General features: G+C 45.4%; 4 protein-coding genes and 1 pseudogene across 6 annotated transcripts; 3 read left to right on the top strand and 2 right to left on the bottom strand.

The window, feature by feature from the left end:
* Nucleotides 1-2571: 2571 nt before the first annotated feature.
* Nucleotides 2572-4504, bottom strand: LOC136482550 (uncharacterized). 2 transcript variants are annotated; one of them, XM_066479765.1, is made up of 2 exons: nt 4351-4504; nt 2572-4251 (listed from the first exon to the last, which is right to left on the bottom strand). In XM_066479765.1, the coding sequence occupies exons 1-2, from the start codon at nt 4502-4504 to the stop codon at nt 3185-3187; spliced, it is 1221 nt and encodes a 406-aa protein (XP_066335862.1). In that variant the 3' UTR covers nt 2572-3184. The 2 variants fall into 2 exon arrangements, with proteins under 2 accessions (XP_066335862.1, XP_066335863.1); XM_066479766.1 differs by having other exon boundaries at nt 2572-4228; nt 4351-4452.
* Nucleotides 4505-9536: 5032 nt separating this feature from the next.
* Nucleotides 9537-11230, top strand: LOC136480502 (uncharacterized). The gene is made up of 4 exons (XM_066478025.1): nt 9537-9633; nt 10514-10647; nt 10940-11020; nt 11096-11230. Exons 1-4 carry the CDS (start codon nt 9537-9539, stop codon nt 11198-11200), a joined length of 417 nt encoding a protein of 138 aa, XP_066334122.1. The 3' UTR covers nt 11201-11230.
* Nucleotides 11231-37833: 26603 nt separating this feature from the next.
* LOC136482551 (uncharacterized) lies at nt 37834-39766 on the bottom strand. Of its 2 annotated transcripts, none has more exons than XM_066479767.1 (2): nt 39613-39766; nt 37834-39513 (listed from the first exon to the last, which is right to left on the bottom strand). In XM_066479767.1, exons 1-2 carry the CDS (start codon nt 39764-39766, stop codon nt 38447-38449), a joined length of 1221 nt encoding a protein of 406 aa, XP_066335864.1. In that variant the 3' UTR covers nt 37834-38446. The 2 variants fall into 2 exon arrangements, with proteins under 2 accessions (XP_066335864.1, XP_066335865.1); XM_066479768.1 differs by having other exon boundaries at nt 37834-39490; nt 39613-39714.
* A 1638-nt stretch (nt 39767-41404) lies between these two features.
* Nucleotides 41405-46903, top strand: LOC136480503 (uncharacterized; annotated as a pseudogene).
* Nucleotides 46904-50679: 3776 nt separating this feature from the next.
* Nucleotides 50680-51270, top strand: LOC136480504 (uncharacterized). The gene has a single exon (XM_066478027.1). The coding sequence runs from the start codon at nt 50680-50682 to the stop codon at nt 51268-51270; it is 591 nt and encodes a 196-aa protein (XP_066334124.1).
* Nucleotides 51271-71692: the final 20422 nt, after the last annotated feature.

The following is a 71692-nucleotide window of genomic DNA, read 5'->3' on the forward strand; positions in this document are numbered from 1 at the left end:
ACTCGAGAATTTGAGATGACCGGAGAGAGAGAGAGAGACTCGACGGTCAATTCTGGCTGGAATTAGCTCGATGAGGTTTATACAATTAAACGATTTAAATCTCGAACGGAGTTCGAATTTAAATCGGCACACAATTAGAATCCGAGAACTCGGTCAAACCCAGGAAAAAAACTGCGACGAAACTAAACGCATCTACGGAATTTTAGCTATCACATTTTTAATTATAAAATATATTGCGCCTATTCTTGTAATTAACTAACAAAATTAAAGGTTGACATGTAATTAAGAAAAAGTTTTAAAAATTTACGTTTTTCGCTAACTTACAAACTCGAGAAAACCTGGGATGTTATAGCTTCCTCCGTCGAGGTGCATTCCCCTTTGATCTCCGCGCCTAGCTTACGCGACGACGGTGCGGCCGATCTTCTTGTCTCTGGCCGCTCAGATCAGTCATCAGTCGCCCACCGGAGCGGGAGGAGAAGCGGGCAGGCTGGGAAGGCGCCGCGATGGACAGGAGAGAAAGGGTGCGACGAGTGGAAGAGCGAGCACCTTGGTTACTGCCAATGCGGGGGGAGGATTAAGGCGAGGGTGCTCACTTGCTGTGCTCACAACCTCTGACCAAGCAGAATTTCTGGTGGTTGACTTGCCGTGCTAATGTGTAACGTGCTACTCCTATTGATCGCTTTAGAATCCTACTAGTATAGCCAACTTCTTTAACTTGGCCTACTAATATATGACAACTTCTAGTCCTGCCATTTCAGTTAAAAAAATATACGAAGTTTACAAAGATCCACTCATAATTGCTATTTAAAATGGTGTACTTTTATTAAAAAAAACAATTGGCACTAAAAATAGTCGCTCCATTTAAAAATGTAGGTTACTATTGGCTTTTGAATATACATTTGACTATTCATCTTATTTAAAATATTACATAAGTATCAATTATTTTGTTGTGACTTGTTTTATGATTATAGATAGATATTATAAGTATAACTCACATTTCTATTTATTTGTACTATTCTTTTAATAAGATGAGTGATCAAATGTGTATGTAAAAAGTTAACAGTGATCTACATTTTAGAACGGAGGAAATATCATTTTAAAAAACATGGCAATGTACTGAACTACTTACATTTAGATTTTAGAATAAGAGAGAGTAGTATCTTAATGTATTTGAAGAATCTTTATTGAAACTAGTAGTCCCAACTAGTTTTAATAAAGATTTGTGTCAGGGATTAAAAGATAGGTTCATACCAACATAGAAAAGACACAAGTGTTTCTGAGAATGCAGCATAAGGTCAAAGGAAGACTGACGGAACAACCTATTCTATATATGGAGGAGGGCTAGAAGCTCGTGCTATGGCACGGTGCGGCAAAATTCTTCCACGAATTAGCAGTGGTTATCGTGCGAAGCTCTGACTATAGTTAAGGTTAGCTTTGATATACTGAGTGAGCTAGCTAGCTTAGCTTCACGTTGACATTGAATTGGCCTTAAGAACAACGAGCTACAAGATGCAAATGCAATTCGCTCAAGGTAAGAGAAAGTTGTTCTACGATAACTAATCGTAGCATTGCATGTACCACATGGTGTGAATTTGGAGATGGACATCACCTTCTTTTAAAAAAAAAGTAAACCTACACTACTATATTTACTTTTTTGTTCAAAACCAAATGGCATGCAATGCTAGGTGGCAAGGAAAAAAATATAATAGATAGGTAGTTTTATTATAGGCCCAACGTGAATGCAAAGTTGTGAGGCCCAACGTTGTTGAGATTTTCTTTTCAAAACATTGCAGGTAGGGATGAAAATTGGACGGATATTTCTCGATATCCGTCCGCCCCGAAAGTATCAAAACCCTATATGGATAGTCCGTATTTGAATCCGAAAATTTAATATCCGACAGTATCCAAATCCGAATACTCAAAATTAGATTTCTGATATGTATATGAAATAGATATCCATATCCGACATATCCGTATCCAGTTTTAATATCCGAGAAAAAAATATGGGATATGGGATAGAATGCAGGATCACTGATATCCGTTTGTATCCGATCCGATTTCATCCCTAATTGTAGGGATACTTGATTGTATAAAATATGAAATAGTCCTCCAATACGTAACGAAGAGGCAACATGGTCTTATTCTAAAAAAATTGTGGCAACTCTTAAATTGATAAAAAACATGTTTTTAATAGAATCTATTTTTGTCATGCTAAACAATTTAAAGGTGGAAAAGATCACCAGCTATTTTGTACGTGCAAAACACAAAATTCTTCTGTGGTGGACAACCATGTCCAGCAGGATATGGACATCCATTTTGTACCAGTGTTTTCTATTTTTAAGAGCATCCATTTTCGCAGCGTGCAAAATGAAAAAAAACATAAAAAGCTCAGCAGCCCGAGGCCCAGCAGCACCCACGCCGAAGCCGCGGCCCAGCGTCGCCCGCCAGCCGCCTGACAACACATTCCTCCGCGGCAGGCCCACGCACAGGCCCATATCGCCGTTACGATTGGTTGGAGTGGGATGGACCCAGCACGTCATGTCAAGCCATTGCCTGACGGAGCCTTTCGTTTCGTTTCTATCCTCGCCGCCGCCGCCGCGTCTCCCCCCGCCGCAGCAGGTACGTACGTACGGCCCCCCGCGGGCGTCCAATCACTCCCTCCCCTCGCGCTCCTCGGGCGGCGGCCTCCTCGGATTGGCTGGGGCTCGCCTCGCGGCCCCTCCGCGGCGTCGGTTTTCGGTTAGGGTTTAGGCCCCTCCGCGGTTGCGTGCGGGCGGGCGTGTCTCGCCTCCCGCTGATGCTGTCTCTCGATTCGGCTGGATGCGGATGGGTGGGAGACGCCGCGCCTGTGGGCTGTCCCTGTTTGCCGGACTCATCGGCGCAGGGAGATTTCCGATTGGGGGCCGTGATTTTTTTTCCCCTTCTGCCGTGCCGTATTCGATTGCTGTCTGCCTGTTTTGCTGGTCGCTATTCATTTTTGTTTTGGCGCCATCTGTTATGGTACAGTGCTGAAATTACTTCTTCCATTCCCTTATTTGGTACTTAATATATTTAGAAAATGGAGGTTACTGTAATTCTTTGTATGAGTTAAACAATTGCCTTCACATGCGATCTGTTTTGACATAAGTATTATTTCTTTCTTTTATATATACATGTATTTTTTTGTTGTTGTTGCTGCGTTCATCTACATCTTCTTTGTTGCTTCTTGGTGCCTATCTGCCGCATCCATGGACACCAGAGCCGCTTTCCTTGTGTGCTCCAATTCTTCCTTCTTTTTCTTAAATTTCTTTTCTGTTGCTTCTTGGTACGTATCGGCAGCGTCCATGAATAGTAGAGCTGCCTTCCTTGTGTGCTCCAATTCTTCCTCCTTTTCCTTACATTTCTTTTCTGTTGCTTCTTGGTACGTATCGGCAGCGTCCATGAACAATAGAGCTGCCTTCCTTGTGTGCTCCAATTCTTCCTCCTTTTCCTTAAATTTCTTTTCTGCTGCTTCTTGGTACGTATCGGCAGCGTCCATGAACAATAGAGCTGCCTTCCTTGTGTCCTCTAATTCCTCCTCCTTTGCCTTAATTTGTTTTCTTGCTGCTTCTTCATACCTATCAGCAGCGTCCATGAACGCCACAGCCGCCTTTCTCGTGTTCTCCAATTCCTCAACCTTTGCCTTAACTAGCTTCTCTGCGTCTTCTTGGTACGTATCGGCAGCTTCCATGAACACAAGAGCCGCCTTCCTTGTGCCCTCCAATTGCCTTTCGAGTTCATTCTTTTCTTCCTTAAGCTGCTCCTTTTCCAACTTGCACTTCGCCAATTCCAATTTGTGTTTAACTTTTTCCTCCTTACACTCCTCCAATTGCCTTTGGAGTTCATCCTTTTCTTCCTTAAGCTGCTCCTTTTCCAACTTGCACTTCGCCAATTCCAATTTGTGTTTAACTTTTTCCTCCTTACACTCCTCCAATTGCCTTTGGAGTTCATCGTTTTCCTCCTTACACTCCTTCAATTGCTTTTCGAGTTCATCCTTTTTTGCCTTAAGCAGCTCCTTTTCCAACTTGCACTTCGCCGATTTCAATTTGTGTTTCAAAGATTTTTTAAAGCCTTCCTTCTTGCATTCCTCCAGTTCATCCTTTGTCACCCTACGCTCCTCCCGACACTTATCCAGTTGCCTTTCGAGTTCCTCCAACTTGCTCTTCAAGTGGGAAAGTTGCCTTTGGAGTTCCTCCAACTTGCTCTTCAACTGGGAATTGGTCAACCATTCAACTAAAGTTCATTATTTTAGAGGGGGGTTAGAGGAGAGAGATGAGAATGCGACCACACTGTTTTGGATAGTGAAAAAAAAATGATGTCTTTTTTGCTCACCTGTTTTGTCTTTAACATCTCCTATAATCTCAACTGCACCCTCTATTAGATCCGCTGCAGGCTCTAGTAGACCCTTTCTCACAACCGTTCCCACTCCCAGGAGCACAGGCACGAGTGCAGGCGCGAGCGAGGGCACGAGCGGGAGAAGCGCCATGTTCTGGAGAGTGGATACTTGTAGAGGTCAATCGGTGGCTTGCGGCCGTCTTCGCCCTCCTGGCGCTGCTGTCGTGACACACTCGCCGGAGGTGGAAGTCGCTTCCGCTGTCTTCTCCGTGCCCCGGGCAAAGGATGCGGTCCGTGGTCGAAGCTGCTTGGGAGGTCAATAAAGGGGTGGGGGGGGGGGGGGGGGGGGGGGGTCGCGGGGGAGGAATGGAGTGTCTACGAGGAAGCGGGAAGCAGAGGAGTGAAGGGATGCCGTGTCGGTGCTGAAGAGGCAAGAAGCAGAAGGGGTGAAAAGGATGCCGTGTCAGTGAGGAAGAAGGACGGCGAGGGTAGGATGCAGTGCCAGTGAGAGGGAGGGAAGGAGAGAGAGAGAGGCTTCTGGGCTGTGGGCTGTGGCCCAGGTGACACTGACGCCAGTCCTCTTGAACCGATCCCCGGCTTGTGAGGCGGCGAAAAACGCGAACGCAGGCGCGTAGCCTTTGGGACCGATTCGAGGTGCTCGGGAGTGGCCACTGGTGCTGGGCCGCTGGCGGACATGTTCACGCATGATAGAAACGTATCCTTCTCTCTTGAGATTTCAGAATCACCAGAAACGCTTTCAAAATTCAAACGGCACTATAGCTTAGTGATTGGAGCTAAAATATTTTTAGCGACTCTAAGATTTCCTTCGCAAAGGACCAAAATAGAATCAGGGTGGTTTCACATAACTCTTGTCATCTTGTGCTAGCCCATTTTGTGCTTATGCTATGTAATTTTTTTTTCTAGTTAATCATTTTCATTTTAAGTATAATAAATTAAAATATGTTGTATTTAAGTTGTTCTATACCCACAAAAAATTCCTGAATTTTCATAATTTTTTACTTACTTATACGATTTTTATAGAAAAATATTTTAAAAATTATAATCAGTTTACCAGTCAAACGATCTCATAAAGTGATTCTAACTCATCATCTAAAACGTTTTTAAGAAAATTCAGATCAAAATATCTCTACAGAAATCTGTATCCCTACCAAACGACAATCGTCGCTGCCCGAGATGACGGGGTGCTCGTCGGCGGGCGGCCCGCCATGGTTCGCCACACCGGTGAATCTGCTCCTGGAGGCGATTTCAATGTCTTTTTGTCGTGTGTAATGTTATGCTCGTGCATACAATTGCATCACATGGTATATGTTTTTAAGGTAAACGAAAGTTTCCTAATTTAACTTGAGTACAATCTATATATGCATGTGGGTGTGTACAAGGTTCTAGAGTCTAAAATACTCTCATTCATCATGTACTACCATCAATTCGCTTACATGAATTGCGTATTTGGAACGTAGAACGGGCATTATGAATTGTTTAGAAAAACTATAAGCTGAGGAAAAAGCTAGGTTAGCTCCAAAAAAAAAGATAAATGGGGTTCAGCATGACGGCACGTATGTTAGATGGATCGTATGCGGTTATATACGGTTACTTCCCTCTACAAGACCGGGACCAAAAGTCATGTAACGCTGATGAGTGGGTCCCACACCTGTGGTCCCTACCTCGAGTCGTGACACCGCTGCTGCTTCTCGTCGCCGTCACGCGTGGTCATCTACGCCGCCGCCGGCATTGCCCTTGCCCCCGCACCCGCACACTCCTATGGGCCGCAAGAGCAAGAAGGGCGGCGGGAGCAGGAAGCCGCCCCACCCCGCGGGGTGCGCGGCGCCGCCGCCGACCAACGCGGACTGGGAGGACGCCACCGCCGCCTTCAGGAAGGAGGCCGAGTCCGCGATCCGCGCCCGGTCCCACGACGACGGCGGCGCCCCGCCTCGCGGAGCGCCACCCGGCGTCGCCCCTGGCGCACCACATCCTCGGCCACGCGCACGCATCGATCGCGCGGGCGGGCGACGCGGTCCCGCCGCTCCGCCGCACCCGCCGAGCTCGCCCCGCGCTGCCCCGGGATCGCCGCCACGCTCGCCTCCGCGCTCCTCTACGCGCGCCGACCCGGAGAGGCCCTCGCGGAGTGCGCGCGCGCCCTCGACGACGTGGCGGACCCTACCGACCCGGCCGTGCACGCCACCGCCGACACCGCCTCCCGCCGCGCCGCGCCCTCGTGGCAACAACGAGCCCCCAGGCACGCGTCGACGCGGAGGCACTCGAAGCCGCGGGGTTGCGCCCGCGACACCGCGGGCGTGGCGGCGGCGCCAACGACGAAGCCACCGTGCTGTTGCCGCCACGCCACCACGCGGAAGGCGGTGAACGACGACGACCTGCGCGGCTTTTCTCACGGTGGACCTCGACGACTTGAGGTCCTACTGCCACCAAACGGGCGGCGGCGGCGTGCATCTGCTCACCTGCGCGGTTGAGTTTGCCAAGGCCACAAAGGCATGGGCGTACTGGCTGTGCCCTGTGTGCGACATGGTTTTCTTGGACGCAAACTCGTTCGTGTCACACGTCGAGGGCGAGTACATCGATGAACTGCAAGAGCTGCAGCCATTGATGCCCAAAAGAGCAGCCTTGGATTCCGAAGAGCTTGCAGTATTCCTTGAAGTGTACGTCATTTGAGATGGGAGAAGAAGACGCAGAGCGAAGAAGGAACTTGGACAGGATCAAGGATGTCTTTTCTGGTCTCAATACATTTAAGGCTCTCCCTGTTGGCCTTGTGGACAAGGTCATCAAGTTTGCGAGGAGCAGGTCCAAGAAACCATTGCCATATTGCATTCCTTCCTGTGTCACCTCATTGGACTCCATGGAAATTCAGAGAGTCGATAAACCATTGGACCAGCTTTATAATCATTTATCCAGAGGCTGGAAATTCGTGAGGATTTTGGGTGATGAAGGGAAGAACAAGGGAGGTCGTTCTGATATCATATCTCTGGTTCAAGATGGGACCTTATTATCTTTGGATGCTGAGAAGGTTGCTTCAAGAGCAAGGATGGTTCTTGCGAGGAGGATGCGCTGTTTAGATGGCTGTTAAATTCTCTGGAAGAGGTTGCGATGCCATGGGCTAGCTTGAGGCAGAAGTGTGCCCATCATGGAAACGAAGTCCTGGAAAGGATTTATGGAATATCAGATTTATTGCTGAGACAATTTGATATGAAGTGTGCTGCAAAGAAGAAAAATCGTAGGGATTATTCCCTTACGGAGGTCCTTACTTTGCATGTTAATGGTACTTATATTTCAATTTATAACTCACTGTGGGTTTAGTGCAATCAGGATATAAGGAAATTATATCTTTGAGGCAGTGGAAAATAGAAGGAAGTTCGACATATATTACTACTAAACTAGAAAGAGTGCATCTCACTTTCTTGATTCTTGTCTGTTGATGTTCAGATTTTTCCTGTCAAACATGCAGGCAGATTCTATAGATGTTGAGATGTTGCTACTGGATAATGAAGTGGGCTATTTAAAGAGCAAGCTCGTGGAAGTTTGTACATTTGATTACGGTGCTGCCATTTTGCCTCTTATTAGGGCTTATATATGGGTTAGTGTAGTGCTTATGTCACTTAATTGTTGCATGTCTTTTATCATATTAGTTGCTTGAATGCTTGTATTCATGGTTGTCTCCACAGGATAAGTTGAATAATTCTGCTGGAGAAGACTCACAGGATGGGGGTGATAAAAATGCTGTCAATAATGGAGATGGTTTAGATAATCTGCATGAGGAATCTTTGTTCGAAGACAAAATTCCAGACATGGATTCAGACATGCGTTTTACTATCAGCAGGACAGATGAATGTGAAAACTCCTCGCTCTCGCAATCCGGTAAACTGTAAACATCTCTCTCAATTTGTTTTTAGCTATTGCTGATGATCTTGTTTCTATGAGATCCAAATACCCAACAGAAAAGGGCTTGCATCACTTGCGTGAGACCATGCGAGAAAGTTATATAAATATTTTATTAGCCATGTGATGAATGTAAAGAAATATTAATCTTGCCTATTCTAAATAGGATATATCGTCATTTAAGATTCAGTTATTTTACCATAAATTCATGACTTGCTTATTTTGCTTACCCTGATTGACAACATTTACAGATAGCTCGAATTTTTCTACCTTGGAAGCTGAAAGTTCTTCCATAGACAGTGGTGTAGGTTCTGTACTTCACATCACTGCTGAGGGTCTGCTGTTTTTGAATGTGACTCTGCGGGTAACAAATTATTTTCGTTCTTCTTTCAAAATTTTAATATGTAGATGTTTATCCACTTGAAAAGAATAATATTATTGCAGGCATTGTGGCATTTGAGGGAGTTCCATGATAGGTTCCTGGATATGCCACTTGTACTGCCTCATCTTACTGTTGAGGTCCACTGCATTATCTGTCTTTTGCGAAAAAACATTTAAAGCATGGGACAACGAGAAAGACTATGGAGTCACTAATTTTCCACATGATGTAGGAACTGCTTTCAGTGATATTTTGAACGAACATAATCTTTTTGGGAAGGTTTGTTCCTTTCACATTATATTTTTCTACTGGACTTACTCCTGAGCGGAGCCTCCATAAAAGAATGTATTATCCAGCATTTTTATGCTACAAACCACTAGACAGATGCCTCGAAGAATATATTATTATAACATAGTACTAATGGGCACTTCATTAGGTCCATTTAAGATTCTGCTTGTAGCTAACTAGTTGAATTGTTTTTTTTATTTGGTTGTAGGAAGGTATGAACATTGCATCAGAAATTATATCAACAATCTTGGAGACTTTGCATAAGTCACATACTTCTTTGCATTCTTACAATGCAAATATTGAACACCAACTAATAAGCACATCAAGATGCCTCGATCTTGTATGTGTAGCACATAATGTTTTTGGTTTGCCCATTAGAGAACAAAAGAAATGCATCTGTCTGAACGAATCCTCTGAAAAAAAGGATTACATTACATTTTTCCACAGTGTTGATGTCAGTGCAATTCCAGTAGTGGAGGTAAACAGCATTTTCTGTCTTATTTGTTTCCCTCATGTTGAGGATATAAATTTCAGTGTTGTGTTTTGTTCATTTTTAAAATTGGAGCCTTATGGTTCTTTCAGATGAAATCGCTCGGTCAGCTCCTGAGAGATGCGGACAAGCAGTTTCAGTTTGCCACTGAGAACTGCCAATGTGGGAACAAGACTAAGCAGTTCTCTTCGATCCGAGCCTCTTATTTTTGCTATTGGTATGGTTGCTTGCTCCAATGCACAATTTGCTAGGTTAATACATTTCGGTTGTGCTAGAAAGGAAAGGCAAATCAATAAACTATATAAGATTAGTCGCATTTGTTGCTATGTTCCTGCAGTCCCAGTCTGAAATGTGGCTATTATATACAGAACCGGTACAATGATATTCCAAACTTTTGATCATTTGGGCCAAATTTGCCCTTAAGAAGGTTCAGATCTTCTGGAATCTGGATTCTGAGGCAAGGCAAGATGCACACCAGGGCATCCTGACATCCCATTTACTGCTTGGATGCATCCTGACTTCCCATTTATTGCTTGGATTCCCCTGAACCTGAGAGGCCTGTGATGGTGTCCCTGAGACCATCAAACACGTTTCTGCACATGCCCATCCAACGCTAGTTTCTGGCAAATTATGGTGCCCACTACCTCTGCTCTGTATGGCCAGCACGCCTCCTCAACACTGCCATCTTGCTTATGCTTTGGATAATCTGGTAGAGGAGGAACACGATGATCTTTGACAAGATCCACCTCTTGGATATGGCAAGTCGGCGACAGCTAGTCTTCTCATTGATCATGCTGAGCTTTGGGCCACCTGTGCCCACGTCAGTGATTGTTCCCACTTAGCTTAAAATTGGTGGTTTTTATTAGAAGGATCTAATTGCAACTCCCTGGGCTTTACCCTTTTTGATCTCTGGTCAAATTCTAATGAGAAAAATCAGGTAGAGCTCCAAGTCTGCCTGTAGTTTCCTAAAAAAATAGCCAAACTTTTGTTTCTATTACCACAATTATTAAATTTAATGACAAAACATTATTTATCGATATTTTTTATGACTACGTCACCAAGTTTTGTTTCTCTTTCTCTTTGTACCATTGTTGCAGTTTTTAACTGGCCGATTGACAAGCATTGCCGCATTGACATGTCAGAAGTGCTGATAAACATAACCACTCCATTGCGGTTTGATACACTTTATGATGAAGTCCTTCCTCCAGAAGATTATACTCTGGCTACAGCCGTATGTCCTGAGAGAACCTCCTGTTTTTCATATCTGTTCCTTAGTTCATTTGTTCATGAATCTTCACATCTGCAATGTTCTCTTTTTTAAAAAATAAAATAAAATCATATATACATGCATTACACTTTAGGTTGTGAGTTTTAGTGGGAGAGCAGGGAAGACATTTTTAATGCCCTGCTAATCCTTGATATTTATTATCCAAACTGATGGCCTATGATGGACTGCATGGAGTTGTACACCTGTTCATATAGGACCAGATTATGATAGGTGCACAATCTTACTTTGTAATCAGATATGCTGCCTTGAGGAGGAACATCTCTGCTTTGCCCGGAAAGAGGAGAAATGGATCATATATGGAAGCAAGGCAGTAGAGGCATGAGATCTCAAAATTATTTTTCACTTCTTTGTTCTTCCTGGTAATTCTTATGACATTTGGTTGTATTTGCAGTTTGCAGATTCGTGGGAGTGTTTACTCCATCAGTATCGGCATAGGAGTCTCCAGCCCCAAATACTTTTCTTCGACCGTGTTAGATCAGATAGCAGTATCCATTGATAGTTGCAGATTCAGTTACTTTCTCATTTGATTAGTGGTAGCATTCACATGGATAGGCGCACAACTGATTTGCGGCCACGGCCATTTGTACATCCTTGTCTAGTCCTACTAATGTTTAAGGGCCATTTGGCTGAAACTCAAGCTCAGATTTTCAGGATTTAGAGCTCAATTTCTTGAAAAGTTGCCAAGTTGTATATAAGAAGTGAAGCGAGCATTTCCAACACATCTCATATATGGAAGTGTCCTGAAACCATGTTAACATAGAAGTTTTGCAGCTGATTTACCTAAAATAGGAGGTGAAGGGATTGGGGAAAGGGGAAAGGGTCTCTCCTTTCTTTAGGGGAGAAGGGGTTAATTTTAGAGGATCACCTAAAAAGATTTAGATATAGTATACTCCCTCCGTCCCATTGAAAATATCGTTTTTGACTTTTAGACTTCTTGTTTGTCTGTTCGTCTTATTTCAAATTTTTATATAAATATTATTTATTTTGTTATGACTTATTTTATCATTAGAGATACTTTAATAATGATTTATTTATTTTATTATTTGCATAAAAAATTTGAATAAGACGAACGGTCAAACAAGAAGTAAGTCAAAAACGACACTTTCATTGCGACGGAGGGAGTATGTGATGGGAAATCTATTGGAGCGCCTTCAGTAGATCCAGAATATATACAAAGGATATGCCTAACAATTTTTCATATACATTTGGTACAATCCATATACAATTCAATATAATCTAGTAAACAATTTGGTCCGACTCTGAAATTTGCTAAGGAATTTGGTACACAAGTATAAACTAACATATTACCCCCTCTCTTCAAAATTATATGTTGTTTTTTGGTTTTATCCTAAGTTCAACCTTGATCAATTTTATAAAAAAAACATATTAACACCTACAATACCAAATAAATGTTTTATCAAGAGATATTTCATGGCGTATCTAATGAAATTAATTTGATGTTGTAAATAAATATATATTTTTATAAACTTATCAAAGTTAGACATGTTTGTCTTAGAACAAAGTTAAAAGAACATAACAATTTTAGAGTAAGTCTCTGGGGAGTCAATAAGGTTAGTTTTTCATTTTTTTATATATGATAAGGGTTGATGGGTTGGCTAGCTTAAGGTATGTGCTGGCCAACCCGGACCACGCATTAGGTCTGCCTATGCTTCACCTCCTATTTTAGGTATAGAAGACTGGATAGGAGATCTACCGAAGATGCACTCAAAGTGTTTGGCTTGAATTGCAATTTTGAAGTGATTTACTCATGTTATATACACTAGCAAACATGACCGTGCATTGCAACGGGATCCATACGCAGTGAGTTGTAGCACGGGTCATGAGCTCGAGTCAAAATTAAATTAACTTAGTGGTAAAAATCTTTATTTCTTAAGGAGTCAAAGATTAAAATGGTTGTGATCTCTTATTTATTGTTTGTTTTTACTTTTATTATATTTATTAGAACACGAAAAAACCAGGTGGAGAAAAACAGACCAACCAGAAAAAAGTGAAAAAGAAACAGAAAGAAACAATCACATGCATGCCAGTAATAGCCTAATAGGAGAACAATTCATGTTGCTTCATTGTTCACAAAAAAGACTTGCCAGAAGTTGACAACACATACAAGATTCAATGCCCATTTACTTCACTAACCAAAATTTGGTAAGTGCACACAACTTTAGAACCACTAAAGCACAAACTATATAGCTCAGGCAATGAGAAATCCAATAGGCTAAATTATATGATGCAACCTCCATGTTAGCAAGGCCCATTATAATAAAGGCATCACCTGCACTCCTACCTCCATAACAAGATATTCATGTGTTGCCTTACTGCCAAGAAAGGCGTATCAAAAGTTGTTCGTGAGATATATCTTATCTAATTCAATACCAAATTTTGGTAGGCCTACACAACTTTAGCATTACCATAAAAGCAACAAATTATACCGGCTTTAGTATGGAAATCAATGTAAGCGTTGTAATATGATTCAGCCTCAGCAGATGTGATCAAATCCCACTTGCTTAATGGCATCACCTACACTCCACAACATGATCACGATTATTTTTGCTTCATTGCTAAAAACGGTTTAGCAAAAGTAGGGTAACACTCGCGAGAAATCATGCGCCTTACCAAGTTTTGTTATCACAACTATGTTGTATAGCTCATGCAATGCAGAACATCCAGACAAGCAAAACTGATTACGCTTGTTTTGGCTAGCCAACAGACACAATGGACAAAGGCTAGGTAGCAACCAAACATAGAAGGATGGGATAGATGACACACATACAAGATTAATTGGCCATTTAATTCACTAGAAAAAGTTTTGGTAAGCCTGCACAACTTTAGCCATACCAAAATCACACTGTGCAGCTCTAGTAATGAGCAAATCCAGTGCACATACATCAAATGAATAATTGAATATGGTGGAACCTCATGAAATGTGAGAAAGCCCATTAACATATATGCATCACTTGTACTCAGTAACAAGAGTACCAATCATGTTTGCTTCAAGTGCTCACAAAAAGGCTTAGCAAAAATTGATAGCAACCACAAGATTCATCTGCCACTTAATTCTCTATAATATTTTTGCAGCCAATTTTTTTTTATACAAATCAACTAATGAAAATATTGGTCAACCAAAACGATTGCTCTTGTTTTGGCTCACCAACGGTAACAAGTGATGAGCTAAGTGACAAATGCACATAGGAGGATAAGCTAGTTAGACAGTACATGTTGGAGGATGGACCCTATATGGATTCCAAACTTTTACAATCCAAGAAGCTCCAAATCATATTTTCTTTCTACTAGTTTCATTCCTTATAAAGCTTTTGTATCGTAATATGTGCAACTATACCAATGCATACTTAAAGCCCCTAAATAAATTTGATGAGCCTCACCAATGTGCACAAGCCCTAATTCATATTTGTTTCATTGTACACACAAAGCCATATCAAGGATTGATAGCATCCATGAGTGCCTTCCCTACCAAATTTTGGTAGGTCACACAAGTTTAGCACTACCAAAGCACACCATATAGCTGGAAAGTGCAGAAATCCTTGCAAGCAAAATGAACATGAATGAATCCCATGAAATGTGAGCAGACCCGCTAATGTAAACAATCACATGCATGTCAGTAATAGCATAATAGAACAATTCATGTTTGCTTCATTGCTCACAAAAAGACTGACCAGAAGTTGACAATGCATACCAGATTCAATGCTCATTTACTTCACTACCAAAATTTTGGTAAGCACACCAACTTTAGAACCACTAAAAGCACAAACTATATAGCTCAGGCAGTGCGGAAATCCAACAAGCTAAATTTATATGATGCAGACCTTCCATATTAGAAAGGTCCGTTATACATAAAGGTATCATATAGACCCATAACAAGAGATTCATGTTTGCCTATCGTTAAAGAAAGGCTTATCAAAAGTTGTTCATCAGATGTATTCATTATCTAATTCACTACCAAATTTTGATAGCTTACACAACTTTAGCATTACCATAAAAGGAAAAATTATACCGCTTATAGTATGGAAATCAAAGTTAAGCGTTGTAATATGATTCAACCTTAGCAGATGTGATCAAATCCCACTTGCATGATGGCGTCACCTACACTCCACAACATGATCACGATTATTTTTTACTTCATTGCTAAAACGGTTTAGCAAAGTAGGTAATGCTTGCGAGAACTATGCTATACAACTCATACAATGCAGAACATCCAGGCAAGCAAAAATGATTACGCTTGTTTTGGTTGGCCAAAGGACACAATCGACAAGGGTAGACAACAACCACGCGTAAAACGATGGCATAGGTGACAACTGCACATTGCACGGTGGACCCCACGTAGATTTTTAACTTTTAGGATTAGGATTTGATCATACAATCTCATCTCCTAATACAGATCTAGAATACTTCTATGCACCATTGTCCCCGTTCGGATGTACCATTGTCCACCGCTCGCGCCCCGCGCCGCCGCCACCTCCCGCCCGCCACCTCCTGCGTTGCCCGCGTGCCCACGCCACCCAGCACCCCGGCACCGCAGCCACCCTGCCCACCCACCCGACGCTGCCCCAGTCCCCCCTCGCCACCGTCCAGCCACCGCCGGCCGGTCCTCCCGACGCCCGCGCCCCGCCCTTCCCCGCGCCGTGCGATGCCCGCCGCATCCCCTCCCGCGCCGCACCCGCCCCTTCCTCGTGCCGCGCTCCGCCCGCCGCAGCCCCTCCCCCGCGCCGCATGCTGGTGCCTGCCCCCGCCCCCGCTAGCCCCCACCCCCGCCCACGTGTGGCCAGCTCGCCCACGCCAGCTCGCCAACGCCGGCGGGTGAGGAGGGGAGGAGGAGGAGAGGAGGGGGAGGAGGCGAGAGGAGGCGAGGAGGAGGAGGAGGAGATAGGAGCCGCCCTACCCCCGGCCACGCAGCCGTGGACCGCCCGCCCCAACGCCGCCCATGCCCGACCGTCCCCCTATCCGGCGACCCTCCCGACCCCCCCCACGCCCCCCCCCCTACCCCCGGCGCCCTTTATGCCCTCTCTCTTGTTGTTGTCGTGGTAGTGATAGTTGTAGTAGTATTAGTTGTTAGTAGTGCTAGTGGTAGTAGTAGTATTAGAAGTAGTGGTAGTAGTAGTAGACTAGTGGTAGTAGTAGTAGCAATAGTGGAAGTAGTAGTGGTACTACTTGGATATATTCTTCTGCTTGGATTGATATCCAAACTACATGGCTTCTTTTGAGACATATGTGCTTGTCGGCCATCGTGCCGTTGTTTTTTGCAGGTTTTGGAAACCTCACCGTGCAGGGGAGGTTCTGCCGAATTTTTCTAAAATGATAGTTTTTTGTTCCATTTTGTAGAGAAGAGCTCGTCAGAGCCGAGTCGGAGTTCCCGTCGCCGTGCCGGTCTGCCTGCACTGCGTCGCGTCGCCACTGCACCAACCCGCCATGGCCCCGCTAGCCTGACTCCACCGCCACCAAAGCAAGCAAATAATAGAATTTTGAAATTTGAAAACTACCTACTTGCAAGGATGCAATGCAAGGGGCAAGTTTATATGATGCTAAAAGATACTACTTGTAAGAATAAAAGATACTACATAAAAACTTATCTTGCCCTTGCAAATGTCCCCATGTGGTATTATGGATTTAAGCCTTGCTTCCTACAAATTCTCCCCATTACGTAGACTAATCCATAATCCACTATCCTTCCTTTCTCGGACCATTACCACCTGTAGACCATTACCACTTGTAAATTATTATGATCTAGCTTTTGGTTCTACAAAATAATGCTTGCTTTTGGTCCTCTAAATTCTCCCCCTTTGGAATCAAACACCGAAAAGGAAGACATTCGTAGCACAAGGGAGGGTTAAACTTTGTGATCCTTTGTGTGTAGAGTGAAATAGGTCACAAAACTCTCACATTATATAGACTAAGCTCCCTCTAAATATATGCATACATATGGTAGAAGGCAAAGCATATGCATAATGGGCAAAAACATTTGCACAAGGGAATTTAATCTATATAACGTATGGAGAAAGCATATAAATATCAAGATGAAATCAACATGATGATATCGGTTTAGAAATACCACATGTGGAAACCAATTTGATTTCTACCACTTGCAATCGGTGGTGGATATTTGAAGTATGATCCTTAACTCTGGGGACTCCATTTTCCTTGCAATGAGACTACTACACACATGATAAGCTTGAAAAGGTGTTAGTCTCAGAGCATCCAACTTGTAGAGTAACCTCCCCCTAAATTTGTGCACACAAGTATGGAATACTTGTAGGAAACATGCACATTGATTTTAGAATAAAAAACCACTTGAAAGATGACATCACATGAATGTGAGAGTAATTTTCGAAGGCGATATTCAGGAGAAATTATCTACAATTTGGACATTGGCACATATTAGATGAACAATCAAAAGACAAGCTATGTGTCATGCTCCTAAACAATTTTAAACCATGTAGGATTGCTCCAAGGAATAGGAATGAAACCGAGCAAGCCTACCTTAAGATATACCTAGTGTATGTATGACAAAAGTTATAAGCATGCAAATGCAAACCTAGGCATGAAGAGTAACTAGATGCTTAAAGATACCAATTTGTAAGAAATACCACTTGTAGGAAATACAAATTGAAAGAAATTACATCTAGTTACCTAACATGGGAAGGGGAATTTAGGTCCATAGTATTCACTAACTCACTTGGCAATGACTTTGTCCATAATGATGCACCCCATGAAATGCACCCAAACTTTATCAAGTCTCCAAATTCCCCGAAGTCCATCAGACTTCTCACTTCCCTTTCGAGATCCAAACCTTCTTGGTGCTCTTCATGTTGGAAATGATTTCCTTTGGCACCCAAAAGCGTTTGACCCCATTATTGGCTTGCTTGTTCACCTTGATGGCCACCACCTTGTCATTTTTTTCTTCTTCAAGAGATAAGGTGTGGAGGCCTTCTTGTCCCCCTTGTTGGTGTAGGTGTTGGAGAGCTTGCTTGTTTGCTTTTTCTCTTTCTTCTTTGCTCCTCCCCCATTCTTCACCTTACACTCATAGGACTTGTGAACTTCCTTGTGGCATACGTAGCAAACCACAGTTTGTCCTTCATCAAGCTTCTTCACTCCCTTGATGGTGTTATCTTGATGAAGTTGGGCTTGCATCGCCTTGCCTTTTACTTGAGTCAAGTCCTTGGTGAGTCGAGATACTTCTTGCTTGAGTTGCTCATTCTTCTTTGCAACCTCTTGTGTGCATGTATCAACAATAACTTTCTCAACACAAACTTGGTTGCACAAAGACAAGTCTAAACATAAATCATTACAAGAAGTAGAGGCATCCCTTTTTAACATGTTAAAGATAGAACTTTTCTTTTTAGATGCCTTGGTGGGGGTTGTACTAATGGCTTCAAGATTAGCAACTTTATTAGTTAGCTCATCACAATGTTTACACATGGTTTCTATTTTAGCAAGCAAACTTTTATAAGCATCTTGTGAGCTAGCTAACTTTTTTTTAATTTTTAATTTTTCTTTACAAGTTGCTCATCATTGATTGTGCATGCATTTGTTGTTGCACTAGCCTCAAGTTGCTCAATTTTAGTAGATAGTTCAACATTGAGATTAGCAAAGTTCTCATATTGTTCAAGCAAAGTTTTGTATGCTTCTTGTGAACTATCTAGCTTTTCTTTTAATTTTTCGAGCTTCTTTTGTTTACTAGTACAAACTTTAGCATAATTAAGATTTTGTTACACAGTTTCATCATAAGAAGGCATTTCATCATCACTATCACTCTCACTAGAGGATGAGCTTTCGTTACCTCATGCCATAAGGCACATACGAGAAGAGCTTGATGATGAGTGCTTGTGGCCTCGCCTTTTGTGATGGTGTTCTTCTTCACTTGAAGAATCATCCCATGACCTTATTGATGTGAGGGCTTGGTTCTTGCATGCCTTCTTCTTTGTCTTGGGTGTGGGCTTGTTTGGACAAACTTCCACAAAGTGCCCCAACTCACCGCATCCATAGCATCCTCTCTTTCTTTGCTCATTTCTTTGATTGGTGAAAATGAGATCTTGAATTTGGATGGGCACACCCTTGACATTGAGCCTTTGGATCATCTTCTCCACCTTGTTGATTAGTTTGATTGAATCTTCATCAAGGTCGGAGATGGAGGAGGAAGATTGATCATCATCACTTGAATCTTCATCATCATCATCGTCCTCATCTTCTTCTTCATCTTCACTTGAGGAGCTTGAGCTTGAGCTTGTCTCAACTTGCTTGCCCTTCATCTTCTTTTTCTCGCTACATGCGAGAGCTTTGCCTTTGCTTGATGAAGAGGCTTCTTCTTGACCCATCTTACATGACATTTCAAATGCCACTATCTTGCCAATGACTATGCCCGGGGTCATGGTGCTCAAGTCCTTCATGTTGTGAAGGATGGTGATGATGCTTGCATATTTCTTTTGTGGTAGCACAAAGATGATCTTCCTCACAATGTCTGCATCATCTAGCTTTGTTACTCCTATTGAATGGAGCTCATTGATAATTAGATTCAAACAAGAATACATATCATGAACAAGCTCATCATCATTCATTGTAAAGGAATCATAATTTTGTTTAGCTAGACAATGTTTTTGCTCATGGACATTAGATGTGCCATCATGGAGCTCTTGAAGTTTTAACCAAATTTCATGTGCTGTATTTAAAGTGAACACTTGGTTAAACACATCCATACTTAATGATTCAAACAAGCAATTTTTAGCTCTAGCATTGAAATGAATTTCCTTTTCTTCACTCTTTGTGGGTTTATCACGATTCTTAATGGGTTTTATCCCATCACGAGTGACTCTCCAAACACCCAAATCAACTGCCTCAAGGTGTCAAGCCATTCTAGCTTTATAATAGGGGAAGTTAGTGCCGTCAAAGTGCGGAGGCCTAGAGGTATCCATTCCAACCACTCTAAATAGCGTTGGCTCAATGGCGGTTAAGTCAAAGGTCCAAATTGAGCCAACCTGACTCTGATACCACTTGTAGGGGACCGTGACATCTAAGAGGGGGGTGAATTAGGTAACTTAAAATTCTACTTTTGAATTATGGCCTCTTTTACTAACCTTAGCAAAACCTATGCAAAAGATAAACTATCTAAACTATCAGCATAGCCTCATGAGTATATAAGCAGGGCCAGGGTCCCCCAATTGGGACAACAGACAAGAGATACAACAGAGAATACAAGCAATACAATCAGCTAGATGTAGGGTATTACTTCTACTTGAGGGCCTGAACTAGGGCAAATCGGTGTCCCCTTCGTCTCCATCAAGATCTTCGTATAAATCATCCCTTCGAACAAAAACCCTCCATGGGGATACCCTTGGAGGACTGCCAGATTCTTGTTCTGACATTTGATGGCTCAATCACTCCGGCAACTTCCCCGCCGGATGCAAGTTTCGCTTCGGCACACTGGAGTTTCTCGCCGACTCATAGGGCAAGCTTTCCCTCTCTGAGGTGGTAGGAGACCACTCGGAGAAGGACTTGGGAGCCAATCTAACATGGTTCTCGACCGGATTCTGCAATCTCGTCGAGTCCTACCAGTCGACGATCAGGGAGGTCATGAGTCGATCTGTCTAGGGCATGAATCTAGTCAAATCAGATTCGTGTTGGGTCGGCACTATAGGGGACCATGACGCCTAAGAGGGGGGGTGAATTAGGCAACTTAAAATTATACTTATGAATTATGGCCTCTTTTACTAACCTTAGCAAAACCTATGCAAAAGATAAACTATCTAAATGTGCGCCTATGGTTTTGCTAGTGTGTTGCTATCTCTACCGCAAAAAGAGTAATGCAATCAATGTAAATGCGGAAGCTAAAGAGCAAGGTAGAGATATGCAAACTCCTGTTGATGACTCTGGTATTTTTACTGAGATATCGAGAACCACGCAAGCTTCCCCCTAGTCCTCGTTGGAGCCCCACGCAAGGAATCCCTCGCAAGGGCCAAGCTCCCGATCGGGTAACTCCGTGGATAGCCTCGGGCCTTCCCCATGCGCAAGTGGGTCTCTGATGTGCCTTTCGGCAAGCCTCTCCCGAATGCTCCCCGTCGTCTTCACTATCAAGCTTCTGGCTGAAACACCACGGGCCTTGTTCCCTCCGGTACACAGTGGTGGCCACACCACAACTGTGGTTGGTGTGATCTCACAAGACTACAAGCCCCTCTGATGTACAACAATGGTGCGCGCAAGCACCGAGTGGTAAGAGGTATGCAAATCTCACTAAACACTAGGCCTAAACCTAGAGCAAGCACATAAGCGGTGGTCTAGTCAACCTAAGCACTTCGCAAAGCACCTACGCTAATCACCTAATGAATCACTAAGCACTATGCAAGTGGAGATCACTAAAATGGTGTATCAACACCCTAGATATGTTTCCTCAGCTCCACACACTACATTTGGCCGGTTGGGGGTGTATTTATAAGCCCCATCGAGAAAGTAGCCGTTGAGGATGAAATCCTGCTTTTCTGCTACTGACCGGACGCTGATCACGTCCTGACCGGACGCGTCCAGTCGTTCCGACCGTTAGAGCCACAATCAACTGATCGGACATTGCTGTAACACCCTTGGTGTTACATTGTACTGTTCTTGCTGAAACGTCACATGAGCATCACATTTATGTGCATATGTGTACAACATGAATTATAAATCAATGTTAGACACTTGGAACATTTATGCGAAACGTGAAACAATGTTACGTGTCATGTCACTTGATTGAATTTTTGTCAAACAAAAATGTATGAAACGTGAAACAGGTGTGGTCGAGGACAAGGATTACTCGCTAGTACATCCCATAGGTCGGATTTGGGTTTCGACGCGAAATCATTCGAACCGACGTCGTTCCGCGTAAGTTTTAAAGAGTGTCGACGAAGCCGTTTCTGACCATGTGTGTAGAGCGATCGGTTTAGGAGGTTGTGTGATGTCATGACTTCGGTGGATAGCTTGATGTACCATCTTGCACATCAAACAATTAGTTTGGTGTTTGGAGCATTGCGTACAAGTTTTCTAACTGCTTTAAAAAGCATGCACGACACATGGCCTAAGCTCTGGGTGCGGTCACCACTTGGCCTGGCACCGCTGCTGGCTTGCCAGCGCACTACCGTGCTGGCCACGTCTCGCTACCACACTGGCTATGCCCCACCATCGGGCCTGCGCACACGCACGGCCTTGTGCTGTGTGCCAAGGCCGTCTGCCACCACGCGCTGACCGAGGCCATCATCGCTGCTGGCCATGTTCGCCGCTGCTGGCTCACCCAAACGCACACGCGCTGATGCATCGGCCGCATCCGCACTGCCACCGTGAAGGCACATGCGTGTAGGGTCTTAGCGTGGCTGCCTTGTCTGCCTGTTGGCACTCATTGGCGCGTGGGTCACAGCACCGCGGCTGACACGCTGCGCCCGGGCCGCCGACCAAGCTCTACCGAGCCATGCCCTGCCCTGCTTTGACCAGAGGTGCACCGAGTCCCGTGCTACATGCCGTCAGCGGCCACGCATGGCACTGCTCCGCTGACTCACCTTGGCTGCTCGCATGAAGGACAACAGCCTACGCCACCATCACCTCCATGTCATGCATACTATGTTTTTCTTGTCTGGCGCTACCCGCTGTGACGCCGTGCCGAGCCTCGTCGGCTTGCAGCCTTGGCCGTGCGGACAGTTCATGTGGAGCACATCCCGCTGCCCCCCGTCGTGGTGCATGTTTGTTTGTTGCATTGACATCCGCAGCTGGACCGAGCCAAGCCACGCCAGGACCCCCTGCCTCCGCTGTAGCCATGACCGGTGGGACCTCCTTCATTCAATTCGCTGTGACCACAGCAATCTAATCAAATTCATCGCTGCCTCGGCTCCATTGAGTAACTGACCATGCAACCATCCCCACCTCACTGCCTGTGTCCTTGTGCTGTGCCCCAATTTTGAAATGCCATGCCATCGGGTCCTTAAGATTGGGGGGTCTACGCCATCGGCTAACCATGCGACCAAGGCATCCCGGTCCAATACCTTGCTCTACCAGCCTCTCCTCCGGTTAGGCGTCGCCATGCTCACCATAGTCTAAACCCTACTGCCATGTAGCAGTGCCTGGCACAGCTGTGCCACTGCCATGCACCGCCGCACCACCTAGCGCTCATGTGGCTAGCTCACCTCGGGCTTTCACCGGCCAGACCGTCAACGCGAAGGTATCCGTGGGTAGTCCCTTGAGCTCTCTAGCTTAGTTGCTTGCTCCATCTTCGTTGTCACTCACAGGAACACGCCTGCCTTTGTAGGGAAGGGACCACCGCCGGGGAGGGGGCTCGGCACGGCGCCCTTGTTCGCCGTGAAGCCTCCAGTCACTGCACTTTGTCCCCAAGGTAATCATCGGCCCCTTAGTTAGGCCTTAGTGGCTCAGATGACGTCGGCGTGGCCGCTCAGTGCCTGCGCCATCGTGCCAGTGCGCGCACGGGTGCTGGGGGACGTCGCCACGGTAAAGAAGGAGAAAGGGGAGGGTGCAGTTGTAAAAGCGTAGACTAGCAAAATAGTGCCTTAGAGCTCGCTGTAAATATGTAGTAGTTCGGGCTGTGCTACGCTGGCGCGCGCGTCGCGCCATTGCGGGCCGAGCCAGCACGAGTTGGGCCGAGGGGTAGGATTCGGTTTTCTTAATTTTTAGAAGAATAGAAATGCTTATTTATTTTAGTTATGAGTCGAACTTCGATAAATCATAGTAAATTACGTAGTTGTCCAAAAATGGTGAGACTAATTTTGTTAGGTTCACGAAAATATCATCTACTTGATAGTACAGTTGGATTGCAGTTAGCTATGACAAGTATTGGGTCATAAATTCAAAACTAGAGAGCTAATATTAGGTAGGTTAATACTTGTAGGAATAATTGTGGATAATTGGTGATAGATATAGCCACAAAAATTTTATAGTAGGTCCACTAGGTTGACATGTACTTGATGTAAATTTTGTAGCCTTAGAATGGGTTGTTAAATAAAATAGCTACTACTCTTGTTTTATTGTATCTAGATTAAATCGGCATTAGGAGTAAGAATAACCGTAGTTGTTATAATAATAATGAATGTCATACCTCAAACTTATCAGTAACAATAGATGACTTATCGCCGTGGTTGGTATCATTAGCTTAGGAGTTAAATCGATGTACTTTTACTTTAAGAATTTCTATTGCCGTATTATTAAACATTGCATCATCATTTCATGTAGATCACGAACTAGTAGACTTCATGCCCGTCGGCGAGCCAGAGTACAACAAGGTGATCGAGGAGTACGAGGAGGAGATCCTCGTGCAGGAGGAAGCCTAGGAGCCTATTGGTGCTGACCCTGCTGACCCAGTGCCTGCCCAAGGCAAGCCCCGGAGCATAACCCATATTTTTATGATAACTAAATATATATATGTGTGATGTGCATTTAAGTTACAGGCATTTTATGGAAACTACCTGCATAAATATATCTAACCATGAGTCCTACTAGTATAGGTCAAGTAGCTGCTATGCTCAGGATATCGGTAGCGTGAGTAACCTGCCGTTACTCACAAATAGGTGATAAAATATGATCACTCATAAAAAATGGTGGAAAGGAAAATGGTGACCGAGTAGGGATATGGTTTGGGTACTGGTGGGTGTAAGGGGTTGTGTCCTATGGCCAACGAGGCATGACTTGGTTACACTTTTTCCCTGTCTGTGTCGATTAAGGACTGGTCGTTGCAATGGACGCTAGGCAAGTAACAGATCTATTGTCCCGAGCTCATACTTGGGTATGGGCGCAGGGAAGACTTGTTGCTCTGTTGTCATGGATCCAGCACTTTCCAAACCGACTAATTAGAGGCGGGGATGGTGGAGGTCCTTGCACCACATGGAGTCTGGGACTCCAGGGTGGGGGCTTGGAGTCCATGTTTGGACGGGGACCTAGACACCCGGGACAGGAGAGTGATGGGTTAGTCCTGCTTGTGCCTAGGGTACAAGCGGGGCGTGTGTTTTGGGGCACCTAGCTAGGCACATTGGTTCACGAATCGCCGCCAAGTCGGTATGACTTGTCTTAATTCTAGCACCGTAGTACGAACTGAAAGTTGAAAGGAGAAGACATGGAACTGATTGCTCAACTCTTGCTTGAAAGTAGAACAGGTGCTTATATAAACTGGCTAGATAATAATTTAATACGGCTTATAATAAGACATAAATAAGGACTCACTGTTAGTGTTCCTTTCTGCTAAAGAAAACCAACAAACCATAAAGCCTATCATATTCCTTGGAGTCGGGAAATTATTCCCACAAGTCGGATAAGTCTTGCGAGTATATTGTGTACTCAGGGTTTATTTACCCCTGTTGTAGGTGATGCTTGAAGAGTACTTTTGTGTGGAGGATCCTTCTGGTGGACTCAGACGAAATCCTCGCCCTTATCGCTAGTTGTTATTTTTAAAAATTCCGTTGTTTATTATTCCGCACTTTGGTATTTGGTATTGTAATAATGTACTTTTTAAGAAACTCAGATGTATGAAATGAACTGGTATTGTAACTCATTCTCATTATTGGATCCTTGGGAAAAATGTGGATCTTTCGGGTTCTCCCTCGGGGTGTGCCCGACGGACACCGCTTGCTGTAGCCTGCTTCTGGGGTGCTTAGTGTCTAATGGAAGACGAGCACCCCCGTAAGTATGCTATTTTGGGCGGTTCTGCCACAGTTGCTACCAGAGCCAATAATGGTTACGAGTTCATCACCTTTTTTCAAAAACTTAAAAATTTGACCAACAAAAGTTTTGTGAAAAGTAGGATGTGATTATATTAGGTAATTAAGTATAAGCCCTAACAATATGGTCTATCTAGGATAGCGGCACTGGTTTAATCTAATCAATTTTCTGCAGGTACACTGACTTACGTTGCGTAAGAAATCGCTTAGTATCGTAGAAAGTGAGTGTGCGATGTGCCGAAAATTTTACGAATGCCGCTATATTTCGGCTTGAGTGAACGTATAGGTCGAAGCATGCATCATGATAATAGCATCTTACTTCAACTGAAATCCCCCTTCACGTATAATTGAATTAGTAAATTGATAGGACTAACTGATGAAATGCTTTAATAAATGTGCTGCCATCCCTCTGATTCCTTGCTTCTGATCGCGAAGGGTGTTCTAATGGATGGTTTGTCTCTCTTATAGATGAATCTAAGGTCTGGATGCAGGAGCACTAGTTTTGGGGCGGCTCACGAGGGCTAGGGTGACAGTGACCGTGCCATTGAGCGCGGCAACGGGGGAGGTCAGGAGGTTCCACCTCTGGCTCCTCATCCTTTCCCGCCGCTGCCGATGACTCCCACAGAGATAATGGTGGAGCTATTGGCTGCTCGCCAGGAGTCAGCTGCTACTCGCTAGGAAATAGCTCGTGCCATGGACATTATGGCAAAGGTTGTCGTGGGCCTCGCCCACGGAGGCCACGGGGGTCATGGTGGGAATGGGGGTGGTGCCCGTCGTCCTAAGGGACTGTCCTCCTACTAGGACTTCCTCAAGACTCACCCACCCACCTTCACCCCATCTGATAAGCCTCTAGAAGTAGAGCACTGGCTTCACACTATGGAACAGAAGTTTCGGCTCCTCAGAGTGGCCGATGAGCAGAAGGTGCGCTTTGCAGCGCAGCAGCTTTTGGGGTCCGCAGGTGCATGGTGGGACACCTTCCAGGCCATGGAGCAGCTAGATCATCTAGCAACCTAGCAGGAGTTCTCCACCGCATTCCGAGAGTTCTTTATCCCTGCCGGTGTCATCAACCAGAAGGTGACTGAGTTCCTAGAGCTACGCTAGGGGAATAGGACAGTGATGGAATATGTGAACAAGTTTAATCACTTGGCTCAGTATGCTGGCAGTTAGGTGGATACTAATGACAAGAAGAGGGAATGCTTCTTTCATGGTCTAGCTCCCCTCCTTCAGGAAAAGCTCTACATGGTGAACTATTAGACATTTGGGGCTCTGATGAACGCCGCCATTGCTATTGAGGGTTTTCAGTGGGAGTCCTAGGCTGATTAGAAGAGGAAGTGGGTGGCAGCTGGATCCTCTAGCCACCCTCACACATAGAAGATATAGGTTGTCCGACGGGGGCCCTATCAACCATCCAGCGGGCCTTCGTTCCGGCAACCCCAGCAGACTTTGCAAGCTTCCTCTACATAGTATCGTGCACCTCAGCAGCAGGTGCAGCCTCAGCAGTCTCAGGGACAATAGGTCCCACCTCGTTAGGGGTTCGGGAACAAGCCAGGTGATTGTTTCAAGTGTGGCAAAGATGGCCACTATGCCCGGGCCTGCCCCTAGAACTAGCCAGCTCAGTCAGCTCAACCGTCCGCCAATTCTAGGCTTGTCAAGAGGACCATCATCAAGAAGAAAGTGCCCAGTAAATCTGGCCAGGTGCACTTCATAGATGCTGCGCAGGTGTTGCAGCAGGAGCCAGTGATGGCTGGTATGTTTACCATTGACTCCCATCCAGCTTTGGTGTTGTTCGATTCTGGTGCATCACATTCTTTTATGAGCATGGGGTTTGTAGAGCGGCACAACTTACCACTTATGGCTATACTATATGCCTATAAGATCCATACTATGGGTTCACAATTGTTCATCAATGCCCGCACGGATACAGTAAGTTTGGTATTAGCCACCCACACTTACCGCCTACAGTTCATGGTCATGCCTAGGCAAGGCATTGATGCTATTCTTAGAATGAACTGGTTGCGGATGTATGGGGTAGTATTGGATATACAGAGGAGAAGTGTGGAGTTACGGCTTCCTTCTTCTGAGGATAGGATGTCTCTTATTGTACCCTCAGAACCAGTCTTACCTGTTGCTGCCCATGCTGAAGCTGCTCCTGATCTTACCTCCATTCCGATAGTATGTGAGTTCCCAGATGTTTTCCCTGAAGATCTTCCTGGGTTGCCACCAGACCATGAGGTAGAATTCTCCATTAAGCTAGAGCCCGATACTGCTCCTATCTCCAGACGCTCGTAACGCATGGCTCCAAGGGAACTAGCAGAAATGAAGAAGCAACTAGAAGAATTGATGGACAAAGGTTTCATCCATCCTAGTTCTTCACCATGGGGTTGCCCGGCTATTTTCGTGAAGAAGGATGGTACCTTGCGGATGTGTGTGGATTACCGCCCCCTTAATGCGGTAACAGTTAAGAACATGTATCCTTTGCCCCGCATAGATACCTTGTTCGACCAATTAGCGGGTGCCAAGGTGTTCTTGAAGATTGATCTCCTATTAGGCTATCATCAGATCAAGATCAGGCCACATGATATACCAAAGATAGCTTTCTCTACTAGGTATGGGCTGTATGAGTACCTAGTGATGTCTTTTAGTCTCACCAATGCTCCTGCCTTCTTCATGTACCTGATGAATTTAGTTTTCATGCCAGAGCTAGATAAGTTTATGGTGGTTTTCATTGATGACATCCTGATCTATTCCAAGAATGATGAAGAGCATGCCCGACACCTCCGAATAGTACTGACTCGACTAAGGGAGCACAAGCTGTATGCTAAATTCAGCAAGTGCGAGTTTTGGTTAGATCGAGTGCAGTTTTTGGGGCATGTGTTGACACCTAAAGGCGTTTCTGTAGATCCCAGCAAGGTGCAAGATGTATTGGATTGGAAGTCTCCCAAGTCTGTGCATCAGATTCGTCAGTTCCAATGGTCTAGCTGGGTACTATCGGCATCTCATTCCTGATTTCTCCAAGATAGCCCAGCCCATAACCAAGTTGCTCCAGAAAGAAGCTAAGTTTGATTGGGGCCTAGCTTGTGAAGAAGCTTTTCAATCTCTGAAGACTTTTCTGACCACTGCTCCTATGTTGGCTCAACCAGATATTGATAGGCCCTTTGATGTATACCGTGATGCCTCGAAGATAGGGTTGGGGTGTGTGCTTATGCAAGATGGGCATGTGATAGCCTATGCTTCGCGCCAACTGAAGAAGCACGAGGTGAATTACCCACTCATGACTTAGAGCTAGCCGTTGTGGTCCACGCTCTAAAGATTTGGAGGCACTATCTGTTGGGCAACAAAGTACATATTTTCACTGATCACAAGAGCCTCAAGTATATTTTTACTCAGTCTGAGCTGAACATGAGGCAAAGGAGATGGTTAGAGTTGATAAAGGATTATAATTTGGAAGTCCATTATCACCCAGGAAAGGTCAATGTTGTAGTAGATGCCTTGAGCCATAAGTCACATCAGGTTGAGGAAATACCTTTGTCTCTCAACCACACAGAGGTGCTAGCTCATATTGCATTGACCTCAGAATTGCTGGAGCAGATTATTCAGGAACAGAAGGAAGACCCCGAAGAGATTCCTCACATCAGGAAATTGATGTCCGAAGGTCATGGCCCTTAGCATTGATGAGCAGGGGGTCGTGAGATACAAGGATAGACTGGTGGTTCCATCCAATGAAGAGCTAAAAAGAAAAATTTTGAATGAAGCTCACCATTCCAAACTATCTATTCATCTTGGCAGTAACAAGATGTACCACGATCTGCGTCACTTGTACTGGTGGTCCAACATGAAGCAGGACATCACCCGGTATGTCACCGAATGCGACACGTGTGGTAGAGTTAAGGCAAATCATCTATGTACCCTAGGATATTTACAGCCCTTGCCCATTCATATTTGGAAGTGGGAAGATATTTCTATGGATTTCATTATGGTTTACCCCGCACAACCAAGGGTTATAACTCTATCTAGGTCATTGTGGATCGCCTCACCAAGTCCGCTCACTTCCTCCCAGTAAATTCTAAATACTCTGCCAGATAGTATGCCGAGTTGTACCTGGACCAGATTGTGACTCTACATGAAGTTCCACTGACTCTCATCTCTGATAGGGGATCAGTTTTTGTCTCTCGCTTCTAGGAATAACTCCAGGAGTGTCTTGGGACAAGTCTCCTTCGCAGCTCAGCTTATCACCCCTAGACTGACGGCCAAACCGAGAGGGTAAATCAAGTGCTCGAAGATATGTTGAGAGCCTATGCCATTTCTTTCCCTGAGAAGTGGGAGGCCTGCTTGAAGCTAGTAGAATTCTCTTACAATAATAGCTACCAAGAAAGCATCCGCATGGCACCCTTTGAGGCTCTATATGGAAGGAAGTGTAGGACGCCACTCAACTGGGTCGAAGTGGGAGATCATGGATACTTTAGGCTAAAATTCATCGAGGAAGCTCGGGAGCAAGTCATTCTTATTCGGAGTCATTTGAAGGCAGCTCAGAGTCGGCAGAAAGCATATGCCGACAAGCGAAGAAGGCCTTTGGAATTTGAAGTTGGGGATTTTGTGTACCTCAAGGTGTCTCCTATAAGGGGAGTGCATCGGTTTGGTATCCATGGTAAGCTAGCTCCCCGGGTTGTGGGTCCTTACAGAATGTTGAAGTGGTGTAACCCAGTTGCTTACCGTCTACAACTTCTAGATATTCTCTCTGCAGTACACGATGTGTTCCATGTATCACAACTGAAGAAATGTTTATGGATTCCTGATGAAGCGGTGGAAATTGAAGGACTTTCTCTCCAGCCAGATTTGACTTATGTGGATCACCCTATAAAAATCCTAGATGAGAAAGAAAGAGTCACCAGAAATAGTGTGGTAAAGTTCTACAAAGTGCAATGGCAAACCATTCTGAAGATGAAGCCACCTGGGAGCAAGAGAGTTACTTGTTGAAGCATTATCCCCATCTCCTCTCTAGCGCTGGTAGTTAGTGCGGTGTCAAAATGTATTCCCTGTCTCTTTCTCACACTAGGCACACGAAATCTCGGGTCAAGATTTTGTTTTAGGGGGTAGATTTGTAACACCCTCAGTGTTATATTGTACTGTTCTTGCTAAAACATCGCATGAGCATCACATTTATGTGCATATGTGTACAACATGAATTATAAATCAATGTTAGACACTTGGAACATTTATGTAAAACGTGAAACAATGTTACGCGTCATGTCACTTGATTGAATTTTTGTCGAACAAAAATGTATAGAACGTTTTGCGAACGGTGATGAAACAGGTGCGGTCGAGGACAAGGATAACTCGCTAGTACATCCCGTAGGTCGGATTTGGGTTTCGACGCAAAATCGTTCCAACCGACATCGTTCCGTGTAAGTTTTAAAGAGTGTCGACGAAGCCATTTCTGACCATGTGTGTAGAGCGATCGGCTTAGGAGGTTGCGCGATGTCATGACTTTGGTGGATAGCTTGATGTACCATCTTGCGCATCGAACAATTAGTTTGGTGTTTGGAGCATTGCGTATAAGTTTTCTAACTGCTTTAAAAAGCATGCACAGGACATGGCCTAAGCTCTGGGCGCGGTCACCATTTGGCCTGGCACCGCTGCTGGCTTGCCAGCGCACTACCACGTCGGCCATGTCCCGCTGCCACGCTGGCTACGCCCCACCGTCGTGCCTGCGCACACGCACAGCCTTGCGCTGCGTGCTAAGGCTGTTTGCCACCGCGCGCTGACCGCGGCCACCGCTGTTGCTGGCCGTGTCCGCCGCTGCTGGCTTGCCCAAACGTGCGCGCGCCGATGCGTCGGCCGCATCCGCACTGCCACTGTGAAGGCACACGCGCAGCTGCCTTGTCCGCATGTTGGCACTCGTTGGCGCGCAGGTCACAGCACCGCGGCTGACGCGCTGCGCCTGGGCCACCGACCAAGCTCTACCGAGCCATGCCCTACCTTGCTTTGGCTGGAGGCGCGCCGGGTCCAGCGCTACACGCCGTCAACGGCCACGCACGGCACTGCTCCGCTGACTCAACTTGGCTGCTCGCGCGAAGGATGATAGCCTACGCCACCATCACCTCCGTGTCACGCGCACTGTGTTTTTCTTGTCTGGTGCTGCCCGCTACGACGCCGTGCCAAGCCTTGTCGGCTTACAGCCACGGCCGTGCAGACAGTCGTCTAGAGCACGTCCCGCCGCCCCTCGTCGTGGTGTGTGTTTGTTTCTTGCGTTGACATCCGTAGCTGGACCGAGCCAAGCCACGCTAGGACCCCCTTGCCTCCGCTGTAGCCATGACCGGCGGGACCTCCTTCATTCAATTCGCCGTGACCACAGCAATCTAATCAAATTCGTCGCTGCCTCGGCTCTGTTGGGTAACTAGCCGTGCAACCATCCCCACCTCACTGCCTGTGTCCCCGTGCTGTGCACCAATTTTGAAATGCCACACCATCGGGTCCTTAAGACCGGGGCAGTCTGTGCCGTCGGCTAACCATGCGACCAAGGCATCCCGGTCCAATTCCTTGCTCTACTAGCCTCTCCTCCGGTTGGGCGTCACCATGCTCACCATAGTCTAAGCCCTACCGCCATGTAGCAGTCCCTGGCACAGCCATGCCACCGCCGTGCACCGCCGCACCACCTCGCGCGCACGCGGCCAGCTCACCTCAGGCTTTCTTTGGCCAGACCATCAACGCGAAGGTATCCGTGGGTAGTCCCTTGAGCTCTCTAGCTTAGTTGCTTGCTCTGGCTTCACTGTCACTCACGGGAACGTGCCCGCCTTCGTAGGGAAGGGACCACCGCCGGGGAGGGGGCTCGGCACGGCGCCCCTGTTCGCCGTGAAGCCTCCAGTCACTGCGCTTTGTCCACAAGGTAATCATCGGCCCCTTAGTTAGGCCTTAGTGGCTCGGATGACGCCAGCGTGGGCGCCCGGTGCCCGCGCCGTTGCGCCAGTGCGCGCACAGGTGCCGGGGGACGTCGCCATGGTAAAGAAGGAGAAAGGGGAGGGTGCAGCTGTAAAAGCATAGACTAGCAAAATTGTGCCTTTGAGCTCGCTATAAATACATAGTAGTTCAGGGGTGTCCTTGCATATTTGTGTCACGCGTGGGCCTCTCCCGTTGTGGGCCGTTGGCCGGCTGGGCCACGCACGCGTCACGCCGTTACGGGCCGAGCCAGCACGAGTTGGGCCGAGGCGTAGGATTCGGTTTTCTTAATTTCCAAAAGAATAGAAATGCTTATTTATTTTAGTTATGAGTCGAACTTTGATAAATCATAGTAAATTACGTAGTTGTCCAAAAATGGTGAGACTAATTTTGTTAGGTTCATGAAAATATCATCTACTTGATAGTACAGTTGGATTACAATTAGCTGTGATGAGTATTGGGTCATAAATTCAAAACTAGAGAGGTAATATTAGGTAGATTAATAATTGTAGGAATAATTGTGGATAATTGGTGATAGATATAGCCACAAAAATTTTACAGTAGGTCCACTAGGTTGACATGTACTTGCTGTAAATTTTGTAGCGTTAGAATGGGTTGTCAAATAAAATAGCTACTACTCTTGTTTTATTGTATCTAGATTAAATCGACATTAGGAGTAAGAATAACCATAGTTGTTATAATAATAATGAATGTCATACCTCAAACTTATCGGTAACAATAGATGACTTATCACCGTGGTCGGTATCATTAGCTTAGGAGTTAAATCAATGTACTTTTACTTTAAGAATTTCTGTTGCCGTATTATTAAACATTGCATCATCATTTCATGTAGATCACGAACTAGTAGACTTCATGCCCGTTGGTGAGCCGGAGTATGACGAGGTGATCGAGGAGTACGAGGAGGAGATCCTCGTGCAGGAGGAAGCCTAGGAGCCTGTTGGTGCTGACCCTGCTGACCCGGCGCCTGCCCAAGGCAAGCCCCGGAGCATAACCCATATTTTTATGATCACTAAATATATATATATATATGTGATGTGCATTTAAGTTACATGCATTTTATGGAAACTACCTGCATAAATATATCTACCCATGAGTCCTACTAGTACAAGTCGAGTAGCTGCTATGCTTAGGATATCGGTAGCGTGAGTAACCTGTCGTTACTCGCAAATAGATGATAAAATATGATCACTCATGAAAAAATGGTAGAAAGGAAAATGGTGACCGGGCAGGGATATGGTTTGGGTACTGGTGGGTGTAAGGGGTTGTGTCCTGCGGCTAACGGGGCATGACTTGGTTACACTTTTTCCCTATCCGTATCGATTAAGGACTGGTCGTTGCAGTGGACGCTAGGCAAGTCACAGATCTATTGTCCCGAGCGCATACTTGGGTATGGGCGCAGGGAAGACTTGTTGCTCCCTTGTCGTGGATCCGGCTCTTTTCGGACCTACTGATTGGAGGCGGGGATGGTGGAGGTCCTTGCACCACACGGAGTCCGAGACTCCGGGGTGGGGGCTTGGAGTCTAAGTTTGGACGGGGACCTAGACACCCTGGACAGGAGAGTGATGAGTTAGTCCTGCTTGTGCCTTGGGTACAAGCGGGGCGTGTGTTTCGGGGCACCCAACTGGGCACATTCACCGCCGAGTCGGTACGACTTGTCTTAACTCTAGCATCGTAGTAAGAACTGAAAGTTGAAAGGAGAAGACATGGAACTGATTGCTCACCTCTTGCTTGAAAGTAGAACATGTGCTTATATTGACTGGCTAGATGATAATTTAATACGGCTTATAATAAGACATAAATAAGGACTCACTGTTAGCGTTTCTTTCTGCTAAAGAAAACCAGCAAACCATAAAGCCTATCATATTCTTTGGAGTCGAGAAATTATTCCCACTAGTCGGATAAGTCTTGCGAGTACATTGTGTACGCAGGGTTTATTTACCCCTGTTGCAGGTGATGCTTGAAGAGTACCTTTGTGTAGAGGATCCTTCTGGTGGGCTCAGACGGAATCATCGCCCTTATCGCTAGTTGTTATTTTTAAAAATTTCGCTGTTTATTATTCTGCACTCTAGTATTTGGTATTGTAATAATATACTTTTTAAGAATCTCGGATGTATGAAATGAACTGGTATTGTAACTTGTTCTCATTATTGGATCCTTGGAAAAAATATGGATCTTTCGGGTTCTCCCTCGGAGTGTGCCCGACGGACACCGCTCACTGTAGCCTGCTTCCGGGGTGCTTAGTGTCTGATGGAAGACGAGCGCCTCCGTAAGTATGCTATTTCGGGCGGTTCTGCCACAGCTGTCAGCGTCCGATCACATGCCATCGGACGTGTCCGGTCGTAATTTCGCCGCTCTGGAACCTTTCTGTACTCGATCGGACGCTGCAGTTCTGCGTCCGGTCGATTTGCCGCCAGCGTCCGGTCGCTGCTGCTAACGCCTGTTTGCCGAGCCTTATGATCGGAGCATCTGGTCACTTTCCGTCAGCGTCCGGTCCAGCGTCTTGTCACCTCTGTGAGCTCGTTTCTTCACGATCTTACGTACGTCTTGGTTCCTATCTTCATGTTTGGACTTTGTTTGATATCTTGTGTCTTCTCTTGTGCTTCTAGGGTCTTGCTTATGGTGTTGATCATCGGATCATCACGTCGTCTTCATCCAAGTCACGTCTTGCACCCTATTGAACTACAAAATAATCACTTACAAATTCATTAGTCCAATTTGGTTGTGTGAGTCATCAAACATCAAAATCCAAAGTAAATGGGTCTAGGATCCATTTTCGTTATAGCCACGATCGACACTCAACTAGCAAACCCCCAGGCTGACGACGACAATCTCCTGGATGTAGTAGATTACGACGGCTCAGACACCGAGATCGCCTCGGACATCTCTGACTGCTCCGAAAGAGACAACTCGAGAATTTGAGATGACCGGAGAGAGAGAGAGAGACTCGACGGTCAATTCTGGCTGGAATTAGCTCGATGAGGTTTATACAATTAAACGATTTAAATCTCGAACGGAGTTCGAATTTAAATCGGCACACAATTAGAATCCGAGAACTCGGTCAAACCCAGGAAAAAAACTGCGACGAAACTAAACGCATCTACGGAATTTTAGCTATCACATTTTTAATTATAAAATATATTGCGCCTATTCTTGTAATTAACTAACAAAATTAAAGGTTGACATGTAATTAAGAAAAAGTTTTAAAAATTTACGTTTTTCGCTAACTTACAAACTCGAGAAAACCTGGGATGTTATAGCTTCCTCCGTCGAGGTGCATTCCCCTTTGATCTCCGCGCCTAGCTTACGCGACGACGGTGCGGCCGATCTTCTTGTCTCTGGCCGCTCAGATCAGTCATCAGTCGCCCACCGGAGCGGGAGGAGAAGCGGGCAGGCTGGGAAGGCGCCGCGATGGACAGGAGAGAAAGGGTGCGACGAGTGGAAGAGCGAGCACCTTGGTTACTGCCAATGCGGGGGGAGGATTAAGGCGAGGGTGCTCACTTGCTGTGCTCACAACCTCTGACCAAGCAGAATTTCTGGTGGTTGACTTGCCGTGCTAATGTGTAACGTGCTACTCCTATTGATCGCTTTAGAATCCTACTAGTATAGCCAACTTCTTTAACTTGGCCTACTAATATATGACAACTTCTAGTCCTGCCATTTCAGTTAAAAAAATATACGAAGTTTACAAAGATCCACTCATAATTGCTATTTAAAATGGTGTACTTTTATTAAAAAAAACAATTGGCACTAAAAATAGTCGCTCCATTTAAAAATGTAGGTTACTATTGGCTTTTGAATATACATTTGACTATTCATCTTATTTAAAATATTACATAAGTATCAATTATTTTGTTGTGACTTGTTTTATGATTATAGATAGATATTATAAGTATAACTCACATTTCTATTTATTTGTACTATTCTTTTAATAAGATGAGTGATCAAATGTGTATGTAAAAAGTTAACAGTGATCTACATTTTAGAACGGAGGAAATATCATTTTAAAAAACATGGCAATGTACTGAACTACTTACATTTAGATTTTAGAATAAGAGAGAGTAGTATCTTAATGTATTTGAAGAATCTTTATTGAAACTAGTAGTCCCAACTAGTTTTAATAAAGATTTGTGTCAGGGATTAAAAGATAGGTTCATACCAACATAGAAAAGACACAAGTGTTTCTGAGAATGCAGCATAAGGTCAAAGGAAGACTGACGGAACAACCTATTCTATATATGGAGGAGGGCTAGAAGCTCGTGCTATGGCACGGTGCGGCAAAATTCTTCCACGAATTAGCAGTGGTTATCGTGCGAAGCTCTGACTATAGTTAAGGTTAGCTTTGATATACTGAGTGAGCTAGCTAGCTTAGCTTCACGTTGACATTGAATTGGCCTTAAGAACAACGAGCTACAAGATGCAAATGCAATTCGCTCAAGGTAAGAGAAAGTTGTTCTACGATAACTAATCGTAGCATTGCATGTACCACATGGTGTGAATTTGGAGATGGACATCACCTTCTTTTAAAAAAAAAGTAAACCTACACTACTATATTTACTTTTTTGTTCAAAACCAAATGGCATGCAATGCTAGGTGGCAAGGAAAAAAATATAATAGATAGGTAGTTTTATTATAGGCCCAACGTGAATGCAAAGTTGTGAGGCCCAACGTTGTTGAGATTTTCTTTTCAAAACATTGCAGGTAGGGATGAAAATTGGACGGATATTTCTCGATATCCGTCCGCCCCGAAAGTATCAAAACCCTATATGGATAGTCCGTATTTGAATCCGAAAATTTAATATCCGACAGTATCCAAATCCGAATACTCAAAATTAGATTTCTGATATGTATATGAAATAGATATCCATATCCGACATATCCGTATCCAGTTTTAATATCCGAGAAAAAAATATGGGATATGGGATAGAATGCAGGATCACTGATATCCGTTTGTATCCGATCCGATTTCATCCCTAATTGTAGGGATACTTGATTGTATAAAATATGAAATAGTCCTCCAATACGTAACGAAGAGGCAACATGGTCTTATTCTAAAAAAATTGTGGCAACTCTTAAATTGATAAAAAACATGTTTTTAATAGAATCTATTTTTGTCATGCTAAACAATTTAAAGGTGGAAAAGATCACCAGCTATTTTGTACGTGCAAAACACAAAATTCTTCTGTGGTGGACAACCATGTCCAGCAGGATATGGACATCCATTTTGTACCAGTGTTTTCTATTTTTAAGAGCATCCATTTTCGCAGCGTGCAAAATGAAAAAAAACATAAAAAGCTCAGCAGCCCGAGGCCCAGCAGCACCCACGCCGAAGCCGCGGCCCAGCGTCGCCCGCCAGCCGCCTGACAACACATTCCTCCGCGGCAGGCCCACGCACAGGCCCATATCGCCGTTACGATTGGTTGGAGTGGGATGGACCCAGCACGTCATGTCAAGCCATTGCCTGACGGAGCCTTTCGTTTCGTTTCTATCCTCGCCGCCGCCGCCGCGTCTCCCCCCGCCGCAGCAGGTACGTACGTACGGCCCCCCGCGGGCGTCCAATCACTCCCTCCCCTCGCGCTCCTCGGGCGGCGGCCTCCTCGGATTGGCTGGGGCTCGCCTCGCGGCCCCTCCGCGGCGTCGGTTTTCGGTTAGGGTTTAGGCCCCTCCGCGGTTGCGTGCGGGCGGGCGTGTCTCGCCTCCCGCTGATGCTGTCTCTCGATTCGGCTGGATGCGGATGGGTGGGAGACGCCGCGCCTGTGGGCTGTCCCTGTTTGCCGGACTCATCGGCGCAGGGAGATTTCCGATTGGGGGCCGTGATTTTTTTTCCCCTTCTGCCGTGCCGTATTCGATTGCTGTCTGCCTGTTTTGCTGGTCGCTATTCATTTTTGTTTTGGCGCCATCTGTTATGGTACAGTGCTGAAATTACTTCTTCCATTCCCTTATTTGGTACTTAATATATTTAGAAAATGGAGGTTACTGTAATTCTTTGTATGAGTTAAACAATTGCCTTCACATGCGATCTGTTTTGACATAAGTATTATTTCTTTCTTTTATATATACATGTATTTTTTTGTTGTTGTTGCTGCGTTCATCTACATCTTCTTTGTTGCTTCTTGGTGCCTATCTGCCGCATCCATGGACACCAGAGCCGCTTTCCTTGTGTGCTCCAATTCTTCCTTCTTTTTCTTAAATTTCTTTTCTGTTGCTTCTTGGTACGTATCGGCAGCGTCCATGAATAGTAGAGCTGCCTTCCTTGTGTGCTCCAATTCTTCCTCCTTTTCCTTACATTTCTTTTCTGTTGCTTCTTGGTACGTATCGGCAGCGTCCATGAACAATAGAGCTGCCTTCCTTGTGTGCTCCAATTCTTCCTCCTTTTCCTTAAATTTCTTTTCTGCTGCTTCTTGGTACGTATCGGCAGCGTCCATGAACAATAGAGCTGCCTTCCTTGTGTCCTCTAATTCCTCCTCCTTTGCCTTAATTTGTTTTCTTGCTGCTTCTTCATACCTATCAGCAGCGTCCATGAACGCCACAGCCGCCTTTCTCGTGTTCTCCAATTCCTCAACCTTTGCCTTAACTAGCTTCTCTGCGTCTTCTTGGTACGTATCGGCAGCTTCCATGAACACAAGAGCCGCCTTCCTTGTGCCCTCCAATTGCCTTTCGAGTTCATTCTTTTCTTCCTTAAGCTGCTCCTTTTCCAACTTGCACTTCGCCAATTCCAATTTGTGTTTAACTTTTTCCTCCTTACACTCCTCCAATTGCCTTTGGAGTTCATCCTTTTCTTCCTTAAGCTGCTCCTTTTCCAACTTGCACTTCGCCAATTCCAATTTGTGTTTAACTTTTTCCTCCTTACACTCCTCCAATTGCCTTTGGAGTTCATCGTTTTCCTCCTTACACTCCTTCAATTGCTTTTCGAGTTCATCCTTTTTTGCCTTAAGCAGCTCCTTTTCCAACTTGCACTTCGCCGATTTCAATTTGTGTTTCAAAGATTTTTTAAAGCCTTCCTTCTTGCATTCCTCCAGTTCATCCTTTGTCACCCTACGCTCCTCCCGACACTTATCCAGTTGCCTTTCGAGTTCCTCCAACTTGCTCTTCAAGTGGGAAAGTTGCCTTTGGAGTTCCTCCAACTTGCTCTTCAACTGGGAATTGGTCAACCATTCAACTAAAGTTCATTATTTTAGAGGGGGGTTAGAGGAGAGAGATGAGAATGCGACCACACTGTTTTGGATAGTGAAAAAAAAATGATGTCTTTTTTGCTCACCTGTTTTGTCTTTAACATCTCCTATAATCTCAACTGCACCCTCTATTAGATCCGCTGCAGGCTCTAGTAGACCCTTTCTCACAACCGTTCCCACTCCCAGGAGCACAGGCACGAGTGCAGGCGCGAGCGAGGGCACGAGCGGGAGAAGCGCCATGTTCTGGAGAGTGGATACTTGTAGAGGTCAATCGGTGGCTTGCGGCCGTCTTCGCCCTCCTGGCGCTGCTGTCGTGACACACTCGCCGGAGGTGGAAGTCGCTTCCGCTGTCTTCTCCGTGCCCCGGGCAAAGGATGCGGTCCGTGGTCGAAGCTGCTTGGGAGGTCAATAAAGGGGTGGGGGGGGGGGGGGGGGGGGGGGGGGGGGGGGGGGGCGGGGGGGAGGAATGGAGTGTCTACGAGGAAGCGGGAAGCAGAGGAGTGAAGGGATGCCGTGTCGGTGCTGAAGAGGCAAGAAGCAGAAGGGGTGAAAAGGATGCCGTGTCAGTGAGGAAGAAGGACGGCGAGGGTAGGATGCAGTGCCAGTGAGAGGGAGGGAAGGAGAGAGAGAGAGGCTTCTGGGCTGTGGGCTGTGGCCCAGGTGACACTGACGCCAGTCCTCTTGAACCGATCCCCGGCTTGTGAGGCGGCGAAAAACGCGAACGCAGGCGCGTAGCCTTTGGGACCGATTCGAGGTGCTCGGGAGTGGCCACTGGTGCTGGGCCGCTGGCGGACATGTTCACGCATGATAGAAACGTATCCTTCTCTCTTGAGATTTCAGAATCACCAGAAACGCTTTCAAAATTCAAACGGCACTATAGCTTAGTGATTGGAGCTAAAATATTTTTAGCGACTCTAAGATTTCCTTCGCAAAGGACCAAAATAGAATCAGGGTGGTTTCACATAACTCTTGTCATCTTGTGCTAGCCCATTTTGTGCTTATGCTATGTAATTTTTTTTTCTAGTTAATCATTTTCATTTTAAGTATAATAAATTAAAATATGTTGTATTTAAGTTGTTCTATACCCACAAAAAATTCCTGAATTTTCATAATTTTTTACTTACTTATACGATTTTTATAGAAAAATATTTTAAAAATTATAATCAGTTTACCAGTCAAACGATCTCATAAAGTGATTCTAACTCATCATCTAAAACGTTTTTAAGAAAATTCAGATCAAAATATCTCTACAGAAATCTGTATCCCTACCAAACGACAATCGTCGCTGCCCGAGATGACGGGGTGCTCGTCGGCGGGCGGCCGCCATGGTTCGCCACACCGGTGAATCTGCTCCTGGAGGCGATTTCAATGTCTTTTTGTCGTGTGTAATGTTATGCTCGTGCATACAATTGCATCACATGGTATATGTTTTTAAGGTAAACGAAAGTTTCCTAATTTAACTTGAGTACAATCTATATATGCATGTGGGTGTGTACAAGGTTCTAGAGTCTAAAATACTCTCATTCATCATGTACTACCATCAATTCGCTTACATGAATTGCGTATTTGGAACGTAGAACGGGCATTATGAATTGTTTAGAAAAACTATAAGCTGAGGAAAAAGCTAGGTTAGCTCCAAAAAAAAAGATAAATGGGGTTCAGCATGACGGCACGTATGTTAGATGGATCGTATGCGGTTATATACGGTTACTTCCCTCTACAAGACCGGGACCAAAAGTCATGTAACGCTGATGAGTGGGTCCCACACCTGTGGTCCCTACCTCGAGTCGTGACACCGCTGCTGCTTCTCGTCGCCGTCACGCGTGGTCATCTACGCCGCCGCCGGCATTGCCCTTGCCCCCGCACCCGCACACTCCTATGGGCCGCAAGAGCAAGAAGGGCGGCGGGAGCAGGAAGCCGCCCCACCCCGCGGGGTGCGCGGCGCCGCCGCCGACCAACGCGGACTGGGAGGACGCCACCGCCGCCTTCAGGAAGGAGGCCGAGTCCGCGATCCGCGCCCGGTCCCACGACGACGGCGGCGCCCCGCCTCGCGGAGCGCCACCCGGCGTCGCCCCTGGCGCACCACATCCTCGGCCACGCGCACGCATCGATCGCGCGGGCGGGCGACGCGGTCCCGCCGCTCCGCCGCACCGCCGAGCTCGCCCCGCGCTGCCCCGGGATCGCCGCCACGCTCGCCTCCGCGCTCCTCTACGCGCGCCGACCCGGAGAGGCCCTCGCGGAGTGCGCGCGCGCCCTCGACGACGTGGCGGACCCTACCGACCCGGCCGTGCACGCCACCGCCGACACCGCCTCCCGCCGCGCCGCGCCCTCGTGGCAACAACGAGCCCCCAGGCACGCGTCGACGCGGAGGCACTCGAAGCCGCGGGGTTGCGCCGCGACACCGCGGGCGTGGCGGCGGCGCCAACGACGAAGCCACCGTGCTGTTGCCGCCACGCCACCACGCGGAAGGCGGTGAACGACGACGACCTGCGCGGCTTTCTCACGGTGGACCTCGACGACTTGAGGTCCTACTGCCACCAAACGGGCGGCGGCGGCGTGCATCTGCTCACCTGCGCGGTTGAGTTTGCCAAGGCCACAAAGGCATGGGCGTACTGGCTGTGCCCTGTGTGCGACATGGTTTTCTTGGACGCAAACTCGTTCGTGTCACACGTCGAGGGCGAGTACATCGATGAACTGCAAGAACTGCAGCCATTGATGCCCAAAAGAGCAGCCTTGGATTCCGAAGAGCTTGCGTATTCCTTGAAGTGGACGCCATTTGAGATGGGAGAAGAAGACGCAGAGCGAAGAAGGAACTTGGACAGGATCAAGGATGTCTTTTCTGGTCTCAATACATTTAAGGCTCTCCCTGTTGGCCTTGTGGACAAGGTCATCAAGTTTGCGAGGAGCAGGTCCAAGAAACCATTGCCATATTGCATTCCTTCCTGTGTCACCTCATTGGACTCCATGGAAATTCAGAGAGTCGATAAACCATTGGACCAGCTTTATAATCATTTATCCAGAGGCTGGAAATTCGTGAGGATTTTGGGTGATGAAGGGAAGAACAAGGGAGGTCGTTCTGATATCATATCTCTGGTTCAAGATGGGACCTTATTATCTTTGGATGCTGAGAAGGTTGCTTCAAGAGCAAAGGATGATGGTTCTTGCGAGGAGGATGCGCTGTTTAGATGGTTGTTAAATTCTCTGGAAGAGGTTGCGATGCCATGGGCTAGCTTGAGGCAGAAGTGTGCCCATCATGGAAACGAAGTCCTGGAAAGGATTTATGGAATATCAGATTTATTGCTGAGACAATTTGATATGAAGTGTGCTGCAAAGAAGAAAAATCGTAGGGATTATTCCCTTACGGAGGTCCTTACTTTTGCATGTTAATGGTACTTATATTTCAATTTATAACTCACTGTGGGTTTAGTGCAATCAGATATAAGGAAATTATATCTTTGAGGCAGTGGAAAATAGAAGGAAGTTCGACATATATTACTACTAAATAGAAAGAGTGCATCTCACTTTCCTTGATTCTTGTCTGTTGATGTTCAGATTTTTCCTGTCAAACATGCAGGCAGATTCTATAGATGTTGAGATGTTGTTACTGGATAATGAAGTGGGCTATTTATAGAGCAAGCTCGTGGAAGTTTGTACATTTGATTACGGTGCTGCCATTTTGCCTCTTATTAGGGCTTATATATGGGTTAGTGTAGTGCTTATGTCACTTAATTGTTGCATGTCTTTTATCATATTAGTTGCTCGAATGCTTGTATTCATGGTTGTCTCCACAGGATAAGTTGAATAATTCTACTGGAGAAGACTCACAGGATGGGGGTGATAAAAATGCTGTCAATAATGGAGATGGTTTAGATAATCTGCATGAGGAATCTTTGTTCGAAGACAAAATTCCAGATACTGATTCAGACATGCGTTTTACTATCAGCAGGACAGATGAATGTGAAAACTCCTCGCTCTCGCAATCCGGTAAACTGTAAACATCTCTCTCAATTTGTTTTTAGCTATTGCTGATGATCTTATTTCTATGAGATCCAAATACCCAACAGAAAAGGGTTTGCATCACTTGCGTGAGACCATACGAGAAAGTTATATGAATATTTTATTAGCCATGTGATGAATGTAAAGAAATATTAATCTTGCCTATTCTAAATAGGATCTATCGTCATTTAAGATTCAGTTATTTTACCATAAATCCATGACTTGCTTATTTTGCTTACCCTGATTGACAACATTTACAGATAGCTCGAATTTTTCTACCTTGGAAGCTGAAAGTTCTTCCATAGACAGTGGAGTAGGTTCTGTACTTCACATCACTGCTGAGGGTCTGCTGTTTTTGAATGTGACTCTGCGGGTAACAAATTATTTTCGTTCCTCTTTCAAAATTTTAATATGTAGATGTTTATCCACTTGAAAAGAATAATATTATTGCAGGCATTGTGGCATTTGAGGGAGTTCCATGATAGGTTCCTGGATATGCCACTTGTACTGCCTCATCTTACTGTTGAGGTCCACTGCATTATCTGTCTTTTGCGAAAAACATTTAAAGCATGGGACAACGAGAAAGACTATGGAGTCACTAATTTTCCACATGATGTAGGAACTGCTTTCAGTGATATTTTGAACGAACATAATCTTTTTGGGAAGGTTTGTTCCTTTCACATTATATTTTTCTACTGGACTTACTCCTGAGCGGAGCCTCCATAAAAGAATATATTATTCAGCATTTTTATGCTACAAACCACTAGACAGATGCCTCGAAGAATATTACTTTCAGATGCCTCGAAGAATATATTATTGTAACATAGTACTAATGGGCACTTCATTAGGTCCATTTGAAATTCTGCTTATAGCTAACTAGTTGAATTGTTTTTTTATTTGGTTGTAGGAAGGTATGAACATTGCATCAGAAATTATTTCAACAATCTTGGAGACTTTGCATAAGTCACATACTTCTTTGCATTCTTACAATGCAAATATTGAACACCAACTAATAAGCACATCAAGATGCTTCGACCTTGTATGTGTAGCACATAATGTTTTTGGTTTGCCCATTAGAGAACAAAAGAAATGCATCTGTCTGAACGAATCCTCTGAAAAAAAGGATTACATTACATTTTTCCACAGTGTTGATGTCAGTGCAATTCCAGTAGTGGAGGTAAACAGCATTTTTTTGTCTTATTTGTTTCCCTCATGTTGAGGATATAAATTTCAGTGTTGTGTTTTATTTATTTTTAAAACTGGAGCCTTTTGGTTCTTTCAGATGAAATCGCTTGGTCAGCTCCTGAGAGGTGCGGACAAGCAGTTTCAGTTTGCCACTGAGAACTGCCAATGTGGGAACAAGACTAAGCGTTCTCTTCGATCTGAGCCTCCTATTTTTGCTATTGGTACGATTGCTTGCTCCAATGCACAATTTGCTAGGTTAATACATTTCAGTTGTGCTATAAAGGAAAGGCAAAGCAATAAACTATATAAGATTAGTGCATTTGTTGCTATGTTCGTGCAGTCCCAGTCTGAAATGTGGCTATATAACCAGCCAAGGTTCCAAAAGGCGCTAGGTGCTAGGCCACTTCCTAGCACCTAGATGGACTAAATATAGATTAAATGTGATTAAGCATTTATGCTTTTTTATTTATTTTATTTTATTTTATTTCTAGCAACACATATGGCTCAGATTAGATGCCCAACTTCGATTTCAGAAGAAATTGTAACACATTCAGGTAATTTTAATTCCAATTCTTGCAAACTTGCAAAGAAGTGGTGAAAGGACTTGCATTTTCACTGGCCGGAGTGGTCACACATAGCTCACCAAGGCAGCCAGGCCGCTGCTTTTTCGTGTTTCTGCACCGCTTAAGCACTGCCTCATGCCTTCGCGCACCACCTCGACGTGTCCAGAATTTTATTGGACGCCCAGGCCCTAAAGGAGACGCAAGGGGTCCATTTCAGGTTTAATCGAGCGTAAACATAAGTTTAATTATCTTTTTAGAACCATGTAACCAGCACATTGATATTCCAAACTTTTGATCATTTGGGCCAAATTTGCCCCTAAGAAGGTTCAGATCTTCTTCTGGAATCTGGATTCTGAGGCAAGGCAAGATGCGCACCAGGGCATCCTGACATTCCATTTACTGCTTGGATTCCCCTGAACCTGAGAGGCCTGTGATGGTGTCCCTGAGACCATCAAACACCTTAAAGCACATGCCCATACAACGCCAGTTTCTGGCAAATTATGTTGCCCGCTAGGCCGCTACCTCTGCTCTGTTTGGCCAGCACGCCTCCTCAACACTGCCATCTTGCTTATGCTTTGGATAATCTGGTAGAGGAGGAACACGATGATCTTTGACAAGGTCCAGCTCTTGGATATGGCAAGTCGGCGACAGCTAGTCTCCTCATTGGTCATGCTGAGCTTTGGGCCACCTGTGCCCACGTCAGTGATTGTTCCCACTTAGCTCAAAATTGGTGGTTCCCATTAGAAGGATCTAATTACCACTCCCTAGGCTTTACTCTCCCCCTTGCTGCTCATTGTGGCCTCTGCCTAGGCTGTTGTAGTCACCCTTTTTTTTATCTCTGGTCAAATCCTAATGAGAAAAATCTGGTGGAGCTCCAAGTCTCCCCGTAGTTTCCTAGAGAAATAGCCAAACTTTTGTTTCTATTACCACAATCATTAAATTTAATGATAAAACATTATTTATCGACATTTTTATGACTACGTCACCAAGTTTTGTTTCTCTTTCTCTTTGTACCATTGTTGCAGTTTTTAACTGGCCGATTGACAAGCATAGCCGCATTGACATGTCAGAAGTGCTGATAAACATAACCACTCCATTGCGGTTTGATACACTTTATGATGAAGTTCTTCCTCCAGAAGATTATACTCTGGCTACAGCCGTATGTCCTGAGAGAACCTCCTGTTTTTCATATCTGTTCCTTAGTTCATTTGTTCATGAATCTTCACATCTGCAATGTTCTCTTTTTTTAAAAAAAAATCATATATACATGCGCTACACTTTAGGTTGTGAGTTTTAGTGGGAGAGCAGGGAACAAATTTTTAATGCCCTGCTAATCCTTTGTATTTATTATCCAAACTGATGGCCTATGATGGACTGCATGGAGTTTTACACCTGTTCATATAGGACCAGATTATGATAAGTGCACAATCTTACTTTGTAATCAGATATGCTGTCTTGAGGAGGAACATCTCTGCTTTGCCCGGAAAGAGGAGAAATGGATCATATATGGAAGTAAGGCAGTAGAGGCATGAGATCTCAATTATTCTTTTCACTTCTGTGTTCTTCCTGGTAATTCTTATGACATTTGGTTGTATTTGCAGTTTGCAGATTTGTGGGAGTGTTTACTCCATAGGTATCGGCATAGGAGTCTCCGGCCCCAAATACTTTTCTTCGACCGTGTTAGATCAGATAGCAGTATCCATTGATAGCTGCAGATTCAGTTACTTTCTCATTTGATTAGTGGTAGCATTCACATGGATAGACACACAACTGATATGTGGCCACAGCCGTTTGTACATCCTTGTCTAGTCCTACTAAATGTTTAAGGGCCATTTGGCTGAAACTCAAGCTCAGATTTTCAGTCTTTAGAGCTAAATTTCTTGAAAAGTTGCCAAGTTGTATATAAGAAGTGAAGCGAGCATTTCCAACAGATCTCATATATGGAGTCTCCTAAAACCATGTCAACATAGAAGTGTTGTAGCTGATTTACCTAAAATAGGAGGTGAAGGGATAGGGGAAAGGGTCTCTCCTTTTTTTAGGGGAGAAGAGGTTATTTTTAGAGGATCTCCTAAAAAGATTAGTATACGTGATAGGAAATCTATTGGAGCACCTTCAGCGGATCCAGAATATATACAAAGGAATGCCTAACAATTTTTTCATATACATTTGGTATAATCCATATACAACTCATTATAATCTAGTAAAATTTTGGTCTGACTCCGAAATTTGCAAAGGAATTTGGTACACAAGTATAAACTAACATATTACCCCCTCTCTTCCAAATGATATGGGGTTTTGGTTTCATCCTAAGTCAACCTTGATCAATTTTATAAAAAAACATATTGGCACCTACAATACCAAATAAATGTTTTATCAAGAGATATTTGATGGTGTATCAAATGAAATTAATTTGATGTTATAAATAAATATATATTTTTATAAACTTATCAAAGTTAGACATGTTTGTCTTAGAACAAAGTTAAAAGAACATACAATTTTAGAGTAAGTCTCTGGGAGTCAATAAGGTTAGTTTTTCATTTTTTTATATATGTATAAGGGTTGATGGGTTGGCTAGCTTAAGGTATGTGCTGGCCAACCCGGACCACGCATTAGGTCTGCCTATGCTTCACCTCCTATTTTAGGTATAGAAGACTGGATAGGAGATCTACCGAAGATGCACTCAAAGTGTTTGGCTTGAATTGCAATTTTGAAGTGATTTACTCATGTTATATACACTAGCAAACATGACCGTGCATTGCAACGGGATCCAGTACGCAGTGAGTTGTAGCACGGGTCATGAGCTCGAGTCAAAAATTAAATTAACTTAGTGGTAAAAATCTTTATTTCTTAAGGAGTCAAAGATTAAAATGGTTGTGATCTCTTATTTATTGTTTGTTTTTACTTTTATTATATTTATTAGAACACGAAAAAACCAGGTGGAGAAAAACAGACAAACCAGAAAAAAGTGAAAAAGAAACAGAAAAGAAACAATCACATGCATGCCAGTAATAGCCTAATAGGAGAACAATTCATGTTTGCTTCATTGTTCACAAAAAGACTTGCCAGAAGTTGACAACACATACAAGATTCAATGCCCATTTACTTCACTACCAAAATTTGGTAAGTGCACACAACTTTAGAACCACTAAAAGCACAAACTATATAGCTCAGGCAATGAGGAAATCCAATAGGCTAAATTTATATGATGCAACCTCCATGTTAGCAAGGCCCATTATACATAAAGGCATCACCTGCACTCCTACACTCCATAACAAGATATTCATGTGTTGCCTTACTGCCAAGAAAGGCGTATCAAAAGTTGTTCGTGAGATATATTCTTATCTAATTCAATACCAAATTTTGGTAGCCTACACAACTTTAGCATTACCATAAAAGCACAAATTATACTGCTTATAGTATGGAAATCAATGTAAGCGTTGTAATATGATTCAGCCTCAGCAGATGTGATCAAATCCCACTTGCTTAATGGCATCACCTACACTCCACAACATGATCACGATTATTTTTGCTTCATTGCTAAAACGGTTTAGCAAAAGTAGGTAACACTCGCGAGAATCATGCGCCTTACCAAGTTTTGTTATCACAACTATGTTGTATAGCTCATGCAATGCAGAACATCCAGACAAGCAAAACTGATTACGCTTGTTTTGGCTAGCCAACAGACACAATGGACAAAGGCTAGGTAGCAACCAAACATAGAAGGATGGGATAGATGACAACACATACAAGATTAATTGGCCATTTAATTCACTAGAAAAAGTTTTGGTAAGCCTGCACAACTTTAGCCATACCAAAATCACACTGTGCAGCTCTAGTAATGAGCAAATCCAGTGCACATACATCAAATGAATAATTGAATATGGTGGAACCTCATGAAATGTGAGAAAGCCCATTAACATATATGCATCACTTGTACTCAGTAACAAGAGTACCAATCATGTTTGCTTCAAGTGCTCACAAAAAGGCTTAGCAAAAATTGATAGCAACCACAAGATTCATCAGCCACTTAATTCTCTATAATATTTTGGCAGCCAATTTTTTTTTAATACAAATCAACTAATGAAAATATTTGGTCAACCAAAACGATTGCTCTTGTTTTGGCTCACCAACGGTAACAAGTGATGAGCTAAGTGACAAATGCACATAGGAGGATAAGCTAGTTGACAGTACATGTTGGAGGATGGACCCTATATGGATTCCAAACTTTTACAATCAAGAAACTCCAAATCATATTTTCTTTCTACTAGTTTCATTCCTTATAAGCTTTTGTAGTGTATATGTGCAACTATACCAATGCATACTTAAAGCCCCCTAAATAAATTTGATGAAGCCTCACCAAATGTGCACAAGCCCTAATTCATATTTGTTTCATTGTACACACAAAGCCATATCAAAGGATTGATAGCATCCATGAGTGCCTTCCCTACCAAATTTTGGTAGGTCACACAAGTTTAGCACTACCAAAGCACACCATATAGCTGGAAGTGCAGAAATCCTTGTAAGCAAAATGAACATGAATGAATCCCATGAAATGTGAGAAAATCCGCTAATGTAAACAATCACATGCATGTCAGTAAAAGCCTAATAGAACAATTCATGTTTGCTTCATTGCTCACAAAAACACTGACTAGAAGTTGACAATGCATACAAGATTCAATGCTCACTTACTTCGCTACCAAAATTTTGGTAATCACACACAACTTTAGAACCACTAAAAGCACAAACTATATACCTTAGGAAATGCGGAAATCCAACAGGATAAATTTATATGATGCAACCTCCAATTAGAAAGGTCCGTTATACATAAAGGCGTCACCTACACTCCATAACAAGAGATTCATGTTTGCCTCATTGCTAAAGAAAGGCTTATCAAAAGTTGTGCATGAGATGTATTCGTTGTCTAATTCACTACCAAATTTTGATAGCTTACACAACTTTAGCATTACCATAAAAGGAAAAATTATACCGCTTATAGTATGGAAATCAAAGTTAAGCGTTGTAATATGATTCAACCTTAGCAGATGTGATCAAATCCCACTTGCATGATGGCGTCACCTACACTCCACAACATGATCACGATTATTTTTTACTTCATTGCTAAAACGGTTTAGCAAAAGTAGGTAATGCTTGCGAGAACTATGCTATACAACTCATACAATGCAGAACATCCAGGCAAGCAAAAATGATTACGCTTGTTTTGGTTGGCCAAAGGACACAATCGACAAGGGTAGACAACAACCACGCGTAAAACGATGGCATAGGTGACAACTGCACATTGCACGGTGGACCCCACGTAGATTTTTAACTTTTAGGATTAGGATTTGATCATACAATCTCATCTCCTAATACAGATCTAGAATACTTCTATGCACCATTGTCCCCGTTCGGATGTACCATTGTCCACCGCTCGCGCCCGCGCCGCCGCCACCTCCCGCCGCCACCGCCTGCGTTGCCCGCGTGCCCACGCCACCGCGACGCCAGGCCACCCGCGGCCACCCGCGTGCCCACGCCACCGCGACGCCAGGCCACCCGCGCGCCCGCCAGCCACCGGGCCGCCGCCGACGCCGCGCGCCGCCGCCCTTCCCCGCGCCGTGCGATGCCCGCCGCATCCCCTCCCCGCGCCGCGCACCGCCGCCCTTCCTCGTGCCGCGCGCCGCCCGCCGCAGCCCCTCCCCGCGCCGCATGCTGGTGCCTGCCCCCGCCCCCGCTAGCCCCCACCCCCGCGCCCACGTGTGGCCAGCTCGCCCACGCCAGCTCGCCAACGCCGGCGGGTGGAGGAGGGGAGGAGGAGGAGGAGGAGGGGGAGGAGGCGAGGAGGAGGCGAGGAGGAGGAGGAGGAGGAGTAGGAGCCGGCCCTACCCCCGGCCACGCACCGTGGACCGCCCGCCCCAACGCCGCCCATGCCCGACCCCGTCCCCGACTCCGGCGACCCTGACCCCGACCCCGACGCCGCCCGCCCCTACCCCCGGCGCCCGTTAGGTATGCCCTCTCTCTTGTTGTTGTCGTGGTAGTGATAGTTGTAGTAGTATTAGTTGTTGTAGTAGTGCTAGTGGTAGTAGTAGTATTAGAAGTAGTGGTAGTAGTAGTAGAACTAGTGGTAGTAGTAGTAGCAATAGTGGAAGTAGTAGTGGTACTACTTGGATATATTCTTCTGCTTGGATTGATATCCAAACTACATGGCTTCTTTTGAGACATATGTGCTTGTCGGCCATCGTGCCGTTGTTTTTTGCAGGTTTTGGAAACCTCACCGTGCAGGGGAGGTTCTGCCGAATTTTTCTAAAATGATAGTTTTTTGTTCCATTTTTGTAGAGAAGAGCTCGTCAGAGCCGAGTCGGAGTTCCCGTCGCCGTGCCGGTCTGCCTGCACTGCGTCGCGTCGCCACTGCACCAACCCGCCATGGCCCCGCTAGCCTGACTCCACCGCCACCCTAGGTATAACCCCTCTTTCCGTATCATGGTCATAGATCGCGTAACCCAGTTAGACGTCTCCCATTCGAAAGAGATACGGTTGGAGGTATGCAGATCTTTGCATATCTATGACCGTATCTGTTTCGGATTGTCCACGTTTTTTGGACAGCCCGCGGATGCGTAGATGGGTTAGTTTCCATGGTCTGCTCCGGTCCAAGATAGAGTTTCGGCATCACCTCCCTGTTGTTCTCCGGATACGCACTCTTCTTTGGCAGGACGTGTATCTAGATAACAGCAGGGAGGTGCTACCGAAATTTTGTCTTGGATAGGAGTAGAGCATGGAAACTAACCTCATCTGCGCATCCATGGGTGGGATTAGGACATATCCTCACCTATTAGACAGTAGGAACACCATATAGATGCAATTGATGGTTACATTACTCGCTGATACATATGTTAGAGGATGGATGACCGTCAGTGGATGTACATGGGCTGGAGAAGTCAGAGTGATTACACCACGGAATGGATGAACAAGACCGATGCTTTCTTGAACAATGCATTTGGCAACGCTGCTAAAGGACATTGCCTAGTTTTGTGTCCCTGCAGCAAATGTGGAAACATGAGAAGGGTAAATAAGGTGGAAATGGGTAAACATCTTGTGAAGAATGGATTTACGCCGGACTACACCCGGTAGATCCACCATGGTGAAGCCCATCGTATGAGAGAGGAGGTGGTGAGACCACGGGTGGAGGCTTTTGACGCTGATGCCGGGGTAGCAGACATGTTAGATGACTTTCACCAAGGATAGTTCGATGAGGGACATGAGAAGGAGGAGATGGAGGCAGCCGCACAGGCGTTCTACGACATGATGGACTTGGCACAGAAACCCCTTCATGATCGGTCAACAGTGTCTCAACTGGATGCCATTGGACGCTTAATGGGGTTGAAGTCCGAGTTAAACTTGAGTCGAGAAGGCTTCGATAAGATGTTGTCCGTGATTGGCACCCTGCTTCCGGAGGGCCACATTCTACCAAAGAGCATGTACGAGTCACAGAAACTCCTTCGTTCACTTAAGATGTCGTATGAGCAGATACATACTTGTCCGAAGGGGTGCGTCCTATTTAGGAAAGAACACGAGCATACAAAGTTCTATCCAAAGTGTAAATCCTCTAGGTACCTGGAGGTAGACTCTGATGATGGCCAGAAGAGGCAACTTATGATCCCCGTGAAAATCCTACGATACCTTCCATTCCTACCAAGGATCCAACGGCTATACATGACTGAGGAATCCGTGAAACAGATGGCATGGCACAAAAATGGCAAACGGTACAATCCTGACAAGATGGTACATCCATCCGATGGTGAAGCTTGGATCCGCTTTAATGACAAACATCGTGACAAAGCAGATGAGGCTCGTAATGTACGTGTCGCACTAGCAACAGATGGGTTCAATCCTTATGGAATGATGGCTGCCCCATACACATGTTGGCCCGTCTTCGTTATCCCCCTTAATCTCCCCCCCCCCCCCCGGTGTCTCCTTTCAACGACATAACGTATTCTTGTCGTTGATAATTTCTGGACACCCAGGGAGTAATATGGGTGTGTTTATAGAGCCCGTGTTTGATGAATTGGTCCGTGCTTGGGACGAAGGGGTATGGACATACGATCAAGCTACAAAGACAACCTTCAAAATGCACGTTTGGTACCACTACTCCCTGCATGACTTCCTGGCGTATGGGATATTCTACGCCTGGTGTGTTCACGGGAAGTTCCCATGCCCAATATGCAAGGAAGGTGTGAGGTTCATTTGGTTGTAGAAGGGTGGCAAGTATTCGTCGTTCGACAGATATCGTCAATTCCTACCTCTTGACCATCCATTCAGACAAGACATGAAGAACTTTACGAAAGGTGTCAAAGTGACCAACCCTGCACCGAAGAGACAGGAATGGAAGTAGACAATGAAAGGGATGATGACGAGGACGCTGGAGACGAGGTGCGAAATCTGAAGGACATACAAATGCTTAAGCGATTACGTTTAGGCAATGACAATGAAGACAACATTCCTCCTTCGGATAGTGTTGATGAGTTGGACAATGTTGATAGTGATGACGAGACCTATGATCCAGCTAATCTCAATCATGAAGATTATTTCTAATACATGTAATACTATGTTTTTTGTAATTATGTTTTATTCATTTTTGCACATATTTCTAATACATGTATTACTATGTTTTTTGTAATTATGTTTTGTTCATTTTTGCACCTATTTCTAATTACGTCTTGTTTTTCTTTTTTATTGCAGGTGATTGAACAAAGATGGCGGGCGACCGTAATAGGTCCGTGAACTCGGTTTACCAAAGACCATGCCGGCTGCAGGAGGAGGCGGAGGGGCGGTGGAGGGATCGGACAGGAGGAGGAGGAGGAGGACCGCTAGCCGTAGGAGGGGGCCGTCTCCTCCCACGCCACGTGAGGAGGAGCTGGAGGAGGAGGTGGCGCCCGTGGACGAGTCGGACGAGGAGCTGGTTCGGCAGACAGACTAGGAGGAGGAGGAGGAGGGGGAGGCGATAGGCACGGGTTCCGCTTCCTCTGACTCCTCTTGGAGTGTCTACTTGTGAGGTCCCGCGAGCCTTGCACAGGTTCCGCTTCCTCACCAACACCTAGTGATTCGCCCCAAAGGGCAAAAGTAAGTAACTTTATATGTTATCACCACTACTTCATATGATATGATGAAAAAAACTAATAATTTTTCTTAATCACTTGTGTAGGAACTAGATGGTTGTGTTGGGTGGTAGCGCACGGCTAGTCAATGGCATCCTGGGTCTTCTGTGCAGGCAACACTTCCTCGGCATTGTCACGTACGCATCGAAGACGGAGCGGGCCTACTCGTTTGACCACTACGTCGTCGCCCTCGATGCGGAGTACCCCAACAAGGCGGCGCGGGTGAAGGCAGAGTTTTGGGTAAGTCTCCCTCGCACAACATTGCTCAATACGTCGCATTCATTGGACTTTTCTTGAAATAATGAATGGATACATCGCTTTTGTATGCAGACTTATTACAGATGCGAGGAGGGATTTGAGGTCAGGGCGGGGCAGGTGACTACCAAAGCCTGTAAAAAACTCATCACCGACATGCATCACGAGGTGCGCATCTAGGCCATCGTAACCTACTACGGGTCTAAGCTTGGAGAGAGGAAAACCAAGAAAGACGCAAGAGACATGCAGCTGACCTGGGAGCAGTACCTTGAGGTAAATGAAGAACATCAATATTAATTCATTTTGAGATTAAGTTGGTTGAATTTGATCTTCTTATATGTCCAATACTTGATGACGTGTAGATGATTCTCTGGTGGTGCCAAGCGTATCCCGAGTGCTGGGCGATGACGGTGGAGAGGTGGTTCACGGAGGAGTACCTCAAGATGCACAGGGATGCCTGGGACCGTCGTTTGCAGATGCAAGGTCCAGCACACCATCAAGGCAGCCGTAGCCTCGCTGGATACAAACAAGCATGGGTACGCGAATTTATTTATCTATTGTGACGCTCAGTTCTGCCTGATTTCTAATCATCGTGCTGTCTTTCTCGCAGTCGGCGTCATATAGTGGCCAGGCTTGCTCGGACTTCCAGGCATGGTGTATGGCCCACAAGGGCAAGGCGACGTCCGACGTCTCCTTCAACCTGGAGGACCCGCCCGAGGCATACACAAACCCGAGCGTCCACTTCCGCATTAGTGAGTACACTGAGGTGGCGAGGTCGCTCCTTGGGTCATACCACGATCCGAGCACCCAGGACTTCGATGGAGAGGTCATCATGAGAGCGGGGCAAGGCAAGAAGCATGGGCGGTTCTGGCTTGGCGACGGCGTCATCGACACAGCCTCTACTCCCCCTCTCTCCCAGATCCGAGCACGGAGCACAAGCGAGAGCCCGGCCATTCACACACGGTCGACCGCTGCACAGCACCGGGTCGACGCACTTGAGGTTATTTCTATTTTACTCGTCATACATTGATCTTTACACACCTTAATTAGCTTTGCATTACTGAAACATTGGAGTGAAATATTACAGGCCCGGCTAGAACAAGAAATGAGGCAACGTCAGGAGCTAGAGGCCGGGCAGTGGAGGATGGCGGCCCAACTGGAGGCCGAGCGGCAGGCCCAGGCGCAGAGGCTGACGGACATTACAGAGTTCCTACAAGGGCTTGGGCAACGTGTGGGCTTCTCGGCAAAGCTGGAAAAATGGGCGCTTGGAAAACTATTTTTCCAGCTTTACCGAGTGCCATGACCATGGCACTCGGCAAAGATTTTTTTTTAAAAAAATTTCAAACTTTGCCGAGTGCCGGCCAGAGGGCACTCGGCAAAGATTTTTTTTAAAAAAAAATCAAACTTTGCCGAGCGCCGGCCAGGGGGCACTCGGCAAAGAATTTTTAGAAAAAAAAATAAAACATCGTTGCCGAGGGCCGGATAGAGAACACTCGGCAAAGAATTTTTTTTTAAAAAAATAAAAAATCTTTGCCGCGTGCCTGCAGGGTTGGCACTCGGCAAAGCGACCGTCAACGGGGCCGGCGTCGTGACGGTCGCTTTTCTTTGCCGAGTGCCCCCGGGGCTCTCGGCAAAGCCTTTACCGAGTGCCCGATAAAAGACACTCGGCAAAGAGGGCTTTATCAATCAATTTTTTACCGTGTGTTCTTTGCCGAGTGCCACACTCGACAAAGGCTTTGTCGAGTGTAATTTGGCCTTTGCCGAGTGCCTCAAGCACTCGGCAAAGAACCTGAATCCAGTTGTGAGATATCGGTACAGGTCTGGAAGTTAACCAAATTTCTGGCTGAGTGGCAGCCATTCTGGCCACAAAAGAACTGACGCTTTGCGTCCTGTTCGCCGTACTTTTTCAGTTAGCAAATAGTATTTTTCTCTTATAACAAATCAACCAACAATACTTATCAGCCAAACGAACAGAGCATTAGTTGGTTTGGTTGTATGCCGTCAGCGGTTTGAACTGTGGTGGTCAACATCTTTCATGTCGAAGCTGAACTCTTGAAAAGGGTATGAGCAGTGCAGGACTTCTGGAATCCTGATGAATCCACTCTGATGCAAATGCAGCATTGATACTCTCATCTGTCCTCTGTTATGTATGCGTATCTCTGGTGTCAGCAGTCATTTGCTCCACAACTTGATCACACATACGAGAACATGGTGATGTCTGAAAACTTAACAAATGCGACAGAATAAAAGACTTACGCTGTTACAGAGAAATTCGCTGAGATAAATAGGGCCACAGAAACGAATGTGAACAAGAAACCAATATTTCATCTGCTCCGAACAGGGCGCTCACCAATCAGGCAAGATTCAACAACAGCTACTACAAGCAAGATCTGCCCCTCAAGTTGCATCAGCTACTACAAGCAAGATCTGCCCCACAAGTTGCATCTGGCAGTTAACTGGGAAAAGACGGGACCCGTCATAAGGTAACGATAATGCTGCGGACATGGCGTCCGTCCATCTCCGTCCGCCCGAACGCTTGATTGCTGGGGCTGTGGGCAACCAGCCACTCATTTCCACCGGCCGTAACTAAAAAAAAAAAAACGGAATCACCATTTCCACGTCCGACCATTCGTGGCTGGCTCCACCACTGCATCCTAGCCACGCGTTCGCTCCACCGTCACATCCTGCGCACGCGGCCGCTCCAACGCCGCATCCTTCCCGCGGGGCCGCTCCACAGGTGCATCCTGCCTGCGCGGTCAACTCCACCGGCCGCCGCGGCCGCTCCATCGCGCTGCCCACCTTCCCCACTCCGCCTTCACCGTGCGGCCCACCTGCACCACGGCATCCGGCCACCGCGGCCGCTCCATCGCGCCGCCCGGCCTACCCCAACCCTAGCGGCCTGCCAAGTTTCACCAGTTTTCGGTGGCAGCTCGTGCCAGTAGCTACTACCTTCGCCTCTCCCTCTCCACGGCTGCCGCACCGCGTGCTCCCTCCCAGTAGCAGCAAGCTCTACACTAGTGAACTCTATGCGCCGATGAGTCTCCATCCCAAGCAACAAGGAGATATTGCGCTGAAAGCGCATGTTGCAAACGTATGTTTCACATGTTTTAGATGTTTTCGAGGTATGTTGCAAGTGTTTTATATCGTTGTTGCAAAAATTGATTGGGATGTTGCACATGTTAAAATGGTAGTACACGTATGTTTTAAGTGTATGTTCCAACTGATTCATTTGTTTTAGACGTATGTCGCAAGTGTTTTATCTGGATGTTACCAAAGTAGATCTGAATATTGCATATAAATGCATGTTGCAAGCGTATATTTCAAGTGTTTTCAGTTGCTTCAAACATATGTTTCAAGTGTTTCATCTGAATGTTATATTTTGCAATGAATACACACGTGTTTTTCTGGTGTTTCAGACGTATGTTGCAAGTGTTTCAGCTGTTTTAGACGTATGTTCTAAGTATTTTATCTAAATGTTACAAAACTAGATGGGGTGTTGCACATGTTGCAATGGGACCCAACCGCTGGAGCCGCCTGCTGCAACTACTGGAGCTCACGTGCATGCTCGTGGGAAGCGGAGGGATGGAGCGCGGCATGGCACGGGAAGTGGAGGGGGATGGCGACACGGGCGCGGCTAGTCCCTGCTTGTGCGTGCAGCAGGATACGAGCGCAGACAGTCCCTGCCGGTGCGTACAGTAGGGCGCAAGCGCGGGCGAGGGCCGTTCCCCTATGTACAGCAGGTGTGTAGCAATCGCTTTTATTGACGGGTGGAATCAGGTATCGTTTTATGTTGCCGAGTGGAATCAGATTACGTTATAGGCTAGGTGGGAGTTGCGTCCGAACGTCTCCTGGGGCCGGATGTCTGGGCGTTAGCGTCTCCCGTAAGGTAAATATCCTACTACACTGATCGATAATCATTTCAGAAACTTTCGTTTCCGTAAAAGAAGACGAGCACGCTTTGCCACCAACGTTCTTCCTCTTGGCTTCCTCGTCGCCCATGCATGATGCCAGCAGAGGTCGTCAGGACATGTACCCAAACCCAAAGTGCACGTCACATTCAAGCGATTAGCCTACATCCAAACTAAACTATATCTATCTATATAAAGGAGCGAAGGAATTGAAATTCATGTTTACCGTAAAAATTTTCTACCCACCTTAGTCCACCTTAGTTTGACAGGTGGACCCACAAAAGAAGACGACAGGAACATACAAAACCCGTAGTAATCTTACGTGTAAGATCTTACGTCTTCCCTCTTGCGGCCGCGCTTCCCTCGCGTTTTTTTCAACGAGCGATTGTTTACCCGCCCGCATACCCACGGTGGTTACCATCTCGATGAATCACGACGCTTCCTTCCCCACCGCGGTTTCCGATCTCGCTCCCAGCCTCCGCTGCGCTCCACCTCCGCAGCATCGCGCCCGTCGCCGCGCGCCCCATCTCCCACCGCCGCGCCTGCGTCCGCCCTCCTCCTCTCGCCCCCGCGCGCCGCCGCGGCCTCACGACCCCCGGACGACGATGTTCCCGACGGCCTCTTTCCCTTTTCCCTCTCCATCTGCATCTCGCCTCCAAATCCTTCCGCATAGCCTCGATGATGGCGGCTGCATTGGCCCACTGCACCAGGAGACCAAAGGCCCGAGGAAAGAAGACGCGCCCTCCATGGTGCCCTCCTGCACGGCGCCTGCGTGGTATGTACGCCATCAGGGCCTCCGCGTCCTGCACGGCGGCAGAGGCCACAGCCGCATACTCTGATCCCTCTCCACGTATAAAAAAAAATCAGTCTTTCTCCTACAGGTGCTATGCACGGCTTCCCCCACAGGGCAACCAACTGCCGCAAGAAGTCTGGGCACAACAACGAGGTGGGAACCATCAGTTTTACTTGCTCATTCAATAATTTAATTTGTTAGATCGTATATAGACTATATATGTCACTTTTCATGCTCATTGGTTTTAGTTGATGTTGATGCGCTGTCCATGTTTCTAGGTTTGTTTAGTCGTCTTATACAATACTTTGTTTCAGAGTTATTGTCAAGGTCATTGCATTGGCATCGCTGCTTTGAGTAGTCATTTCTTTCAGATTTTCTTGTCAGAATAATTGGATTATGGGTCATCAAGTGTACTTTTGCCCCTTTGTTTGTATATTCTTGGTTTTAAGTGATCATAATTTTTTTTGCTTTTTCAGTCATAGTATCTATAACAAAATAGACTTTTAATTGATGATGAGTTTACTGCTCTGCATACTATATCTGCAGTCATACTTCAATTACTGTCAGCACATTTGCCATTTGGCCATTCTTTCATCTAATTTGTGTCCTTTGATTTTTCAGTTGAGGTCAAAGAAAAGGTCATTGTCCAAGATTGGTGAAAAATGATCGTTGGAGAGCCTTGTCATGCATGACGCATCAGATGGAATTTTAGGTGCTTAATTAATGGACTTTACTTTAATTTCTGCTCCTTTGATGAATGAAGTTGTAGTAGGATAAAGTGTGCTGCAGTTAGTAGAGATGTTTCTATATATAATTATTATTATTATATTCATTGGACATAAGTGAGATATATCTACATGTATATGGCAAGATATCATAGTGCAGTTCTTTGCTGCGGTTTGCTTGCTCGCGTCCACCACCGTGTGTCTGATCCGCGTGTGATGCCACTGTTAGATATCTCTACATGTATATGGCAAAATATCATAGTGTAGTTCTTTGCTACGGTTTATTTGCTAGCTCGCGTCCACCACCGTGTGTCCAATCCGCGTGTGATGCCCTCGGCACAAACCCGCCATGCTTCTCAATCATCATCAAGTTCCTCATCAAGCTAACTAGAGGGAGGAGGATCCTCGAAACATGCTCGATTATAGCCTCATAAATACACTGCCATCTAATTTACACAGTCCAGATGGCATTTACTGATTTACAAGTCCTCATGGAAATACTGTTTAAAATATCAAGGGTTTAAGAACCAATGGTTTGTTTGTTGAACAAAATGAGTTTTTATCCAGCTGAGAGCTCTAATATTAACACTTGACCGTAGTAATAAGTCCAAGTAGCAATATTGCCTTCTTTAAAATAAGCTTGACCTATAAGAAATGAATTCAAAATTTCAAGGTTTAAGAACCAATGATCTGTTTGTTGAATAAAAGAGTTTTTATCCAGCCGAAAACTCTAATATTCACACTTGACTAAGAGATATGGGATGCTTAAACAGTTAATTTAAAATAAGCTTGACCTAGAGGAAATGAATTCAAAATGCCAAGTGTTTAAGAACAAATGATCTATTTGTTGAATAAAAAGAGTTTTTATCTAGCTGAAAATTCTAATATTCACGCTTGACCAAGAGATATGGTATGCCTAAACAGTTAATTTGGCCCGCTCTTGACCTGCCTAATGTTACCTTGTACTTGAAGACGTACTCCTGCACAAGCGGGATCACCATGAGCTACACGAATATTCAGTTAAATACAGAGCAGGCAGCATATTGGAGTCAAGGAGTAAAATCAAATATACATTTACTGAACTGGAGCAAAATATAATAGAGCTACAGACCAGTTATATGTAGGCGTCAACGCAGATGTGGCAGTGACATGGCAACCACCATGGCGTCAAGGTCATTGACGCCAAGCATGGCGCCAACGTCATTGGCGCCGAGCTTGGCACCAAGATCTATGGCGCCGTGGTAGTGTTTTAAACCAGCACCCACCCTTCCTTCCCGAGGCTTCTTCCTTTTATTCCTCCTCCCTCTCGGGTTTTTTCTCTCCCCACTTCGTCCTACCTCACGAATCGGCATATTAGACCGTGGAAACTTAGATTTGATCCGTAGATCTTCGAGAGCAAGGTATCCTCTCTCCCCACCTAGTTTTTTTTTGCATTGATTCAGTATATATTAGTCGTATTTTTCAACCTAAGAATCATCATTACTTAGGGTTTCATGCACTTTTTAATATTTGGATGTATTATACAACCGTAGGATACCTGAAGGGTCGAGATGGCGGACTAGAGGGGGGGTGAATAGTCTTTTCTAAAATTAAACGCGTCGGCTAACCGAAACAAGTGCGGAATTAAGATGATCGGTCTAGCCAAGACTACACCCCTCTATCTATGTTCTCTAGCACCTTCCAAAGATACTAATTAAGCAACAAAGGTGTCGGGCTAGCTAGAGCACACCTATCCAATTCTAGAAGCAAGGTCACACAAACCTATGCTGCTAGTACTTCAAGCAACAAGGGAGCTCATACACATGCTAGTAAGCAAAAGCACAAAGCCAACTAAGCTCACTAGCAATGCTCAATAACAAGGCAACCAATGCCAAATTAGAGAGCGCAATTACTTAGCTACACAAACTAAGCAATGTGACTAACAAGGTTACACAAACCAAATTAGCCACGCAAGGGAGCTACTTCTATGCTACACAAGCAAGAAGGAAACTAGCAAGCTACACAAGCTAACCAATTACAAAAGCAACAACACAAGCTCAATGTATATGAAAGTAATCGCAAGCTTGTGTAACAGGGATGCAAACCAACGGGAAGAACAAGGTTGACACGATGATTTTTCTCCTGAGGTTCACGTGTTTGCCAACACGCTAGTCCCCGTTGTGTCGACCGCTCACTTGGTGGTTCAGCGGCTAATTAGCATCACCCGCTAAGCCCGCATGTCGGGCGCCGCAAGAACCTACCCCTTGAGTGAGGGTAGCTCAATGACACGCTTTACTAAAGTTGCTCTTCGCGACTCCCGCGGGGCGAGCACAATGCCCCTCACAAGCTCTTCTCCGGAGTGCCGCACAAGCTTCTTGCGGGCTTCGACGGAGACCACCACCAAGCCGTCTAGGAGGTGGCAACCTCCAAGAGTAACAAGCACCACCGGCTTGCAACTCGATCACCTAGTGCCACTCGATGCAACCTCACGATGTAATCGCACTAGAATCGCTCACTCACACAATCGAATGATCACTATCAAGTATGTGTGAGATGGAGGGCTCCTAAGCACTCAAGCATGGACACTAGCCGTTACCCCTTCACTGGGCGTTTTTCGGGCTGACCGGACGCTGCACCAGACGCAGCACCGGACGCACCGGACGTGCATTCCGGACGCATTCGGTCGCTATACCGGATGTGTCTGGTCGCTCACAGACCGCCACGTGTCCCATTCAAACTGGCCGTTGCCACACCGGCTCTCTGACATGTCCGACCGGACGCTCACACCGGACGCAGAAGCAGACATGACCGGACACTGAGCCGCTGCGTCCGGTCGAGTCCAGTAAGCACCCAGGTCCGATCGGACACGTCCGGTCGACCGTTCATAGAACGTCGACCACGCGGATTCACACTGGACACGTCCGGTGTGGTGATCGGACGCGTCCGGTCGCTAAGTCGCTAGTTAATACCGGACGTGTCCGGTCACCATACCGGACGCGTCCGGTCACTCTCTGACCAGCGCGACTCACTCCTTTTCTTCGCCAAGTTGATCCACATCAACTCCAACTTTATCTCCTTTGTAAATGTGCCAACACCACCAAGTGTACACCACCATGTGTATGTGTCTTAGCTTTTCACAATCATTTCCCAAAGGATGTTAGCCACTCAACTTGCCACGCCACTCGATCCTAGCGACGATGCAAAGTTAGATCACTCGAGTGGCACTAGATGACCGATATGCAAACAAGTTTGCTCCTCTTGATAGTATGGCCATCTATCCTAAACCCGGTCATAAACTTCTCTACACACCTATGACCGGTGAAATGAAATGCCCTAGGTTATACCTTTGCCTTGCGCATTCCATTCCTTCTAATGTCGATGCAACACATGCACCAACACGATCAACAATGATATGATCCACTCCATATCATCATGTGATCATATTGGTTCATCGATCTTGACTTTACTTGCTCTTCACCGTTGCCATCGTCCATCGGCGCCAAGTCTTACTCAAGCTTCACCGCCACGCGGTCCATCACTCCAAAGCCTTCGACTTGCCCTTCACGCTTGCAACCGGTCCATCAAGCCAATTCTTGTCTTGATCTTCTCCACCTTGATCACATGACTCAATGTCATGTCTCATGTGCAATAAGCTCCTTCATCATCACATGTGTGAGCTTTGCAACATCTCCAAGCCATTTTCACCTCCATGGCATATGTTGCTCACACACATGTACCTGTGGACTAATCACCTGTGTATCTCACATAAACACAATTAGTCCACCTAAGTTGTCACTCAATTACCAAAACCAAACAAGGACGTTTCAATACCAAGTCGTGGAAAAGCTAGCAAACCAAGGTAACCTCAGCACCTCTTGCGATATTATGCGTTCATTGTTGTGCATCAAATGGGAAACCCTAGGTTTCGGGTTTAATGTTATTTGCTTTCGGTTCTTAGAACAAAATTGGTTGAATTGTAGTTATGGCTGGATGACCAGAAATGCCTTCAACCCATTGCCTCTGCCTAGTAGTGTTCCAGTGCCCATGTGCTGGTGCGGTGATGTTTGTAAGGTAGATAAGTTCAATGAAGAGGACACATATAGGCAGAGGTATTGGATGTGTGCCAATTTTGTGTTTGAGCCTACACTTCGTCAGCACCGCATTAACAAGATGGTGAGAAATTGATGTTGTGTAATAATTATTTTGTGTCATATGAAGTCTTGCATGATTTATTTATTTTGTAACAATTGCATTTATTGCAGACCCCTCCACCGCTCTATGATTGTGAGTAGTGGATCGACTCTGAGATCAAGCCGAAAGACAAGGAGTGGATGCAAAAACTGTTATGGTGGGAGGCAGAGGACAAGGAGATGATGGAGAAGAGACGCAGAGAGGAGGCTGTAGAAAAAGAGCACAAGGAAGAGAAGGAAAGGAGGCATGTTGCTACGTATAGGGAGGAGAGGGAGAAGAAGCTTGAGCGTGCGCACCGAGCGAAGGCAGCGATGGAGGAGAATCCCGATGCTCTGAGGAAGGGAAAGTGGCCTCGTTGCACTCAGTAGTCTACATGACTTGCTACTTCTATGGTTTATTCATGAACAATGTTGTCTAGTCTTGGACTTTGCATTGTGTTGTCATGTAATGCACTTTAAGTATGGACGTACTTAGGGCATGTTCTACGTTATTTAGTTCATCGGCATGTACTTCTATTGTTATTTGTGGTCATAATATTCAGTTTAATATTGCGGAGGTAGTGGAACGAGTTCACGTAGTGCAAATAAAACATAATGAAGTAGTGCATTACATAATTCAACATGCACAACATATGAAATGGCATGTGAGAACATATACGAAACTAGGGTACAGAGGTGCTAGACTAAACCTAACATGCCTTAGGCAATTGAAGCGAACAACAAGCACACGAAATGGCATGTGAGAACATGTACCCAACAAGGGTACATAGGTCTTTCGACTAAATCTAACATGCCTTAGGTAATTAAAGCAAACAACAAACACATGGATGTCCCATGTGAATAAGATAGGTTCGTCCTAGTAGTGTGACCATATAGCAAATTGTGTTGCACCTTCTCCACAGTAGCCTCCCATTGTTGGTGGTGGCGGTGGCGACAGAGGCCCTTGTTCTTGTGATTAGGGCAGGTGCAATATGGATCATTACAGAGTGCCTACTGTGAACCTGCACCATTGTTGTCGTCGTCGTCTTCGTCTTCCTTGTAAACACTGCTAACTTCCCTTTCTAGATCGAAGATATGGTCCTGCAGATAGTAGATGTACTACTGATACGGATAAATTGGTCTAGGATCAACCCACTAGTGAACCCACCGTTTTCTTCGGACTCAGAGACTGCAATAAGTATGTCTTATAAGTTGTAGTGCAATCGAGAAACATATTTAACAAACGAATAGTAATAGCAATTACCTATGCTCGTAGGCATTTGAAGAAGCAACGACCTCCATCCATCCCCTCGGTGAACATCTGCACTAAGCAGTCCTCACCATCCATGTATTTTGGCCAATCTTCTTTCTGTTATCATATCCTCTGAGGGGACACTCTTTGGTGAAATCACTCTTGCTCTTAGGGGGAAAATGATACACTGCTTCCTCAAAGAAATCAGGGCCAAGAGACCCCTCCCACACAATGGGAGTTCCCTTCGTCCCCCCTTTCCTCTGCCACTGCCTAAACCCTTTCCTCTAGACGACCCTCCAGACATTCCTACTCCAATGAAACAAAAATATCCGTTTGAAGTGAGTAGCAACGCATGCTGCACTACGTATATATAGGCAGCCCAAGATTTAGTAGTTGTTGTATTGTGGCATAAATGCTCCTGATAAGCCTACTAGTTATCACTGAAAAGTCTATTTTGAAGGACACTAAGAAAGCCTAGATTCGATTACTGAAAAACCTATTTGAAAACTGAAAACCCTATTTAAAAACTCAACTGAAAAGGCTAGATTCCGGCAATCAATCAATTCATCTGTAAAAGTCTGTGTACGATACGACGGTGACATGATAAATCACTAAAAAGGCTAGATGCTATAAGTGTACTGCACAAATGTACTTCAGCCTTACAATTTTGGCAGGGTTTCCCCTATTTTTTTGATTCAATCCTTACACAAATATGACATGAATATATGACCACAATACAACATGTACAGATACACAAATGTATACCACATTTATCTCAAACCATATCCATGAGCATATTAAAAGTCCATAGAGTTCATAATAATCCATAAAGTTTGTAGTAGTTCGTACAGTCCATAATAATAGTCCATACAGTCCATAATAATAGTCCATATAGTCCACAATAGTCCATAATGAAAGTCTACAAAGTCTATAATAGTCCATAAGAACATCTACCACAAATTCTACCACAAGCCCTCACTGCCTCCTAGTCTTACCCTTACCCTTGTGACCAAGAGCGTTGGTGCTCGGAGTGAAAGGGTCAGGTGGATGGCGTCACCTAATGCCTGCAGGTTGTGTAGGCTAAGTCCAGGGAGCATCATGTAGCTGAGACGGTCCAAGCTCCTCGTGCCTGTGGTCCACCTCATCGTTGTCCTCGTCCTCGTACACAATGCCTATGGACCCTATATGTGCTTGGCTAGACAAACCTAAGCCTCCTCTGCCTACAGAAGGAACGTGCGCGTCTTGCGTTGTGGCTGTCCTGCAACCACAATGAGAAGCCGCACGGCATAGCCGACGTGACAGTCTCTGTTGTACAAATCATGTTAACTGAAAGAATTTAACGTATCAATATTATACTTGAAAGAATTTTTTGAATCTTACGTCTAGGAACCTACGCGTGTCATCGTCCCTGACACTCGGATGAAAGCGCTCAATGTCTTCAACCGAGCATTTGAGGGTGTTGCCCTGCAACAAAGTTCTCAATTAGATTGTATTGGTATGGAACTCAACATAGAAAAATAAGGCAAGTGACTTACCACTCTGTCCAAGATTGGTCCTGCCTCCATCTGCCTTCCTACATGAGTAGTTTGGTCGTACGCCGTGTCTTCGTCGTCGGAGGAATCGATGTTGGCGTAGTCATCTTCTGTCCATTGTAGCCTCAGCCTGCAACGTGTCGTGCCTTGGTACCAAGCTACAACTTTTTCTGCATTTGATGCGGTTCTGACCTGCTCTAACTTTTTCTGAAAGTACTTGTCCTCAAGCTATTGAGCAGCCTCCTGGAATAGATCAAAGTTATCCTTCACACCATCCTTCAGGAGTAGATTCTCGGCAAGGTGTCGAGTACACCAACGATGGTGCAAAGGTGCATACCCCTCTATCTACTCTCGCATGGCATTAAGTATGCCCTGGTGCCTATCAGATATGACGCCAACCTCCCTGCTAGGCCCAACCATATGTATCCGGACTAGCCTCAAGAATCATCCCTAACTGTCATTGTTTTCCTTCTCAACCAAAGCAAATGCCAAAGGAACCAACTTGTTGTTCGCGTCACAGGATATGGCTATAAGAAGTGTGCCCTAGTATTTGCCAATCAAGAACACACCATCAATGGAGAAGACGGGACGACAGTGCCTAAAAGCCTCGACACACTGAGGGAAGCACCAAAAAGCACGAAAGAATATCTGCCTCCCATTCTTCAATGCATTTGGTTTTGAGATGTACTCATAATGCATGCCTGGATTCACCGCTTTGATTGCATTGAAAAGTACTAGCAGCTGCTCATAACCATCCTCCTAGTCCCCATATATCATCTTCCATGCTCCCTGCTTAGCCCTCCAAGCTTTATCATAAGTTATCACATAACCTCCATACAACGCCTCAACGGTCCTAATAATTGTCCTAACCTTCATGTTGGGTTCTCCCTGCAATATTTCCATCAACCGCTTGGCAATGAGGGTAGATGTCAACTGCCGATGCTTCAGTGTGAGCACATGGTCAACACAATTGTGTGGCCCAACAACTTTTGTGATCTTCCACTTTTCAGTGACCTTTTGCTTCCTTGCACAAACCCTCCATGGGTAGCATTCCTTGTCGCACACAACTATGTAACGGCGCTCCGCATACAAATGCAAGATCTTGTAAGGTCTCTTTAGTATTACTACAAACGTCTGCAACCACCTCTTCAATACAGGAAGGTCCTTGAATACCCTACCCTTCTCAATTGCCATGTTAGGGCGAGCCTCAAGAGCTTCTAGCAGCTCATCATCACGTCCTTCTGCACATGCTTGACCAGAATGAGCAAGATCACTGAACTCGTTAACTCTTGGATCATGGCAGTCGGGAAAGATACGCCTCAGCATCTCAACGTCACTCTCCTCTCCAATAGGACAATCATCATCAGAATCAAGAGCCCTTGCCATCTCATATGGCTCCGAATCATTCATAATTTCAACACTATTGGAGCCATGGAATCCATCTCCATAGTGCACTTGTGTAGCAACAGGGGGCACATCCACATTGTCAGGAATGTCTCCTGCAACATAAGTAGAAATACGAGGAAAGAATGAGAAAAATGGATGTAAGGAAGGGGGTAAGCTCCCAATAACGATGCAGATAAGACACTTGATGATTTTGTGTCAAAGGGATCTCATGAGGAGGATCTGCCACAACATCATGAGTCCGACAAGCATCTCCAACTACCTCATTGGGGGCAGATTGGGCATCGAGAACCGTAGGCGCAACCTCCGCATCTATATTAGGTTTCGGAACGGGAGGGTCATAGTGTGCCTGCTGACCCATTTGGGGAAAACCCGTGAGGGATGCGATCAAGTACCACTCGACGCACAACCACATCCAAACTTTAGAACTGGCTCTTTATAGCCGATCTCACATAGTTCTCCCACTAATCCGCACACCCAATTGGGATCATCCTCCTTATGATGTTGGGAGGGGAACCTAGGTGAAGTACACCCTCAACTGTGATGCCATCATCAGCTCCATGGCAATGTAGCTCCTCCCGAGCCCTTGCAACCAACTCACTAAATGAAGGCTTCTCATTGAATAACACAGGCACGCTTTGCATGTCAATAAACTCAACATATCCATAGTGATCTCTTTCCACGGCGTCTCCATGATATATGCTCACTAGGTTGTCCATCTAGTAGTTCAAACAAAAATTGAAATACAGTTCGTTTAGTCCAAAGTAGTTGCTATATAGTACCTCTCTAATACATACTAACCAACTATACCCTAAGTATATAAATACAATCTATTAACTACATAGCTAAATCCTACCTAAATAACTGTCACTAGCTATCTAACTATATTTATCTCACTAACTAAATCAACTAGCTATCTAATAACTATATTTATGTACCTATGTCACTAGCTATCTAACTATATCTATCTCACTAACTAAATCAACTACCTACATCATCAAATTTACTAGAAACTACCAAATAATCAAAGTAGCACTACAATTCAAGTTAACTAAGTACCTACATTGCATATTCAAAAAAATTACCTGTCCAAGTCAATGCAACGAACAGAGCACGCGATGTTGGAGGCGAACAGAGCATTGGCGGTTGTTGCGGCCTTGCAGTAGGACACCAGCCCCTCCCCTGCAGGCGAGGAGGGGCAGGCTTGGGGACACCGGAGCAGGGCCCGGGGTCGTGGCCGGGCGGAGCAGGCCGGGGACATGACGTGGACGCGGACGTCGAGACCGGAGCAGGACGGGGACGCGAAGGACGGGATCGACGGTGAGATCGCGTCGCGCCGGGAGCGGGGGCCGTGTCGCGGCTGGGGTCGCCGGAGGGAGCGCCTATGCGCGCGGCGGACGCGGCGAGCCGGCACGGATGAGGCGGCGCGAGCGGGCCAAAGCCGCGGGCGGTCGGCACGGCGGGGGCCGGTGCGGGCGTGGGCAGGGAGGGGCGGCGGGCGCGGCGGTGCGGCAGCGGTGGCAGCGCCCTGGCTCGGGAGACAGAGGAAGAGGACGCAGGCGAGCGGTAGAGAGAGAGGAAGAGAGAAAGGAAGGGAGGGCCCATACGTAAGGTAGGGTACGGCGCCAATGATCTTGGTGTCAAGCTCGGTGCCAAGGTGGCTGCCAAGTCACTGCCCCGTCTGCGTCAACGCCTATGTCAGCCCAAGACCTAAGCGCCAAACCTTCTGGCGTCGAGACGTGTAAGGTCAGCACCAATTACGATGGCGCCGAGATGGGGTCCAGATTTTGAAAGCGTACCTCCCGGAGTAGATTTGTGAAAATCTTTCAAAAAGGAGCCAAAAAATAAAAAAATTATGTCGAGCCGTAAGGGAGGGTGGAGGGAGAGAGAGAGGGGGGGAGGGGGGAGAAAAGTGTTGGCTGGCGTTATATGGGCCTGACCTTGTGGGAATCGGCCCAGGTGTCTTAGAAAGGGCAGGACCCGGAGATGGCCTCCAGCCGCTACGAATGCATACCAGGCTGAGAGATGAGATCGATTCATGCGCCTTGTTTATTTGGTGGGCCGGTAGCAGGATTGCAGAGATGAGACTGGGCTGAGCAAATCAAATATGGCCCATGGTGAAACCAGCAATCCATGCCCTTTTTTTTAGATAATGGAAATATATCCCGTTATTATGTTTGAAGTAGCCACGGCAATAAGGCTAGGGAAAAATACCCAGACAAATAATACGCAAGACATTAATAAGCACTACTATACACTAAAATGATAAATTAAAATTAAAGGACAAAGATAAAATATCCAACTTACAGATTGCGTGCACACCATATTTCGCGGATTGTTCCGTAATGTCGAGTAATAATAAAGTAAGGCTTATAAAAAGTAGAACTTTTCCAAATTGCTCCGGTAAGAAAAACACAAGGCTAGCTAGATCGAGTAGAGTTAAAAAAAACAATTACAACTTCTCCAAATTTCCACGGAAACGCAAAAACACAAGGAAACGTCCTCTTCTTAGATTTCTACCTACTAGCTAGGTAGCAAATTTCAATCAAAGAACCAAGAACGAAACCACACGCGGCTAAATAACTGGGAACTTGGAAGTGTCACGATTAACGACGACGTGTTGATCGAGCCAATCAGCCAATAATGTGTTGTGGCAGGCACATCATGGGTGTGCGTCGTCGAATTGAAGCTTGCTAGCTGCTAACGCACGACGCCGCATGGCCGCAGCAGCTGGTAACGTCTATCCTCCTCTCTAGAAAACCAAAAAGCTAGCTGACGCTGACCTCGACGTTGATATATGATATAGTATAAAAAAAGTCGTAGTTATCAATCAGATCTATAAATTTATAGTTGATAAGTTTTTTTTTATCCAAAGTCATTTAAAGTTTTGAATAATCTTATATTTTCTTATAAATTCTGAACCAAAGTCAGGTTGAAAATTCTAAATTTGGAATTTAGAAATCTAATAAAATAAAACTAATATTGATGACTCTAAATGATTTTAGATAAAAAAGATTATCAACTACGAAATTATACAATGACTTTTTTTAGACCATGTCAATATCCGACGTCATTTGAAAATTCAAAATTCAAAATTCAAAATTTTTGAGTGCTCTAAATAATTATAAAATAAAAAAAACTAGCCATCTATAACTTGTAGATCACGTTGAGCTCTATAATTTTGATGTAAAGTTTAACTTTTTCCAACTTCATATGTAAAAGTTATTAATTTTTTTAGATGGCTATTAAGTGTTGTGCG

Source organism: Miscanthus floridulus, chromosome 9 (assembly GCF_019320115.1).
Source record: "Miscanthus floridulus cultivar M001 chromosome 9, ASM1932011v1, whole genome shotgun sequence".
In the NCBI taxonomy this organism is placed as follows: domain Eukaryota; kingdom Viridiplantae; phylum Streptophyta; class Magnoliopsida; order Poales; family Poaceae; genus Miscanthus; species Miscanthus floridulus.

Excerpts from the sequence above, each read along its gene's own strand:
- LOC136480502 (XM_066478025.1), top strand. The coding sequence starts at position 9,537 with ATGCGGACAAGCAGTTTCAGTTTGCCACTGAGAACTGCCAATGTGGGA. Across the intron at positions 10,648-10,939 it reads ATTATACTCTGGCTACAGCC|ATATGCTGCCTTGAGGAGGA; the intron begins GTATGTCCTGAG and ends CTTTGTAATCAG. Across the intron at positions 11,021-11,095 it reads ATGGAAGCAAGGCAGTAGAG|TTTGCAGATTCGTGGGAGTG; the intron begins GCATGAGATCTC and ends TTGTATTTGCAG.
- LOC136482550 (XM_066479765.1), bottom strand. The coding sequence starts at position 4,504 with ATGGCGCTTCTCCCGCTCGTGCCCTCGCTCGCGCCTGCACTCGTGCCT. Across the intron at positions 4,252-4,350 it reads AGATGTTAAAGACAAAACAG|TTGAATGGTTGACCAATTCC; the intron begins GTGAGCAAAAAA and ends AATGAACTTTAG.
- LOC136480504 (XM_066478027.1), top strand. The coding sequence starts at position 50,680 with ATGTACCATTGTCCACCGCTCGCGCCCGCGCCGCCGCCACCTCCCGCC.
- LOC136482551 (XM_066479767.1), bottom strand. The coding sequence starts at position 39,766 with ATGGCGCTTCTCCCGCTCGTGCCCTCGCTCGCGCCTGCACTCGTGCCT. Across the intron at positions 39,514-39,612 it reads AGATGTTAAAGACAAAACAG|TTGAATGGTTGACCAATTCC; the intron begins GTGAGCAAAAAA and ends AATGAACTTTAG.